The 72,089-nt window shown below is 44.7% G+C and overlaps 2 protein-coding genes across 4 annotated transcripts; both read left to right on the top strand.

Annotated features, from left to right (window-relative positions):
- Window positions 1-55,276: 55,276 nt before the first annotated feature.
- On the top strand, window positions 55,277-61,360 carry LOC125508816 (protein DWARF 53). Its single transcript, XM_048673610.2, has 3 exons — window positions 55,277-56,998; window positions 58,737-58,983; window positions 59,115-61,360. Exons 1-3 carry the CDS (start codon window positions 55,848-55,850, stop codon window positions 61,101-61,103), a joined length of 3,387 nt encoding a protein of 1,128 aa, XP_048529567.1. The 5' UTR covers window positions 55,277-55,847; the 3' UTR covers window positions 61,104-61,360.
- Window positions 61,361-66,020: 4,660 nt separating this feature from the next.
- LOC125508815 (jasmonate-induced oxygenase 4) lies at window positions 66,021-71,686 on the top strand. Of its 3 annotated transcripts, XM_048673609.2 has the most exons (5): window positions 66,021-66,198; window positions 67,243-67,304; window positions 67,491-67,517; window positions 69,865-70,198; window positions 71,235-71,686. In XM_048673609.2, the coding sequence occupies exons 1-5, from the start codon at window positions 66,118-66,120 to the stop codon at window positions 71,502-71,504; spliced, it is 774 nt and encodes a 257-aa protein (XP_048529566.1). In that variant the 5' UTR covers window positions 66,021-66,117; the 3' UTR covers window positions 71,505-71,686. The 3 variants fall into 3 exon arrangements, with proteins under 3 accessions (XP_048529566.1, XP_087382107.1, XP_048529565.1); XM_087525981.1 differs by lacking the exons at window positions 66,021-66,198; window positions 67,243-67,304; window positions 67,491-67,517 and adding an exon at window positions 67,561-69,714 and having other exon boundaries at window positions 69,865-70,120; XM_048673608.2 differs by lacking the exons at window positions 66,021-66,198; window positions 67,243-67,304; window positions 67,491-67,517 and adding an exon at window positions 67,574-69,714.
- Window positions 71,687-72,089: the final 403 nt, after the last annotated feature.

The following is a 72,089-nucleotide window of genomic DNA, read 5'->3' as shown; positions in this document are numbered from 1 at the left end:
CCTTCGGATCTGTGATAGAAGGTGTACCCAACAGTTTCCTTTGGGTATCCTATGAAGACACATTTCTCGGATTTGGGTTCGATCTTATCAGGTTGAAGCTTTTTCACATAAGCATCGTGATGACCCACAAGTATAGGGGATCTATCGCAGTCCTTTCGAGAAGTAAGGATGTGGAACCCAACGAGGAGCAGAAGGAAATGATAAGCAGTTTTCAGTAAGGTATTCTCTGGAAGCACTAAAATTATCGGTAACAGATAGTTTTGTGATAAGGTAATTTGTAACGGGTAACAAGTAATAAAAGTAAATAAGGTGCAGCAAGATGGCCCAATCCTTTTTGTAGTAGAGGACAAGCCTGGACAAACTCTTATATAAAGGAAAGCGCTCCCGAGGACACATGGGAATTATCGTCAATCTAGTTTTCATCACGTTCATATGATTCACGTTCGCTACTTTGATAATTTGATATGTGGGTGGACCGGTGCTTGGGTACTGCCCTTCCTTGGACAAGCATCCCACTTATGATTAACACCTCTTGCAAGCATCTGCAACTACACAAGAAGTATTAAGGTAAGCCTAACCATAGCATGAAACATATGGATCCAAATCAGCCCCTTACGAAGCAACTCATAAACTAGTGTTTAAGCTTCTGTCACTCTAGCAACCCATCATCTACTTATTACTTCTCAATGCCTTCCCCTAGGCCCAAACAATGGTGAAGTGTCATGTAGTCGACGTTCACATGACACCACTAGAGGAGAGACAACATACATCTCATCAAAATATCGAACGAATACCAAATTCACATGACTACTTATAGCAAGACTTCTTCCACGTCCTCAGGAACGAACGTAACTACTCACAAATCATATTCATGTTCATAATCAGATGGGTATTAATATGCATAAAGGATCTGAACATATGATCTTCCACCAAATAAACCAACTAGCATCAACTACAAGGAGTAATCAACACTACTAGCAACCCACAGGTACCAATCTGAGGTTTTGAGACAAAGATTGGATACAAGAGATGAACTAGGGTTTGAGATGAGATGGTGCTAATGAAGATGTTGATGGAGATTGACCCCCTCCCGATGAGAGGATCGATGGTAATGACGATGGTGATGATTTCCCCCTCCCGGAGGGATGTTTCCCCGGCAGAACAGCTCCGTCGGAGCCCTAGATTGGTTCCATATAGCAGAAGATGGGCACGGGAGGCCTGCCAGGGGGCCCATGAGACAGGGGGGCGCGCCCAGGGGGTAGCGCGCCCCCCACCCTCATGGCCAGGGTGTGGGCCCCCTCTAGTTAATTATTTCGCTAGTATTTTTTATATATTCCAAAACGTGCTCCCGTGAAGTTTCAGGACTTTTGGAGTTGTGCAGAATAGGTCTCTAATATTTGCTCCTTTTCCAGCCTAGAATTCCAGCTGCCGGCATTCTCCCTCTTCATGTAAACCTTGTAAAATAAGAGAGAATAGGCATAAGTATTGTGACATTATGTGTAATACAGGCCATAATGCAATTACTATTGATATAAAAGCATGATGCAAAATGGACGTATCACATCGCAGCCCCAAACTTTAAGAAATGACAACTTGGGTTTCTTGCCAAACCACAGTTCATAAGGTCTCTAAAGCATAACCCCAAAACGATAGCGGTAATCAGTGAGAGACATCATAGATCGCACCATATCTACTAAAGTGCGGTTAAGAAGTTCAGACACACCATTACGTTGTGGTGTTCCAGGTAGTGTGAGTTGCGAAACTATTCTGCATTGTTTCAAATGAAGACCAAACTCATAACTCAAATATTCACCTCCACGATCAGATCGTAGAAACTTAATTGTCTTGTTACGATGATTTTCCACTTCACTCTCAAATTCTTTGAACTTTTCAAATGTTTCAAACTTATGTTTCATCAAGTAGATATACCCATATCTGCTCAACTCATGAGTGAAGGTAAGAAAATAACGATACCCGCCGCGAGCATCAACACTCATCGGACCGCATACATCAGTATGTATTATTTCCAACAAGTCTGTTGCTTGCTCCATAGTTCCGGAGAATGGAGTCTTAGTCATCTTGCCCATGAGGCATGGTTCGCAAGCATCAAGTGATTCCAAAAGCCCATCAGCATGGAGTTTCTTCATGCACTTTACACCAAGATGACCTAAACGGCAGTGCCACAAATAAGTTGCACTATCATTATTAAACTTATATCTTTTGGCTTCAATACTATGAATATGTGTATCACTACTATCAAGATTTAGTAAAACCAGACCACTCATCGAGGATTCATGACCATAAAAGATATTATTCATATAAATAGAACAACCATTATTCTCTGATTTAAATGAATAACCATCTCGCATCAAACAAGATCCAGATATAATGTTGATGCTCAATGCTTCCACCAAATAACAATTATTTAGGTCTAAAACTAATCCCGAAGCTGGATGTAGAGGTAGCGTGCCGACAACAATCACATAGACTTTGGAACCATTTCCCACATGCATCGTCACCTCGTCCTTAGCCAATCTTCACTTAATCCGTAGCCCCTATTTCGAGTTGCAAATATTAGCAACGGAACCAGTATCAAATACCCAGGCGCTACTGCGAGCATTAGTAAGGTACACATCAATAACATGTATATCAAATATACCTTTCACTTTGCCATCCTTCTTCTCCGCCAAATACTTGGGCCAGTTCCGCTTCCAGTGACCAGTCCCTTTGCAGTAGAAGCACTCAGTCTCAGGCTTAGGTCCAGACTTGGGCTTCTTCGCTTGAGCAGCAACTTGCTTGCTGTTCTTCTTGAAGTTCCCCTTCTTCCCTTTACCTTTTTTCTTGAAACTGGTGGTCTTGTTGACCATCAACACTTGATGCTCCTTCTTGATTTCTACCCCCACAACCTTTAACATTGTGAAGAGCTCGGGAATTGTCTTATCCATCCCTTGCATATTATAGTTCATCACGAAGCTCTTGTAGCTTGGTGGCAGTGATTGAAGAACTCTGTCAATGACACTATCACCAGGAATATTAACTCCCAGCTAAGTCAAGTGGTTGTGGTACCCAGACATTCTGAGTATATGTTCACTGACAGAACTATTCTCCTCCATTTTGCAGTTGTAGAACTCATTGGAGACTTCATATATCTCAATCCGGGCATTTTCTTGAAATATTAAATTCAACTCTTGGAACATATCATATGCTCCATGACGTTCAAAATGTCGTTAAAGTCCCGGTTCTAAGCTGTAAAGCATGGCACACTGAACTATCGAGTAGTCATCAGCTTTGCTCTGCTAGGTGTTCACAACATCTAGCGTTGCTCCTGCAGCGGGTTTGTCACCTAGCGGTGCTTCTAGGACATAATTCTTCTGTGCAGCAATGAGGATAATCCTCAAGTTACGGACCCAGTCCGTGTAGTTGCTACCATCATCTTTCAACTTAGCTTTCTCTAGGAACACATTAAAATTCAATGGAACAACAGCACGGGCCATCTATCTGCAATAACATAGACATGCAATATACTATCAGGTACTAAGTTCATGATAAATTAAAGTTCAATTAATCAAATTACTTAAGAACTACCACTTAGATAGACATCCCTCTAATCATCTAAGTGATCACGTGATCCATATCAACTAAACCATGTCCGATCATCAGGTGAGATGGAGTAGTTTTCATTGGTGAACATCACTATGTTGATCATATCTACTATATGATTCATGCTCGACCTTTCGGTCTCGGTGTTCCGAGGCCATATCTGCATATGCTAGGCCCGTCAAGTTTAACCCGAGTATTCCACGTGTGCAAAACTGGCTTGCACCCGTTGTATGTGAACGTAGAGCTTATCACACCCGATCATCACATGGTGTCTCGGCACGACGAACTGTAGCAACGGTGCATACTCAGGGAGAACACTTGTACCTTGAAATTTAGTGAGAGATCATCTTATAATGCTACCGCCGAACTAAGCAAAATAAGATGCATAAAGGATAAACATCACATGCAATCAATATAAGTGATATGATATGGCCATCATCATCTTGTGCCTTTGATCTCCATCTCCAAAGCACCGTCATGATCACCATCATCACCGACTTGACACCTTGATCTTCATCGAAGCATCATTGTCGTCTCACCAACTATTGCTTCTACGACTATCGCTACCGCTTAGTGATAAAGTAAAGCAATTACATGGCGATTGCATTTCATACAATAAAGCGACAACCAAATGGCTCCTGCCAGTTGCTGATAACTTTGTTACAAAACATGATCATCTCATATTGTAAAATTTAGCATCATGTCTTGACCATATCACATCACAACATGCCCTGTAAAAACAAGTTAGACATCCTCTACTTTGTTGTTGCAAGTTTTACGTGGCTGAGCAAGAACTGTTCTTACCTACGCATTAAAAACCACAACACGGTATAGTGATTGCTTTTTGATCTTCAGTGTAAAATCCCAATTTTCAATTTGGAATGTTATACATTAGATCATCATGCATATCATATTTTATTTTGCATTTTTGTTGATCCTAGAAATTATACGCAACTCAATGAACCACGGAGAGAGTTGGGGATTTCGTTATTTTCATATTTTTGTTTTCTCAAATTTTGAGAATAGGATCATTTGATTTTATTTATTTTATCATCAATTATTTCTATTACAAAAATATGAGAGAGGGATTAAAATGACTTTCCCATAATAAAGAAATATTGAGGATTTAATAATAAAATCAAATAAGATTTTATTTCAGAGTTTTTCGGTGTTTTATTTGAATTTAGGAAAAAAGTGCGTTTTTCAAAATTGCATTTAGGTTCCAAATAAATGTTCACCTTGTGCGGCTTGATTTTAGAAGCCCGTGAAAATTTATTTTGGAATTTCTGGAGTCCGTTTAGTATTTCTTTTTATTTTTCTTCCGAGCGGAATAAATTAAAAAAAAATTGCGAACCGACTTAACGGGCCCTGTCCGACCTGGACACCGACCCGGGAGGCCTTTATAAGCCGTGGGGAGCCAGCCGAGCCCAGCCACCCGCGCCCCCAAACTCTAGCCTGCGCGCCCCGCCCTAGCCACCGCCGCCGCCACCGAATCCCGCCGCCGAGGTTCGTCGCGCCTCGTTTTCTGTGCCGAAAAAAAGAGAGAAAAAAATCGGTGTTCGTCGTTTTTTCTTTTTCTCGGATTAAATCCGCGATTTTCCTGATCGCGATTCCTGATCCGATTTTCGTTTTAGTATAACTTTTCGCTCATTTATCGGAATCAGGCGATTCAAGCGCCTAGAGTTTCGTCTCAAAACCCTCTATCCGTTTAACCAACTTAAACAAGATTTTGCTACTGTAGAATTTTCCCTAGATCCAGATTACTAGAACGAAGTTGTTTTCTTTCGTTGTTTGACTTTCGTTGCTTCGTTCGATTTGATTCTTTTTGCAAACCGGAGTTCTTAAGTTGAACCTTCTGGTTAGATCTCTTATTTGAGTTTTACCTGTGCATTAGATGAGTATGTATTGTATGCTTGTTTGTTTGTTTGTTTGCGATAGAGTACCCGGGGTGCGCCGCCTATTACTTCGAATCGTTAGGTTTCGCGGATCATCAGCAAGGCAAGTAACACTTTGATCATACCTTTTCTACTACCCAGTTTTATTGCATTAGATCAATCCTAACACATTGCATGATTAGGATCTAATTAAATTGTCAGATGGGAAGTAGATGAGGTAGCACCTATTACCTGTTATTATCAAACCTTTGGGAGTTACTTCTACGTTTTCCTATTGTGCCATGCTATGCTAGTAGACGTGGATTGGGTGAGTGATATCCATGAAAGATGTGAGATTGTTAATTAATGGTTTATCTAAGGTGGCAACTTAAACACACATCTAGGTGGATTGAGGCACCTGGGTATTCCAGGACTTGCCTGCTTTCTTTTGGACCGCCATCCTGGCTCAAAGGGATCATGAGACTATTCATACTAGAAACTTCCGTGTGCAGCCACAAGCTATTATGGGCTCTAGCATAGTTGACTAAGTTGTGCGAACTCTTACAGTGGTAGACTAGCAGATGTAGGGGATGTAGGTGGTACAGTCTACCCGATCGTAAGGTGCTAGCGCTTCTGAAAGACTATGTCTCGGTCATCTGTCTTCTCAAACACCATGTAGTGCGAGAAACCAAAAGGAGGCGATCGAGTCTTGTGGGGAAAAGTGCGCAAACCTCTGCAGAGTGTAATAAACTAATCATGGTTAGCCGTGTCCTCGGTTATGGACATCTTGAGTATCTAGTACTGGGATTATCATGTGAATCTCAACATGTTACTCTAAATAAATTTTGTTGGGTTATGTTTAATGATGATGCTTAATTGGGATTGTGAATGTTGTCAACCATTCTCAATGTTTAACAACCACCATGATAGTAATTAAATTTATTCCTTTGAAGTAGGGAAAAATTGGCTTTAGGAAAAACTGTAACCATAGAGCTTTCCACCAGCCAAATATGCATATAGTATAGCTGTTTCATTCCATTATTCTCTATGTGTTACCTTGCCAGCATATTCCATGTGCTGACCCATTTTCGGGCTGCAACGTTAATGTTGTAGACTTTTCAGATGATGATTAAGGAGTTTTTAGGTCGTGGTTCTATACTCAGTGATGCCGTTGGAGTTGATGCACTCACTTATCTTCCAAGCCTTCCGCTGTTATCATTATTAGATGGCCTTAAGACATATTTATTGTAATAAGTTCTCTTTTGAGACACTCGATGTAATAAGTGTGTGATTGCTACTCTGCTATAAATCCAACAAGTACTGTGTGGTGTCAGCATTACTGATCCAGGGATGACACCGGAGCACGGAGATCAGACTGTTTGAGGTCTGGTCGCTACAGAGATGGTATTAGAGCACACGCTGACTGTAGGACACGACCACTAAGCACAAGACCTAGATCACTATTCACTCTCTTCTCTTCTGACCTCTCATCTTTTCTACTCTTTAGGATGGCGGATGCACGGAACAAGTTCACACAACCGGATGAAGATACACCCTTTGGACGACACTTGAAGGAAGTCACTAGATATCTGAACATAGGAGTACCAAGCTTCACAGGAACCTACAACGCCACTTTACCTGAAGAAGAGCGCTGGATGATTCAAGTTCAAGTTCCAGGAAGGACGTTCATGCCAGTCACTGAGCCCATAGAGTTTTCTTTTGATGCACCAACTTGGAGTCTAGGAAATAGCATGGCAGCTCACATCGCTATGGGACGCATTGGAGAAGTCTACCGCAAGGATCTCAAGGATACTATCTACCAGATTTGTGGGCGCCAAGATGAGCACTGGGAGATGATCAGTACCAGGAAGGATAAGTCAATCACAGCTTTTATCCAGGAGTTAAACCAGCACATTCGACGACAGGAGAACCAGATGTGCGCCGACATGATAGATCTGAAGAAGGCTAAGACTACAATCAAGGAACTGGAGGAAGAACTCAAGGCTACACGTGAAGATTATGAAGAGGAAATTGAAGTATTGGTGGAGAAGAATGACGACCTAATCAAGAAGATCGGAATATTTATGGGAGGCCCTATGCCAGTAGATGAAGACGAAGAACCCACGGAGATTAGCCCGGAAGACTACATCATCATCGACGGCACCGACTCGGAAGCAGATAGTAGCGATGATGACTATGTTGATGAAGCTGGAGCAGATATTATGGAGTCAACGGCCGTAGAATATTTCTAGTAGACCACCTTATTAGTAGTAGTAGTCCACCATGTAAATATAGTAGTCCGAGCACTTTTGCGATAGATAGATCAATTGTATGCCCTTGTTTGATTGATTGAAGTGAATTGTTTGCTTTTGCCTCATGTGCACATGGGTAGTGTTTTCTCTTTAGACCCCCTCTATTCTTACATCTCATCTTTTCTAAACCCTCAGATGCCTCCGAGACGTGACCCCGGATTTGCCTTTCCACCAGAGCTCACCCAGTTGATCCAGCAGCAGAACACATTGATGCAGTTGCTAGTCCAGAATCAGAATCAGGGGAACAACAACAACAACCCACCACCACCACCACATGTTGACCACTTAGCCCGTTTTCTTAGGCTGAATCCGCCGGTGTTTTCTAGTAGCACCGAGCCGATAGTAGCAGATGATTGGCTCCGCAAGACAGCTAGGGAGTTGACCACAGCAGGATGCATAGATGCGGAGAAGGTGAAGTTTGCCGCACATCAGTTAGAAGGACCCGCAGCATCATGGTGGGAGAATTTCACAGCCACTTTCCCTGTCGACACTGTCACATGGGACCAGTTTCGGCAGGCTTTTCGTACTGCCCATGTTTCAGCAGGAGCGATGGCCATGAAGAAGCGTGAGTTTCGCAACTTGCGCCAAGGAGGACGGACAGTTGGCCAGTATGTGGAGGAATTTAGTAAGCTAGCACATTATGCCCCAGATGACGTCGCTACGGATGCAGCTAAGCAGGAGAAGTTTCCGGAAGGACTGAATGATGAGCTGAGCATGCAGTTGATGGTAGCAACTTTCAACAACTACCAGGAGTTGGTAGATTGTGCTCTGATGATTGAAGGGAAGCAGCAGCAAATTGAGAATCGCAAGAGGAAGTATGGACAAGGAAAGTATAATTCAGGAGCTCAGCAGAAGCCACGTTTTACCCCTAGACCGGGAGGACATTTTCAGCATACCCATGGAGGAGGTAGCTCTCACAATCACAATGGCACCAAGAATGGTAATGGCAATGGAGGAAGCAACGGCCAGAACCACACCAACCCATCAACCCCAGCCAAGAAGGAGTTAAGCCAAGTCACTTGCTTTAAGTGTTCGAAGACCAGACATTATGCCAATGAATGTCCTGAATTACAAAATGGAAATAGCAATGGAAGTTCTAGGAAGAAGCAGAACCCTTTTAACAGGGGACAAGTGAACCACGTTAGTGTGGAGGAGGTTGAAGCTCAGCCCGATGCAGTAATAGGTAAGTTTTTGGTTAAGTCATTTACTGCACTCGTTCTTTTTGATACTGGCGCATCGCATTCATACATCTCAAGGGGATTTGTGGATAAGTATAACCTACCAAGCCAAGCCCTTATGTCACCCATGTTAGTAACCTCGCCCGGAGCAGAGTATGTGGCTAGTCTATGGTGTGATCGGTTACCATTAATGATTGGTAACTATGTTTTTCCCTCAGACCAAATAGTATTGGAATCTCAAGGATTGGATGTGATATTAGGCATGGATTGGTTATCAAAGTATGAAGGGGATATTGAGTGTGCTAGCAAGTCAATTTTGCTTACCACACCAGAAGGGAGAAGGATCAAGTATGTATCCCGGCATGTGCCAAAGAGGACTCAAGTAAATTGCCTAAGAGGAGTTGTGCAGGAGGAAGTACCAGTGGTAAGGGATTTTCCTGATGTATTTCCAGAGGAGTTGCCAGGCATGCCACCGGATAGAGATATTGAGTTTTTGATTGAGCTATTGCCAGGCACAGGGCCAATATCAAAGAGACCATATAGGATGCCAGCAAAGGATTTGGTGGAAATTAAGAAGCAGATTAAGGAGTTACTGGATAAAGGATATATTCGCCCAAGTTCTTCGCCTTGGGGATCGCCAGTACTTCTGGTGGAGAAGAAAGATGGATCGTTAAGGATGGTTGTTGATTATCGAGGATTGAATAAAGTAACGATCAAGAACAAGTACCCACTACCAATGATCAATGATCTGTTTGATCGATTGCAAGGAGCTAAGGTATTTTCCAAGATCGATCTGCGATCAGGATACCACCAGTTGAAGATTCGAGAACAGGATATTCCGAAGACAGCTTTTACCACCAGGTATGGGCTGTATGAGTATACCATTATGTCATTTGGTCTGACTAACGCACCTGCCTATTTTATGAACATGATGAACAAAGTGTTTATGGAGTTTTTGGATAAGTTCGTCGTAGTGTTCATTGATGATATCCTGGTTTATTCGAAGAATGAGGAGGAGCATAAGGAACATTTGCGTTTGGTACTTGGAAAGCTCAGAGAACATCAATTATATGTCAAGTTCATCAAATGTGAGTTTTGGTTGAAGGAGGTAGGATTCCTCGGACACGTTATATCTGGAGAAGGTATAGCAGTAGATCCCGCTAAAGTTGAAACCGTGACCAAGTGGGAAGCCCCAACAACAGTTGGAGAGATCCGGAGTTTTCTTGGACTCGCAGGATACTACTGGAGATTTATTGAGAATTTCTCAAAGATTGCGAAGCCTATGACTGAGTTGTTGAAGAAGGATACCAAGTTCATATGGACAGAGGAGTGTGAGGCTAGTTTCCAGGAGTTGAAGAAACGTTTGGTTATTTCACCAGTGTTGATTTTGCCAGACCAGACCAAGGATTATGAGGTGTATTGCGACGCTTCACGTCGAGGACTTGGAGCAGTGCTTATGCAGGAAGGGAGAGTTGTTTCATATGCCTCAAGACAACTGAAGCCTCATGAGTTGAATTATGCTACGCATGATTTGGAGTTAGCAGCCGTAGTGCATGCTTTGAAAACATGGAGACATTTCCTCGTTGGAAATCATTGTGAGGTGTACACGGATCATAAGAATTTGAAGTACATTTTCACACAGAAGGAGTTAAATCTCAGACAAAGGAGATGGTTGGAGCTTATCAAGGATTATGATATGAAATTGCATTATCATCCTGGAAAGGCTAATGTAGTAGCAGACGCATTAAGCTGCAAGAGCCATGTCAATACATTAATGACGGGAGAAATACCATGGGAGTTAGCCGAAAATCTTCGTGAACTATGTTTGGAAATAGTTCCGAGAGGCTATGTAGCAGCATTGGAGATTCAGTCAACTTTGATGGATAGAATCAAAAAAGCTCAGAAAGCAGACAAAGAGATTGCCGCTATAAAGGAGAAACTGAGCAAAGGAAAAGCTAAAGGATTTCGTGAGGATGAGCACGACACCCTATGGTTTGAAGACCTCGTTTATGTGCCCAAGGACCCGGAGATCAGGAAGTTGATTTTGCAAGAGGCACACGACTCACTGTATTCAATTCACCCAGGAAATACCAAGATGTATTTGGATTTGAAGGATATTTTCTGGTGGACCGGAATGAAGAAGGATATTGCGGAGTATGTAGCAGTTTGTGATGTATGTTAGAGAGTAAAGGCAGAGCATCAGAAGCCAGCAGGATTGTTACAACCATTGCCGATACCCGAATGGAAGTGGGATAAGCTAGGCATGGATTTTATCACGGGATTACCCAGGACTCGTTCAGGCTATGACTCGATTTGGGTTGTAGTTGATCGATTGACGAAGGTAGCTCATTTCATCCCAGTAAAGACCACTTACACTAGTGCTAAGTTGGCAAAGATATACATGACCAGGATCGTATGTTTGCATGGAGTTCCGAGGAGTATCGTATCAGATAGAGGAACCCAGTTTACCTCAAAGTTCTGGAAGTAGTTGCACAAAACTTTGGGTACCAGGCTAGAATTCAGTACAGCTTTTCATCCACAGACAGATGGACAAACCGAGAGATTCAATCAGATTTTGGAGGATATGCTGAGAGCTTGTGCGCTAGATTACGGATCTAGTTGGGATGATAATTTGCCATATGCAGAGTACTCTTACAACAACAGTTATCAAACCAGTTTAAAGATGGCCCCTTTCGAAGCTTTGTACGGAAGGAGGTGCAGGACACCGTTGTCGTGGGACGAAGTTGGAGACCGCCAGTTGTTTGGACCTGACTTGATTAAAGAGTCTGAACAGAAGGTGAAGTTGATTCGCGATAGGCTCAAGGTAGCCCAGTCCAGACAGAAGAGTTATGCGGATTCTAAACGCAAGGAGACAGTTTACGAAGTTGGGGATAGAGCTTATCTTCGAGTATCTCCACTTCGAGGAACAAAGTGTTTTGGAGTAAAAGGGAAGTTAGCGCCACGATTTGTAGGATCCTATCGAGTTTTGGAGCGTATGGGAGAAGTGGCCTACAAGTTGGAATTGCCTGAAGGATTGTCAGGAGTTCATGATGTGTTCCATGTTTCCCAGTTGAAGAAGTGTCACGCGGAGATGGCTGACATACCGTTGAGAGACACAGTGCCTTTGGAAACTATTCAGTTGGATAACGATTTGACCTACGAGGAGAAACCAGTCAAGATTCTCGAGTTTGCCAACCGAGTTACTCGCAGCAAGGTTATCAAGTTTTGCAAAGTTCAGTGGAGCCACCACACGGAGGATGAAGCCACCTGGGAGCGAGAGGAAGATTTGCTCAAAGACCACCCTCACCTATTTTCTAGCCAACCCGAATCTCGAGGGCGAGATTCATCTTAAGGGGGGTAGGTTTGTAACATCCCAAATTTTCAATTTGGAATGTTATACATTAGATCATCATGCATATCATATTTTATTTTGCATTTTGGTTGACCCTAGAAATTCTACACAACTCAATGACCCACGGAGAGAGTTGGGGATTTCGTTATTTTCATATTTGAGTTTTCTCAAATTTTGAGAATAAGATCATTTGATTTTATTTATTTTATCATCAATTATTTCTATTACAAAAATATGAGAGAGGGAATAAAATGACTTTCCCACAATAAAGAAATATTGAGGATTTAATAATAAAATCAAATAAGATTTTATTTCAGAGTTTTTGGTGTTTTATTTGAATTTAGGAAAAAAGTGCGTTTTTCAAAATTGCATTTAGGTCCCAAATAAATGTTCACCTTGTGCAGCTTGATTTTAGAAGCCCGTGAAAATTTATTTTGAAATTTTTGGAGTCCGTTTAGTATTTCTTTTTATTTTTCTTCCGAGCGGAATAAATTAAAAAAAATTGCGAACCGACTTAACGGGCCGTGTCCGACCTGGACACCGACCCGGGAGGCCTTTATAAGCCGGGGGGAGCCAGTCGAACCAGCCACCCGCGCCCCCAAACCCTAGCCCGCGCGCCCCGCCCTAGCCGCCGCCGCGCCGCCGCCGACGTCTGCCGCCGCCGCCGGATCCCGCCGCCGAGGTTCGTCGCGCCTCGTTATCCGTGCCGGAAAAAAAAGAGAAAAAAAATCGGTGTTCGTCGTTTTTTCTTTTTCTCGGATTAAATCCGCGATTTTTCTGATCGCGATTCCTCATCCGATTTTTGTTTTAGTATAACTTTTCGCTCGTTTATCGGAATCAGGCGATTCAAGCGCCTAGAGTTTCGTCTCGAAACCCTCTATCCGTTTAACCAACTTAAACCAGATTTTGCTACTGTAAAATTTGCCCTAGATCCAGATTACTAGAACGAAGTTGTTTTCTTTCGTCATTTGACTTTCGTTGCTTCGTTCGATTTGATTCTTTTTGCAAACTGGAGTTCTTAAGTTGAACCTTCTGGTTAGATCTCTTATTTGAGTTTTACCTGTGCATTAGATGAGTACTTATTGTATGCTTGTTTGTTTGTTTGTGATAGAGTACCCGGAGTGCGCCGCCTGTTACTTCGAGTCGTTAGGTTTCGCGGATCATCAGCAAGGCAAGTAACACTTTGATCATACCTTTTCTACTACCCAGTTTTATTGCATTAGATCAATCCTCACACATTGCATGATTAGGATCTAATTAAATTGTGGGATGGGAAGTAGATGAGGTAGGACCTATTACCTGTTATTATCAAACCTTTGGGAGTTACTTCTACGTTTGCTTATTATGCCATGCTATGCTAGTAGACGTGGATTGGGTGAGTGATATCCATGACAGATGTGAGATTGTTAATTAATGGTTTATCTAAGGTGGCAACTTAAACACACATCTGGGTGGACTGAGGCACCTGGGTATTCCAGGACTTGCCTGTTTTCTTTTGGACCGCCACCCAGGCTCAAAGGGATCATGAGACTATTCATACTAGAAACTTTTGTGTGCAGCCACAAGCTATTATGGGCTCTAGCATAGTTGACTAAGTTGTGCGAACTCTTACAGTGGTAAACTAGCGGATGTAGGTGGTACGGTCTACCCGATCGTAAGGTGCTAGCGCTTCTGAAAGACTATGTCTCGGTCATCCGTCTTCTCAAACACCATGTAGTGCGAGAAACCAAACGGAGGCGATCGAGTCTTGTGGGGAAAAGTGCACAAACCTCTGCAGAGTGTAATAAACTAATCATGGTTAGCCGTGTCCCCGGTTATGGACATCTTGAGTATCTAGTACTTGGATTATCATGTGAATCTCAACATGTTACTCTAAATAAATTTTGTTGGGTTATCTTTAATGATGATGCTTAATTGGGATTGAGAATGTTGTCAACCATTCTCAATGTTCAGCAACCACCATGATAGTAATTAAATTTATTCCTTTGAAGTAGGGAAAAATTGGCTTTACGCAAAACTGTAAGCATAGAGCTTTCCACCAGCCAAATATGCATATAGTATATTCTCTATGTGGTACCTTGCCAGCATATTCCATGTGCTGACCCGTTTTCGGGCTGCAACGTTAATGTTGCAGACTGTTCAGACGATGATTAAGGAGTTTTTAGGTCGTGGTTCTATACTCGGTGATGCCGTTGGAGTTGATGGACTCACTTATCTTCCAAGCCTATAGTAGCAGATGATTGGCTCCGCAAGTTGGAAGGGAGTTGACCACTGCAGGAGTTACTGATGCTGAGAAGGTGCGTTTTGCCGCACATCAGTTGGATGGACCAGCAGCATCATGGTGGGAGAATTACACTGTCACCTACCCTATAGCCACGGTGACATGGGGCCAATTTCAGCAAGCTTTCCGTACAACCCATGTCTCCACTGGAGCCATGAATTTGAAGAAGCGTGAGTTTCGCAACTTACTCCAGGGGACCGTACTGTGGCTCAGTACGTGGATGAGTTTAGCAAGTTATCTCGCTATGCCCCTGATGATGCGGCCACAGATGCCGCAAAGCAGGAGAAGTTTATGGAAGGGCTGAATGATGAGATGAGTATGCAGTTGATGGTGGCAACATTCACCAACTACCAGGAGTTGGTAGATAAGGCTCTTATGATTGAAGGGAAGCAGTAGCAGATTGAGAGCTGTAAGAGGAAGTATGGACAAGGGAGGTATAACTCAGGAGCTCAGCAGAAGCCTTGCCTAACACCGAACTCGGGAGGACTTATTCATAACCATGGAGGCCACACCCATAATGGAGGAAGTAACCATAATCATACTGGCACAAGGAATGGGAATGGGAATGGAGAAAGCAACAATCAGAACCGCCCAAATCCAACCACACCCACCAAGAGGGACCTAAGCCACGTTACTTGTTTCAAGTGCGGGAAGACTGGACACTATGCCACGGAGTGCCTTCAAGGGAAGAATGGAAATGGAAACGGGAGCACTGGGAATAAGCCCAATCCATTCAACAAAGGACAAGTGAACCACGTTAACATGGAGGAGGTTGAAGAGCAGCCATACACGGTTATAGGTAAGTTTTTCATTAAGTCATTTACCGCTCTTATTCTTTTTGATATTGGCGCATCGCATTCATACATATCAAGGGAATTCGTGGATAAGTTTAAACTAACGACCCAAAACCTTAGGACCCCTTTGTTAGTAAGTTCACCTAGAGCAGAGTATATGGCTAGTCGATGGTGCGACCAGATACCGTTAACCATTGGTAGCCATGTTTTTCCGTCAAACCTAGTTATCTTGGAGTCACAAGGATTGGATGTGATATTAGGAATGGACTGGATGTCAAAGTATGGAGGAAGCATTGACTGTGTTAGTAAGTCAATTTGTCTCACCACCCCAGAAGGAAAAAGGATCATGTATATATCTAGGCATGCGCCAAGAAGTAGCCAAGTAAATACCCTCACGGGAGTTGTTCAGGAGGAAGTGCCTGTAGTAAAGGATTATCCAGATGTTTTTCCATAGGAGTTACCAGGCATGCACCGGATCGAGATATCGAGGTTTTGATAGAGTTATTGCCAGGCACAGGGCTAATATCCAAGAGACCCTATAGGATGCCCGCGAATGATCTGGAAGAGATTAAAAAACAGATCAAAGAGTGATTGGAGAAAGGTTACATTCGACGGAGTTCATCACCATGGGGAGCTCTAGTGCTTTTGGTTGAGAAGAAGGATAAATCCCTAAGAATGGTTGTTGATTATCGGGCCTTGAACGAGGTAACGATTAAGAACAAGTACCCATTGACGATGATCAATGATCTGTTTGACCAGCTGCAAAGACCTAAGGTGTTTTCGAAGATCGATCTGCGATCAGGATACCATCAGTTGAAGATACGAGAGAAGGATATACCAAAGACAGCCTTCACCACACGGTACGGGTTATATGAATATACGGTCATGTCATTTGGACTGACTAATGCCCCTGCCTATTTCATGAGCATGATGAACAAGGTGTTCATGGAATATTTGGATAAGTTTGTTGTGGTGTTCATTGATGATATAATGGTATATTTGAGGAACGAAGAGGAACACAAGGAGCATTTGCGTTTAGTTCTCGAGAAACTCGGGGAACATCAGTTATATGCCAAGTTCAGCAAATGCGAGTTTTGGTTGAAGGAAGTCGGATTACTTGGACATGTTATATCAGGAGAAGGTATAGTAGTAGCTCCCACCAAGGTTCAGTCAGTCACTGAATGGTTGGTACCCACATCAGTTAGCGAGATCCGCAGTTTTCTTGGACTCGCAGGATACTATCGGAGATTCATTGAGAATTTTTCCAAGATTGCGAAGCCCATGACAAAATTATTGAAGAAGGATACCAAGTTTAAATGGACGAAAGATGTGAGGCAAGTTTCCAGGAGCCGAAGAAACGTTTGACTACAGCCCCAGTGCTGACACTGCCGGTTATACGCAAGGATTTTCAAGTGTATTGCGACGCCTCTCGCTTAGGACTTGGAAGTGTGCTTATGCAGGACGGAAGAGTTGTTTCGTATGCCTCACGACAACTAAAACTGCATGAGTTGAATTATGCCACGCATGAGTTGGAACTAGCAGCCGTAGTGCATGTGTTGAAGACTTGGAGACATTACCTTATTGGAAATCATTGTGATGTGTACACGGATCATAAGATTTTGAAGTACATTTTCACCCAGAAGGAGCTGAACCTTAGGCAAAGAAGATGGTTGGAGCTTATAAAGGATTATGACATGAAGCTTCATTATCATCCAGGAAAGGCCAATGTCGTAGCAGCCGCGTTGAGCCAGAAGAGCTATGCTAATACCCTAGTAAGCACGGGATTGCCGAAGGAGTTAGCAGAGGATCTCAGGGAACTTCGATTGGAGATTGTTCCTAGAGGTTTTGTTGCAACAATGGAGGTACAGTCTACATTGTTGGGAAAGATTTGAGAAGCTCAGAAGGATGACAAAGAGAATGCCGAGATAAAAGAGAAAATGAGCGAAGGAAAGGCCAAAGGTTTTCGTGAGGATGAGCACGACCCCCTGTGGTTTGAGGACCATGTTTATGTGCCTAATAACACAGAGACCAGGAAGTTAATACTCCAGGAGGCTGATGACTCACCATACTCGATACACCCCGGAAATAGCAAGATGTGTTTGGATTTGAAGGAACGTTTCTGGTTGACAGGGATGAAGAAGGATATCGCTGAGTATGTGGCCGTATGTGATGTATGTCAGAGAGTGAAGGCAGAGCATCAAAAGCCAGCAGGATTGCTACAGCCTATGCCGATACCCGAATGGAAGTGGGATAAACTTGGCATGGATTTTATCACCGGATTACCCAGGACCAAATCAGGATATGATTCTATATGGGTAGTAGTTGACCGTTTAACCGAAGTGGCACACTTTATCCAAGTGAAAACAACTTATACTAGTGCAAAGTTGGCTAAGATATATATGACTAGGATCGTATGTCTGCATGGAGTTCCGAGGACCATCGTATCGGATAGAGGGACACAGTTTACCTCAAAGTTTTGGCATCAGCTGCACCAGACTTTGGGAACCAGATTGGAGTTCAGTACAACATTTCACCTGCAGACGGATGGACATACCGAGAGAGTCAACCAGATTCTAGAGGAAATGTTGAGAGCCTGTGCGCTAGATTGTGGATCTAGTTGGGATGACAATCTGCCTTACACAGAGTTCTCATACAACAATAGTTACCAAGCCAGTCTGAAGATGGCACCGTTCAATGCTCTGTATGGCCGAAGGTGCAGAACACCATTGATGTGGGATGAAGTTGGAGACCGACAGTTGTTTGGACCAGACTTGATCAAAGAGTCCGAGGATAAGGTTAAACTGATCCGGGATAGACTGAAGATAGCTCAGTCCAGATAGAAGAGTTATGCAGATTCCAAATGCAAGGAGGTAACCTATGAAATTGGAGATCGAGCATATCTGCGAGTATCGCCTTTGCGGGGAGTGAAACGTTTTGGAGTTAAGGGAAAGTTAGCCCCGAGATTTGTAGGACCATATCGTGTTTTGGAACGGATGGGAGAAGTTGCCTACAAGTTGGAGTTACCTGAAGGACTGTCAGGAGTTCACGATGTGTTTCACGTTTCCCAGTTGATGAAGTGCCATGCTGAGATGGCCGACATACAACTAAGAGATACCGTACCCTTGGAGGCGATTCAGTTGGACAATGACTTGACTTATGAAGAGAAGCCAGTCAAGATTTTGGAGTTTGCTAGTCAAGTCACCCGCAGCAAGGTCATCAAGTTTTGCAAAGTTCAGTGGAGCCTCCATACCGAGGACGAATCCACATGGGAATGAGAGGATGATCTCCACAAGGACCACCCACACCTATTTTCTAGCCAACCCGAATCTCGAGGGCGAGATTCATCTTAAGGGGGGTAGGTTTGTAACATCCCAAATTTTCAATTTGGAATGTTATACATAGATCATTCTTGCATATCATGTTTTGTCGCATTTCGTCTCGCGATCCTCGAAATCCTAAGCAACTCAAGGACCCTCGGAGAGAGTTGGGGATTTCCCAGATTTCATATTTGATTTATATCAAATATTGAAACGAGGATTTTGGTGTTAATTATTTTTTTCTCCGAAGATATTTCATATTAATATAAGAGAGGAGATAATATGACTTCTCCAAAATAAATGATATATTGGAGGAAAAATATTAAAATCAAATTTTGCTTTTATTTGGATTTTATTTGCAATTTTGGTTGCATTAGAAAAATTCATGTTTTCAAAATTGCATTTTAGGTCCAAGAAAATGTTCATCTCGTTCTAAATATTTTATTTAGACAGAAAAAAAATGTTGTGGAATTTTTAGAATTTTATTTTATTTTCTAGGATTTTTCTGAGTTTCGACGGAATTGTTTAAAAAACACGCCTAGGCATAGCTGGGCCGAAGCCCAGCGCCGGCCCACCTCGCCCCGCGTCGCCGTCTCCTAGCGGGACTGTGCCGCCGCCGCCGACAGGGAGTCCGGCTCGGACTCCCGTTCCCCGCGCCGTGCCCCCTCCCCCAAGGCACCTCCGCCGCCCCCGCCCCTTTAAAGCCGCACCCCCGCCGCCCTTGGAGCCCCACCCCGCCGCGAGCCACCGTCCCCGCCGCCGAAGCCGCCGCGCCGCCTGCCGCTGCTGCCGAGCCGCCGTCGCCTTGCCGCCGTCGCCCAGAGCCGCCACCGTCGCCCAGAGCCGCCACCGGCGCCCCGCGTAGCGCCTCCCCTCGCCGGAACCCCGCCGTGCCGGACCTCGCCGAGGTTAGCGCCGTTCAGTTTTTTTAGAAAACCGGATCGGTTTTTGTTAGAAAACCCTAGTCGTTTTTTCGGTTCGCCGGTTTTTCTTTTCGGTTTTTCTTTTTAGCGGACGTTCGTCCGGATGTTCATTTTAACGAACGGTTTTCGCCCGTTAGTTACAGATAACGAACGCTCGTTCGTTAGCCTGTTCGTCAGTTTTCTTTTATCGGATTAATCCGCGATTATTTCTTATCGCGATTTCTGATCCGATTTTCGTTTTAGTTTTTCTTTTCGCTCGTTACTCGGAATCAGGCGATTCAAGCGCCTAGATCTTCGTCTCGAGACCCTCTTTTCGTTTAACCAACTTGCACAAGCTTTTGCTACTGTAAAATTTGACCTAGGTCCAGATTAGTAAACGGATCTCGTTTCTTTTGCCATTTGAGTTTCGTTGCTCCGTGTGATTTGATTCTTTTTGCAAACCGGAGTTTTTAAGTTGAACTTTCTGGTTAGATCTTCTTATTGGAGTTTTAACAGTGTTTGTTTGTTTGATTGCTTATGTATGCTATTATTTGTTTGCGATAGAATTCCCGGAGTGCGAAGCGTGTTATTTGGAGTCTCTAGGTTACGTGGATCGTCAGCAAGGCAAGTAAGACTTCGATCATACCCCTTTATCACCCAGTTTTTATGCATTATTTCCAATCCTCAAACATTGCATGGTTAGGATGTCATTAACATGTGGGTCGGGAAGTAGTTGATGAGGTAGAACCTATTGCCCTGTTACATTCAAACCCTTGGGAGTTACTTCCACGCGTTGCTTATATTGCTATGCTATGCTCGTAGACGTGGTTTGGGTGAGTGAAATCCATGACAGATGTGAGATTGTTAATTAATGGTTCAACTTAAGGTGGCAACTTAAATACACATCTGGATGTATTGAGGCACCTGGAGTACCCAGTGTTGCCTGTATTTTTGGAAATCCCGGAGTACCCGTGTGATCTTCCTATGGACCGCCACCCAGGCTCAAAGGGAACTGAGATTTTTCATGCTAGAAACTTACGTGTGCAGAGACAAGCTATTATGGGCTCTAGCATAGTTGAGTAAGTTACGTGAAGCTCTTGAAGAGGTGGATCAGCAGGTAGTGGGTTTGTAGGTTTGGTATGGTCTGCCCGGAGTAGAGAGTTAATGTTTCCGAAAAACTTTGTCTCGGTCATCCGTTTCTCAAACACCCTGTAGTGCGAGAAAACCAACGGAGGAGATTGAGTCTTGTGGGGAAAAGTGCGCAAACCTCTACAGAGTGTATAAACTAATCATGGTTAGTCGTGTCCCCGGTTATGGACAATCTTGAGTATCTAGTACTTGGAGTATCTTAAAAGTATCTCATCACCCTAAAATAATATTGTTAGGTTGTTAATCGCCTTAATTGTGATTGAGTTGGAGGAACCTTCTCAATGATGTTTCAACTACCATGATAGTTAAAATTAAAATCTCTTCCTTTGTTGTAGCAAAAAATTGGCTTTTCGCAAAACTATAACCATAGAGCTTTTCCACCAGCCAAATATGCATGTAGTGATAGCATTATTCTGTTTCTCTCTACTGTGTTATTTTGCCAGCATATTCCATGTGCTGACTCATTTTCGGGCTGCAACGTATTATGTTGCGGACTTTTCAGACGAGGAGTAAGGTTTGTTAGGTCGTTGCCGTGCAGCTCAGCTATGCCGTTGGAGTTGATGGACTCACTTTATCTTCCAAGCCTTCCGTTGTTATCGTATTAGATGGCCTTAAGCCATATTTATTGTAATAAGTTCTCTTTGGAGACATTCGATATAATAAGTGTGTGATTGCTACTCTGTTATAAATCCTCGAGTACTGTGTGTGTCAGCATTACCCATCCATGGATGACACTGAAGGACAGAGACTTGACCGTTTGAGGTCGGGTCGCTACAAGATGGTATCAGAGCACACACTGAGTGTAGGACACGGCCACTAAGCTAAAGCCATAGATCACTATTCTCTTCTCATTTCTGACTCCTCTCCACTTACTACTCTTTAGGATGGTAGATACAAGGAACAAGTTTGCACAACCGAAGGAAGAATCACATTTTGGACGACACCTGAAGGAAGTCACTAGGTACCTGAACATAGGAATACCAAGCTTCACCAGGACCTACAACGCCACTTTACCAGAAGAGGAGCGATGGATGATTCAAGTTCAAGTTCCAGGAAGGACCTTCACACCAGTCACTAAACCTATAGAGTTTTCCTTCGACGCACCAACCTGGAGTCTAGGAAAGAGTATGGCAGCTCACATCACCATGGGATGCATTGGAGAAGTTTACCAAAAGGAGCTTACAGACACTATCTACCAGATTTGTGAGCGCCGAGATGAGCAATGGGAGATGATCAGCACCAGAAAAGATAGACCAATTGTAGCTTTCATCCAGGAACTAAACCAGCACATTCGACGCCAGGAGAATCAGATGTGCGCAGGCATGATAGATCTGAAGAAGGCAATGACTAGGATTGCGGAACTGGAGGAAGAACTCAAGGCTACACGTGAAGATTATGAGGAGGAAATCGTCGTACTAGTGGAGAAGAATGACGACCTGATTAAGAAGATTGGAATATTCATGGGAGACCCCACACCAGTAGAAGAAGGCGAAGAACCCAAGGATATTCGCCTGGAGGACTACATCATCATCGACGACACCGACTCTGACCTTAGCGATGATGACTTTGAAGATGAAGCTGGAGCAGATATCATGGAGTCTGCAACCGAGGAATATTTTTAGTAGACCACCATATCAGTAGTAGTATTCCACCATGCAAAGTAGTCCGAGCACGTTTGCGATAGTTAGATCGATTGTATGCCTTGCTTGATTGATTGAGTGAAATGTTTGTGTTTGTCTCATGTGCATATGGGTAGTGCTTTCTCATTAGACCTCATTCTATTCTAATCTCTCCCCTCTAAACCCATCAGATGCCTCTGAGACGTGACCCCGGATTTGCATTCCCACCCGAGCTCACTCAGTTGATCCAGCAGCAGAATACCCTGATGCAGTTGTTAGTTCAGAATCAGGGCAGCAACAACAACAATCCACCACCACCACCACCACCAGTTGACAACTTAGCCTGTTTTCTGAGGTTGCAACCGCCGGTGTTTTCCAGTAGCACCGAGCCTATAGTAGCAGATGATTGGCTCCGCCAGTTGGAAGGGAGTTGACCACTGCAGGATGTACTGATGCTGAGAAGGTGCGTTTTGCCGCACATCAGTTGGATGGACCAGCAGCATCATGGTGGGAGAATTACACTGTCACCTACCCTATAGCCACGGTGACATGGGACCAATTTCAGCAAGCTTTCTGTACAGCCCATGTCTCCACTGGAGCCATGAATTTGAAGAAGCGTGAGTTTCGCAACTTACTCCAGGGGAACCATACTGTGGCTCAGTACGTGGATGAGTTTAGCAAGTTATCTCGCTATGCCCCTCATGATGTGGCCACATATGCCGCAAAGCAGGAGAAGTTTATGGAAGGGCTGAATGATGAGATGAGTATGCAGTTGATGGTGGCAACATTCACCAACTACCAGGAGTTGGTAGATAAGGCTCTTATGATTGAAGGGAAGCAGTAGCAGATTGAGAGCCATAAGAGGAAGTATGGACAAGGGGGGTATAACTCAGGAGCTCAGAAGAAGCCTTGCCTAACCCCGAACTCGGGAGGACTTGTTCATAACCATGGAGGCCACACCCATAATGGAGGAAGTAACCATAATCATACTGGCACAAGGAATGGGAATGGGAATGGAGAAAGCAACAATCAGAACCGCCCAAATCCAACCACACCCACCAAGAGGGACCTAAGCCACGTTACTTGTTTCAAGTGCGGGAAGACTGGACACTATGCCACGGAGTGCCTTCAAGGGAAGAATGGAAACGGAAACGGGAGCACTGGGAAGAAGCCCAATCCATTCAACAAAGGACAAGTGAACCACGTTAACATGGAGGAGGTTGAAGAGCAGCCATACACGGTTATAGGTAAGTTTTTGGTTAAGTCATTTACCGCTCTTGTTCTTTTTGATATTGGTGCATCGCATTCATACATATCAAGGGAATTCGTGGATAAGTTTAAACTAACGACCCAAAACCTTAGGACCCCTTTGTTAGTAAGTTCACCTGGAGCAGAGTATATGGCTAGTCGATGGTGCGACCAGATACCGTTAACCATCGGTAGCCATATTTTCCGTCCAACCTAGTTATCTTGGAGTCACAAGGATTGGATGTGATATTAGGAATGGACTGGATGTCAAAGTATGGAGGAAGCATTGACTGTGTTAGTAAGTCAATTTGTCTCACCACCCCAGAAGGAAAAAGGATCAAGTATATATCTAGGCATGCGCCAAGAAGTAGCCAAGTAAATACCCTCACGGGAGTTGTTCAGGAGGAAGTGCCTCTAGTAAAGGATTATCCAGATGTTTTTCCATAGGAGTTACCAGGCATGCACCGGATCGAGATATCGAGGTTTTGATAGAGTTATTGCCAGGCACAGGGCTAATATCCAAGAGACCCTATAGGATGCCCGCGAATGATCTGGAAGAGATTAAAAAACAGATCAAAGAGTTATTGGAGAAAGGTTACATTCGACGGAGTTCATCACCATGGGGAGCTCTAGTGCTTTTGGTTGAGAAGAAGGATAAATCCCTAAGAATGGTTGTTGATTATCGGGCCTTGAACGAGGTAACGATTAAGAACAAGTACCCATTGACGATGATCAATGATCTGTTTGACTAGCTGCAAAGAGCTAAGGTGTTTTCGAAGATCGATCTGCGATCAGGATACCATCAGTTGAAGATACGAGAGAAGGATATACCAAAGACAGCCTTCACCACACGGTACGGGTTATATGAATATACGGTCATGTCGTTTGGACTGACTAATGCCCCTGCCTATTTCATGAGCATGATGAACAAGGTGTTCATGGAATATTTGGATAAGTTTGTTGTGGTGTTCATTGATGATATAATGGTATATTTGAGGAATGAAGAGGAACACAAGGAGCATTTGCGTTTAGTTCTCGAGAAACTCGGGGAACATCATTTATATGCCAAGTTAAGCAAATGCGAGTTTTGGTTGAAGGAAGTCGGATTACTTGGACATGTTATATTATGAGAGGCAAGTTTCCAGGAGCAGAAGAAACGTTTGACTACAGCCCCAATGCTGACACTGCCGGATATACGCAAGGATTTTCAAGTGTATTGCGACGCCTCTCGCTTAGGACTTGGAAGTGTGCTTATGCAGGACGGAAGAGTTGTTTCGTATGCCTCACGACAACTAAAACCGCATGAGTTGAATTATGCCACGCATGAGTTGGAACTAGCAGCCGTAGTGCATGCGTTGAAGACTTGGAGACATTACCTTATTGGAAATCATTGTGATGTGTACACGGATCATAAGAGTTTGAAGTACATTTTCACCCAGAAGGAGCTGAACCTTAGGCAAAGAAGATGGTTGGAGCTTATAAAGGATTATGACATGAAGCTTCATTATCATCCAGGAAAGGCCAATGTCGTAGTAGCCGCGTTGAGCCGGAAGAGCTATGCTAATACCCTAGTAAGCACAGGATTGCCGAAGGAGTTAGCAGAGGATCTCAGGGAACTTCGATTGGAGATTGTTCCTGGAGGTTTTGTTGCAACAATGGAGGTACAGTCTACATTTTTGGGAAAGATTCGAGAAGCTCAGAAGGATGACAAAGAGATTGCCGAGATAAAAGAGAAAATGAGCGAAGGAAAGGCCAAAGGATTTCGTGAGGATGAGCACGACCCCCTGTGGTTTGAGGACCGTGTTTATGTGCCTAATAACACAGAGACCAGGAAGTTAATACTCCAGGAGGCTGATGACTCACCATACTCGATACACCCCGGAAACAGCAAGATTTGTTTGGATTTAAAGGAACGTTTCTGGTTGACAGGGATGAAGAAGGATATCGCCGAGTATGTGGCCGTATGTGATGTATGTCAGAGAGTGAAGGCAGAGCATCAAAAGCCAGCAGGATTGCTACAGCCTATGCCGATACCCGAATGGAAGTGGGATAAACTGGGCATGGATTTTATCACCGGATTACCCAGGACCAAATCAGGATATGATTCTATATGGGTAGTAGTTGACCATTTAACCAAAGTGGCACACTTTATCCAAGTGAAAACAACTTATACTAGTGCAAAGTTGGCTAAGATATATATGACTAGGATTGTATATCTGCATGGAGTTCCGAGGACCATCGTATCGGATAGAGGGACACAGTTTACCTCAAAGTTTTGGCATCAGCTGCACCAGACTTTGGGAACCAGATTGGAGTTCGGTACAGCATTTCACCCGCAAACGGATGGACAGACCGAGAGAGTCAACCAGATTCTGGAGGAAATGTTGAGAGCCTGTGCGCTAGATTGTGGATCTAGTTGGGATGACAATCTGCCTTACGTAGAGTGCTCATACAACAATAGTTAGCAAGCAAGTCTGAAGATGGCACCGTTCGAAGCTCTGTATGGCCGAAGGTGCAGAAAACCATTGATGTGGGATGAAGTTGGAGACCGACAGTTGTTTGGACCAGACTTGATCAAAGAGTCTGAGGAGAAGGTTAAACTGATTCGGGATAGACTGAAGATAGCTCAGTCCAGACAGAAGAGTTATGCAGATTCGAAACGCAAGGAGGTAACCTATGAAACTGGAGACCGAGCAGAAACGTTTTGGAGTTAAGGGAAAGTTAGCCCCGAGATTTGTAGGACCATATCGTGTTTTGGAACGGATGTGAGAAGTTGCCTACAAGTTGGAGTTACCTGAAGGACTGTCAGGAGTTCACGATGTGTTTCACGTTTCCCAGTTGAAGAAGTGCCATGCTGAGATGGCCGACATACAACTAAGAGATACCGTACCCTTGGAGGCGATTCAGTTGGACAATGACTTGACTTATGAAGAGAAGCCAGTCAAGTTTTTGGAGTTTGCTAGTCGAGTCACCCGCAGCAAGGTCATCAAGTTTTGCAAAGTTCAGTGGAGCCACCATACCGAGGACGAAGCCACATGGGAATGAGAGGATGATCTCCACAAGGACCACACACACCTATTTTCTAGCCAACCCGAATCTCGAGGGCGAGATTCATCTTAAGGGGGGTAGGTTTGTAACATCCCAAATTTGCAATTTGGAATGTTATACATAGATCATTCTTGCATATCATGTTTTGTTGCGTTTCGTCTCGCGATCCTCGAAATCCTAAGCAACTCAAGGACCCTCGGAGAGAGTTGGGGATTTCCCAGATTTCATATTTGATTTATATCAAATATTGAAACGAGGATTTTGGTTTTATTTATTTTTCTCTCCGAAGATATTTCATATTAATATATGAGAGGAGATAATATGACTTCTCCAAAATAAATGAAATATTGGAGGAAAAATATTAAAATCAATTTTTGCTTTTATTTGGATTTTATTTGCAATTTTGGTTGCATTAGAAAAATTGCACGTTTTCAAAATTGCATTTTAGGTCCAACAAAATGTTCATCTCGTTCTAAATATTTTATTTAGACGGAAAAAAAATTGTTTTGGCATTTTTAGAATTTTATTTTATTTCCTAGGATTTTTCTGAGTTTCGACGGAATTGTTTAAAAAAAACACGCCTAGGCCTAGCTGGGCCGAAGCCCAGCACCGACCCACCTCTCCCCGCGCCACCGTCTCCTACCCGGACTGCGCCGCCGCCGCCGCCGACAGGGAGTCCGGCTCGGACTCCCGTTCCCCGCGCCGTCCCCCTCCCCCAAGGCACCTCTGCCCCCCCTTTAAAGCTGCACCCCCGCCGCCCTTGGAGCCCCACCCCGCCGCGAGCCGCCGTCCCCGCCGCTGAAGCCGCCGCGCCGCCGCCGCCTTGCCGCTGCCGCGCCGCCGTCGCCCGGAGCCGCCGCCGCCGCTTGCTGCCCGCACCACCGCCGCCCTGCGTAGCGCCGCCCCTCGCCGGAACCCCGCCGTGCCGGACCTCGCCGAGGTTAGCGCCGTTCGGTTTTTTTAGAAAACTGGATTGGTTTTCGTTAGAAAACCCTAGTCGTTTTTTTCGGTTCGCCGGTTTTTCTTTTCGGTTTTTCTTTTTAGCGGACGTTCGTCTGGACGTTCGTCCGGACGTTCGTTTTAACGAACAGTTTTCGCCCGTTAGTTACAGATAACGAACGCTCGTTCGTTAGCCTGTTCGTCAGTTTTCTTTTATCGGATTAATCCGCGATTATTTCTTATCGTGATTTCTGATCCGATTTTTGTTTTAGTTTTTCTTTTCGCTCGTTAGTCGGAATCAGGCGATTCAAGCGCCTTGATCTTCGTCTCGAGACCCTCTTTTCGTTCAACCAACTTGCACAAGCTTTTGCTACTGTAAAATTTGACCTAGGTCCAGATTAGTAAACGGATCTCGTTTCTTTCGCCGTTTGAGTTTCGTTGCTCCGTGTGATTTGATTCTTTTTGCAAACCGGAGTTTTTAAGTTGAACTTTCTGGTTAGACCTTCTTATTGGAGTTTTACCCGTGTTTGTTTGTTTGATTACTTATGTATGCTATTGTTTGTTTGCGATAGAATTCCCGGAGTGCGAAGCGTGTTATTTGGAGTCTCTAGGTTACGCAGATCGTCAGCAAGGCAAGACTTCGATCATTCCCCTTTATCACCTAGTTTTTATGCATTATTTCCAATCCTCAAACATTGCATGGTTAGGATGTCATTAACATGTGGGTTGGGAAGTAGTTGATGAGGTAGAACCTATTGCCCTGTTACATTCAAACCCTTGGGAGTTACTTCTATGCGTTGCTTATATTGCTATGCTATGCTCGTAGACGTGGTTTGGGTGAGTGAAATCCATGACAGATGTGAGATTGTTAATTAATGGTTCAACTTAAGGTGGCAACTTAAATACACATCTGGATGTATTGAGGCACCTGGAGTACCCAGTGTTGCCTTTATTTTTGGAAATCCCGGAGTACCCGTGTGATCTTCCTATGGACCGCCACCCAGGCTCAAAGGGAACTGAGATTTTTCATGCTAGAAACTTACGTGTGCAGAGACAAGCTATTATGGGCTCTAGCATAGTTGAGTAAGTTACGTGAAGCTCTTGAAGAGGTGGATCAGCAGGTAGTGGGTTTGTAGGTTTGGTATGGTCTGCCCGGAGTAGAGAGTTAATGTTTCCGAAAAACTTTGTCTCGGTCATCCGTTTCTCAAACACCCTGTAGTGCGAGAAAACCAACGGAGGAGATTGAGTCTTGTGGGGAAAAGTGTGCAAACCTCTACAGAGTGTATAAACTAATCATGGTTAGTCGTGTCCCCGGTTATGGACAATCTTGAGTATCTAGTACTTGGAGTATCTTAAAAGTATCTCATCACCCTAAAATAATATTGTTGGGTTGTTAATCACCTTAATTGGGATTGAGTTGGAGGAACCTTCTCAATGATTTTTCAACTACCATGATAGTTAAAATTAAAATCTATTCCTTTGTTGTAGGGAAAAATTGGCTTTTCGCAAAACTATAACCATAGAGCTTTTCCACCAGCCAAATATGCATGTAGTGATAGCATTATTCTGTTTCTGCTCTACTGTATTATTTTGCCAGCATATTCCATGTGCTGACCCATTTTCGGGCTACAACGTATTATGTTGCAGACTTTTCAGACGAGGAGTAAGGTTTGTTAGGTCGTTGCCGTGCAGCTCAGCTATGCCATTGGAGTTGATGGACTCACTTTATCTTCCAAGCCTTCCGCTGTTATCGTATTAGATGGTCTTAAGCCATATTTATTGTAGTAAGTTCTCTTTGGAGACATTCGATGTAATAAGTGTGTGATTGCTACTCTGTTATAAATCCTTGAGTACTGTGTGTGTCAGCATTACCGATCCAGGGATGACACTGAAGCACAGAGACTTGATCGTTTGAGGTCGGGTCGCTACACATAGTCATAGGAACTTGTATAAGTTATGGAGAAAGCAATAGCAGTAAACTAAATGATCATCGTGCTAAGATAATGGATGGGTCAAGTCAATAACATCATTCTCTAATGATGTGATCCCGTTTATCAAATGACAACTCTTTGTCCATGGCTAGGAAACTTAACCATCTTTGATTAACGAGGTAGTCAAGTAGAGGCATACTAGTGACACTCTGTTTGTCTATGTATTCGCACATGTACTAAGTTTCCGGTTAATACAATTCTAGCATGAATATTAAACATTTATCATGATATAAGGAAATATAAATAACAACTTTATTATTGCCTCTAGGGCATATTTACTTTAGGCGCCCCCCTTTCCTTCCCCTCTCCCACTCCTTCCTTCCCCCTCCTAGTAGGACTAGGAAAGGAGGAATTCTACTCCTACTAGGAGGCGGATTCCTCCCCTCCTTGGCACGCCCTAGGGCCGGCCGGCCTCCCCCTTGCTCCTTTATATACGGGGGCAGGGGCACCCTAGAACACACAACAGACAACTGTCTTAGCCGTGTGCGGTGCTCCCTCCACCATAATCCACCTCGATCATATCGTCGTAGTGCTTAGGCGAAGCTCTGCGCCGGTAACTTCATCATCACGGTCATCACGCCGTCGTGCTGACGAAGCTCTCCCACGACACTCAGCTGGATCAAGAGTTTGTGGGACGTCACCGAGACGAACGTGTGCAGATCGCGGAGGTGCCGTACTTTCGGTACTAGGATTGGTCGGATCATGAAGACGTACGACTACATCAATCGTGTTGTCATAACGCTTCTGCTTACGGTCTACGAGGGTACGTGGACTACACTCTGCCCTCTCGTTACTATGCATCACCATGATAGATCAACATGATAGATCTTGCATTTGCGTAGGATTTTTTTTGAAATTACTGCGTTCCCCAACAGGAGTTAACCATCGCGCCCCCCGCCCCTCGATCATTACACACGTGAGAGCCACTTTAATATATCACACACTTAGACTTCTTCGCTAATACTAGTGGCTACTACTTTCATGAATACGATCTCACAAACCTTAACATCGATATTCGTACTAAACGTTGACCATCACCCACACAATCACATATTACTACCTCAATACCGTAAAACTATTGCAAAGAATCAAACTTATCATGTTCAATGATCTACAAGTTTTATGCAAGTTTTCATATATACCACCCATACATACCTATGACCAACCATGCAAATAACCATTTTCTATTCAACTCAACAACAAGATATCGGTGAAACAAGAGAGTTCTAATCCTTTCCACAAAAGAATCGGCCAAGCTCTATCAAATATAAGTGAAGAAAAAGAGCATTGTACAAATAATAGTATTCTAAGTGTAGAGAAACGAGCATCCAAACTTCAAAAGATATACGTGAAGCACACGAAGCATCCTATAAAGCCATACTCAAAAGATATAAGTAAAGTGCAAAGTGCATTCTATAAATCAACCAAGGACTATCTCATACCATCATGGTGCATCACTAAAATAAAAAGAGAAAACAAAAATAAAAGTCGCTCCAAGAATTTATGCATATTACGTGAACAAAATAAAACCGAGACATACCGATAATTATCGGGAAAGAAAGAGGGGATTCCTTATGGGGCATCCCCAAGCTTAGATGCTTGAGTCTCCTTGGATATTCACTTGGGGTGCCTTGGGCATCCCCAAGCTTGAACTCTTGCTCCTCCTTATTCCCCTCATACCGATGTCTCCCCTTGTTCTTTAAACACTTCATCCACACAAAACTCAACAAAACTTTTATTAGAGGGGTTAGTTCATCATAACTAGTTTAATTAGTTGTTATCTTTAGCTGATCATACTAGACTGTTTAAACTTATGCATGTCTTTATGTTTGAATTGTGCATGGTTGTAGCCCAGTTTATTTTTTGATGTAGTGTTTAAATTATGCAATGAACCTAGATATATGTGTTTTCTTCAGGTTTATTTGAAAATGTTCCTTGTTCATGTTTCTCTAGCATCTTTGGTTCATCATTTTTTATCATGATCTATGTCTATTTAATTTGTCAACATGATTGCAGGAAATGGATCACGTGTGTGTTAACCGTGGTCAAGTCAGATGCTAGATGGACATGATGTTCTTCATAGATGTTCCAGACGACTTCATAACTAGGACGGTATGTTTTAATTCAACATGTTGGACTGATTTTCATAGTTGCTCCCAAAAGTGCCTAGTTGTTGTTTTCTTTTAATTTTGCCCAGGACATCTCCAACGCTGACCCACAAAAGGACACGGTATTTGTCCAAAATTCGGTCCGGATGAGTGTCTGGACACTGATACAGGAGCCGGCCATCCATCTATGCCCGCATACAAATTCAAACAAAAATTTATTTCTTGGACTAGTGTGAGCACTTGAAAAAGGGAAAGAAAGTATATCACTTAAAATAAAAATGAAAAAATTTAGTGCGTTCTGACAATGGCTAATGGCCTTCCGCCATTGTGACCAGCTTCCGCCATTGTGAGAACTTACAAAAAGTGTAGCACTTAAAGAAAAAAGTGAAACAAATAGTACTTCCGCCAAATGCTAGCAACCTTCCGCCGAAGAGCAAAAAGAAATTTAGCTAGGGCTTTCCGCCATCCAGACAGAAAGAGGATACGTGGTTGCTTTGGATTGGCTAGACGAATGTCCGGACTCCCGCAAAGCTCCCCTTTGTTTGTCTCTGGTTTGAGGTAAAACAGACGTCTGGACACGTCGGCGGACCGATGCGGGACTGCGTTGGATGGAAAACTACGTCTGGACAACGCAGCTCGGACAGATGTATGCGATTTGAGGGTCAGCTTTGGAGATGCCTTACGAGGCAAGGCGTGAATTCCTAGAGAAGTTCAACATTGGGATTGATGCAAAGATCAGATTTCAAGTAACTCTCATGAAGATGTGAACGACTATGAACTTCACTTGTCTCGCACACTATACCTATCTTGGTTGACCTGGTCGGACAACCCCTGCACAAGACCACGAGATGGAAGCTCGGGAGAGGGTCAACTTCTACCTTGACCATGACCACGAGGAGATCATGGTGTACTACAATCATGCTTGCACCTATGGTTCTGCTTCTCCAGGCTACGACCCCGAGTCGCGCCGAAGAATATAGTTAATAGGCATCTTGGCGACCCAGCCGGATGTATGACCCGGCCGGATGTAACCCGACCGGACGTATGACCCGGCCGGATGTATGACCCCGGACGGATGTAAGCCGACCGGACGTATGACCCCGTGGTGTAACCCGGCCGGACTTGGCGACTCACTGGTGACCCGCCCTGACCCGGCGACTCATTGGTGACCCGGCAGGCGGGTCAGAGGAGCAACAATACCCGATGGCCCAGAAGGCGGTTCATGGAAGGCCGACTCATATTATGGTGGGCTGACTTAAGAGGAAAGGCATGAGGAATATTTCCCTTACAAGGAAGCAAGACACGAACTTGTATCCGGCTTGTAATAGAAGATAGACTAGTCCTAATCCTGGTAGGACTCCACATGTAACCCGCCCCTCCAACTTATATAAGGAGGGGCAGGGCACCCCAAGAGGGACAAGTTCCACGAGTTGGTCAGATTAAGGTTAGACAAACAAGTTTATAGCTCAGCTGATAGAGCACCTGTGGGAGTCCTGGATTAGGGGGTCTCCGGACAGCCGGACTATCTCCATTGGCCGGACTGTTAGACTATGAAGATACAAGATTGAAGACTTCGTCTCATGTCCGGATAGGACTCTACTTGGCGTGGAAGGCAAGCTAGGCAATATGTATATGGATATCTCCTCCTTTGTAACCGACCTTGTGTAACCCTAACCCTCTCCGGTGTCTATATAAACCGAAGAGTTTAGTCCGTAGGACAACAATCACAACATACAATCATACCGTAGGCTAGCTTCCAGGGTTTAGCCTCTCTGATCTCGTGGTAGATCTACTCTTGTAACACCCATATCATCAATATCAATCGAGCAGGACGTAGGGTTTTACCTCCATCAAGAGGGCCCAAACCTGGGTAAAACTTCGTGTCCCTTGCCTCCTGTTACCATCCGGCCTAGACGCATAGTTCGGGACCCCCTACCCGAGATCCGCCGGTTTTGACATCGACATTGGTGCTTTCATTGAGATTTCCGCTGTGCCGTCACCACAAGGAAGGATGTCTCATCCCGACTTTAAAGACGGCACTATCGCTGAGGGAGCTCTGGCTATCGGCCAAACTCTCCGGCTAGGTGATTTTCTTATGACCGCCTGTTTGGCCACTGCGCCGACGATGACTTCTCGGCTCATCGAAAGCGATCTTCACATCAACTCGGAACTCGCCGAACAGTTAGATCCAATGGAGCTCTTTTCCCTAAACTAGCTCTTGGATCGTATCGCCGCCCTGGGAGTCGCTACAGACTACGATCAGATTGGGCCTAAACCCGATCTAAGAGAAATTAACTCTCCCCAGGTCACCCACCACGTTGCAGTGGTGGAAGAACAATGCGGCAAAACTCCATCTATCTTAAGGACTAGCTACGTCCGGATTCCTGATCCCCCAAACCGGATACCCACGGAGGGGAGGACGTCACTCAAAGCCTGAACCCAGAATCAGGCAGCGGGCTAGATTTACCAGAAAACGTTCAAGAATCCAAGCTTTCGAGTTCGGAAGCTCCTTGGCCACTGAGCCTCAGATCGGGTGAGGATTCGGATTCAATACCACCCACCCACCCAAACATACGCGATCTATCCCAAATTAGGCAAGAGCCCGAAGAAACAGTACACCATTACTGGGCCAGATTCCTCCTGATCAAGAACAGGATAAAGGACTGCCACGAGGAAGAAGCAATTTCATTCTTCTGCAATAATTGCACGGATAAGGGAATCCTCAACGCCATAAGTTGTCGAGAAATTACACGCTTTGCCGACTTGGTGTCCATAGTTCGAAAGTACTGTGCGATGGAAAGCGCCTGGAAAACCAAAATAAAATTCTGGGATAATCCGGCCCTGAATACAAACCCAGTCCAAAATAAAAGGGTGCATTATCATATTACACCTGGGTTAACTACCAAAAAGCAAAAGCCCTCTACGGGGCAAGGAACCGTACTGGAGGGATGGCTCAACGGACCCTGCAAAATTCATAGTACAACGGATGTGATACCAACGCACAGCCTTAGAGCATACTGGATACTCCGGTAGGTGGCCAAAAGTGGTGAGGATCTACTCCTCCCAAAAACCAAAAGCACCACCCCGAGGATAACAGTACGGTCTTAACGGTCTTCGAGACCTTTGCGTCAAATAAAAGACGGAAGCGAACACTCCGCAGCACGTCCGAAATCTGCCACATAGCATAAACAAATCCTTGGAGCGACACGGCTATTACCTTCAATGCCAGTGACGAACCTAAATTCCGAACAGCCCGAGTACCAGCCGCACTGGTCCTCAGTTCAATCATGGACGGCTTTCGACTCACCAAGGTACTCATGGACGGTGGCAGCGGATTAAACCTCATCTACGAGGAAACTCTTCAAAAGATGGAAATAGACTGGAGCCGCATTAAGCAAAGCAGCACAACCTTTAGAGGAATCATCCCTAGTCGGGAAGCACGCTGCACTGGAAAAATCACACTAGACGTGGTATTCGGCACGCCGGATAATTACAGGTCCAAAGAAATTACATTCCAAGTGGCCCCGTTCAGCAGCAGATACCACGCTCTATTAGGGCGGGAAGCATTCACAATCTTCCAAGCCGTACCCCATTATGGGTACATGAAGCTCAAAACGCCCGGGCCCAACGGAATCATCACTCTTGTTAGTGATCCGGACATAGCACTCCGCGCCGAAAATAAGACAGCTGCACTGGCCCTTGAGGCACTATCCGAAGCCCTAGCGGCCGAAGAACTAACCGCGCCGCGCTCCACGGTAAACAGGGACGATGTGATACTCGATAAAAGATCCAAGTCCACCTCCTTTAAGCCGGCGGACGAAATAGTCAAATTCCAAGTCCATCCAACGGATCCTACAAAAACAGCTTCCATCGGGGCACAATTAAACCCTGATGTTGAGGCCGCACTGCGAGAGTTCCTACGCGAGAACTGGGATATTTTTGCCTGGCACCCTTCAGACATGCCAGGAATCCCACGCAGGCTGGCTGAACACAGCCTAAATATCATAAAAGGGTTCAAGCCAGTCAAGCAGGCTCTTCGATGTTTCTTTGAGCCTAAAAGACAAGCCATGGGAGAGGAACTAGCCAAGCTATTGGAGGTCGGATTCATCAGAGACATAAAACATCTGGACTGACTAGCAAACTTGGTGATGGTACCAAAGAAGGACAAATCCTGGCGCTTGTGCGTCGATTTTAAGGACCTTAACAAGGCCTGCCCAAAGGATCCCTTCCCCCTCCCCTGCATCGATCAAATCATTGATGCTACCGCAGGACACGATTCATTGTGTTTCCTCGACGCATACTCCGGTTACCACCAAATCAAAATGGCAGAACCAGACCAAGCCGCAACGGCATTCATCACACCATACGGCCCATTCTGCTTCAACACAATGCCCTTCGGGCTAAAAAATGCTGGTGCAACATATCAACACATGATTCAGACATGCCTGGAAAACTAGATCGGCAAAACAATGGAGACATACGTGGATGACGTGGTCATTAAAACCAAGCATGTCGAAACTTTAGTAGACGACTTGAGGCTCATTCGACAACCTCCGAACATATGACATCAAGCTCAATCCGGAAAAATGCGTCTTCGGCGTAACAGCAAGAAAGCTCCTGGGATTCATTGTCTCCAGTAGAGGTATTGAAGCTAATCCGGCCAAAATCCGAGCGTTGTCACAGTTGGCTACCCCAACAGACCTCAAACAAATACAAAAACTAACCGGATGCGTGGCAGCTCTAAGCCGTTTTATCTCCCGCTAGGGAGAAAAGGCATTACCCCTTTATCGCCTCCTCCGACGTACCGAACACTTCGAGTGGACAGACGCCGCCATGGCCGGACTCAACGAAATAAAAGCCATGTTGGCAACAAACCCAGTCCTGGCCGCGCCAAACATTGGCGAACCAATGTTATTATACATTGCGGCAACTCATCAAGTGGTAAGCGCAGTGCTTGTCGTCGAGCGAGAAGTGGACGGACACAAATTTCCCATTCAAAAGCCGGTTTACTACGTGTCCACTGTCCTTACTCCATGCAAATCACGATACCCGCATTATCAAAATATAGCGTACGCGGTATTTATGTCATCCAGGAAGTTGTGACACTAGTTTCAAGAGTGTTCGATAACAGTAGCCTCGGAAGTACCACTTAATGATATTATAAACAACCGCGACGTGACGGGTCAGATTGCCAAATGGGCCATTGAGCTCCTCCCATTCGACATAACTTACAAGCCACGACGAGCTATTAAATAGCAAGTTTTGGATGACTTCGTCGCCGAATGGACGGAAGCCGAACTCCCTAAAGAGTACAGCACATATTCAAACTGGATCATGCACTTCGACGGCTCCAAAATGTTGGCTGGTCTGGGGGCCAACGTCGTTTTGACGTCCCCAACAGGAGACACAGTTCAATACGTATTGCAGATAATGTATACGGACTCCAACAATGCAGCCGAATATGAGGCCCTTCTACATGGTCTCCGGATGGCAGTATCCATGGGCATTCAACGCCTAGAGGTGTGCGGGGATTCAAACCTTGCAATATCCCAAATAAATGGGGACTTTGGTGCCAAGGATCCAAAAATGGCCACTTATCGCAATGCCGTCCTAAAAATGTCAGCGCGGTTCAAGGGGCTCAAATTTCACCATGTGGCTCGGGAAAACAATCAGGCGGCAGATATCCTCGCCCGCATTGGCGCAAAACGCGACGCGGTCCCTCCCAACATTTTTCTGGAAAGGATTTTCAAGCCATCCGTAGCATGGGAAGGGGACACCGGTAACAACAGTCCGGACCCGGCCAAAATACCCGATACCGAACTCTCTAACACAATCGGAGGCTCCGCCACCGAAATAACACAATCAGCCCACGAAATAATGGCTATTATCGCCCCGTGGACAGAACCATTCCTGGCCTACTTAACTAGACAGGAACTCCCGGAGGACCAAAATGAGGCACGCTGCATAGTGCGATGATCAAAGGCCTACAGGGTCCACGAGGGAGAATTGTACAAGAAAAGCGCTACCAGAGTCCTTCAACGGTGCATCTCCGAAGAGGAAGGACGGAACCTTTTGGCAGAAATTCATGCCGGACTCGGCGGTCATCACGCCGCAGCCCAGGTTCTTGTGAGCAAGGCCTTCCGTACAGGATTCTATTGGCCAACGGCCCGGGCAGACGCACAGGACTTAGTCGAGCGTTGCGCCGGTTGCCAGCTCTTTGCAAATCAAAGCCATATGCCACCCACCGCCCTCCGAACAATCCCCATTACATGGCCCTTTGCGGTCTGGGGGCTTAACATGGTTGGACCCCTTAAAGGTGGAACCCACAAGAAAAAATACTTATTGGTCATGGTGGATAAATTCACCAAATGGATAGAGGCCAAACCGGTTAAAACAGCCGAATCCGGACCGGTGATAGATTTCATATCCGGGGTTGTACATCACTATGGCATCCCCCACAACATCATCACTATTAACGGCACGAACTTCATGGCCGACGAGGTAAAACTCTGGTGCGGCAAAATGGGCATCAAGCTCGATTATGCTTCAGTCTACCATCCACAAACCAACAGTCAAGTCGAACGAGCAAATGGTCTTATAATGAGCGGCATTAAACCCAGACTAGTGCGCTCCTTAACAGAGTCTGACACGCACTAGGTAGAGGAGCTCGAGTCCGTACTCTGGGGGCTGCGGACCACGCCGAATCGTAGTACCAGATACACACCATTTTTTATGGTGTACGATGCAGAGGCAGTCCTGCCCTATGACATAATCCATGACTCACCTCGAGTGCGCATGTACGAAGAAAGAGAAGCCGAGCTCGATCGGCAGGACAGTCTGGACACCTTGGAGGAAGAGCGCGACGTAGCCAAAGCCCGTTCCGCATTTTACCAGCAACAGGCCCGCAGATACCAAAGCAGAGAAGTACGAGCCAAAACTTATAACGTTGGCGAACTAGTTCTCCGGCTGCCGGATAAGAAAAAGAACAAGCTAGATCCCAAATGGGAAGGTCCCTTCGTCATCGACCAAGTTCTGACCGGCGGAGCGTACCGACTGCGGGATGCATCGACTAGTCGACTCGAGCTGAACCCATGGAACGCAGCCAAGCTCCGAAGATTCTACGCCTAGCACTGAACTTTATGTTAGTCCCTTCCCTTTGTCCATTTGCTGCATATGCGTCATCTGTCTTGTTTCCCTTTCTCTCTTTTATTCCTCTAGATCTTCAAGGGTCACCTTGTGCCTCACTTGTACACTACAGAGGTGCTAGCCGCACTATCTACACCTGGGGGCTTCTTTCACAGAAGCTTAAATTATTTACCTGGGCATCACGCCCAACACATGCTTATACTTCCGCATGTACCTTTTTTCACCATTATATGCATCGATATGACTTAAGTTTTGGCCAAGCTGGGTTGCCTGGCTCTTGTATTTATGCCCTACGTTCCCGTTAATTCGGCTAGGGAATAAGGGGAGCACCTCTGCGATTGTTACCGCCGGGTCAGCTGGACGTGTACCTCAAACTGGGTGAAGCCGAAAGCTAGCATTCTTAAGACAATATTCGGTCGGTGAACAAAAGATGACTTTTATTTATTAACCATATCTGCCCCCAGACGTTTTTACTGTGCTTCTTGTCGCAGTCCGGACATGCACTTTAGGGCATGTCTACCCAGGGAAAGGAACCCTTAACGGAACTATTCTCTTTGGAAGATGTTTCTTACTACCCATGTAATATAACATAATGTAGCGACCAGACCTCAAACAGTCTGATCTCTGTGCTCAGGTGTCATCCCTGGATCAGTAATGCTGACACCACACAGTACTTGAAGGATTTATAGCAGAGTAGCAATCACACACTTTTACATCGAGTGTCTCAATAGCGAACTTATTATAATAAATATGGCTTAAGGCCATCTAATAACGATAACAGCAGAAGGCTTGGAAGATAAGTGAGTCCATCAACTCCAACGGCATCACTGAGTATAGAACCACGACCTAAAAACTCCTTGATCATCGTCCGAAAAGTCTGCAACATTAATGTTGCAGCCCGAAACGGGTCAGCGCATGGAATATGCTGGCAAGGTAACACATAGAGAGTAATGGAATGAAACAGCTATACTATATGCATATTTGGCTGGTGGAAAGCTCTATGGTTACAGTTTTGCGTAAAGCTAATTTTTCCCTACTGCAAAGGAATAAATTTTATTTAACTATCATGGTAGTTGTTAAACATTGAGAATGGTTGACAGCATCCTCAATCCCAATTAAGCATCATCATTAAACAAAACCCAACAAAATTAAATTTTAGAGTAACATGTTGAGATTCACATGATAATCCAAGTACTAGATACTCAAGATGTCCATAACCGGGGACATGGCTAGCCATGATTAGTTTATACACTCTGCAGAGGTTTGTGCACTTTTCCCCACAAGACTCTATCGCCTCCGTTTGGTTTCTCGCACTACATGATGTTTGAGAAACGGATGACCGAGACATAGTCTTTCAGAAGCGCTAGCACCTTACGATGGATAGACCGTTACACCTACTTTCCCCTACATCTGCTAGTCTACCTTGTAAGAGTTCGCACGACTTAATCAACTATGCTAGAGCCCATAATAGCTTGTGGCTGCACACGGAAGTTTCTAGTATGAAAAATCTCATGATCCCTTTGGGCCTGGGTGGCGGTCCATAAAGAAAAACAGGCAATCCTGGAATACCCAGGTATCTCAATCCACCCAGATGTGTGTTTAAGTTGCCACCTTAGATAAACCATTAAATTAACAAACTCACATCTGTCATGGATATCACTCACCCAATCCACGTCTACTAGCATAGCATGGCATAATAGGCAAACGTAGAAGTAACTCCCAAAGGTTTGATAATACAACATGTAATAGGTACTACCTCAACTACTTCCCATCCCACAATTTAATTAGATCCTAATCATGCAATGTTTGAGGATTGATCTAATGCAATAAAACTGGGTAGTAGGAGGTATGATCAAAGTGTTACTTGCCTTGCTGATGATCCGCGAAACCTAGAGATTCGAAGTAACAGGCGGCGCACTCCGGGTATTCTATCGCAGACAAACAAACAAACATACAATAAGTACTCATCTAATGCACAGGTAAAACTCAAATAAGATATCTAACTAGAAGGTTCAACTTAAGAACTCTGGTTTGCAAAAAGAATCAAATCAAACGAAGCAACGAAAGTCAAACGGCAAAAGAAACATACTTTGTTTACTATTCTGGATCTAGGGCAATTTTTACAGTGGCAAAAACTTGTTTAAGATGGTTAAACGGATAGAGGGTTCCGAGACGAAACTCCAAGCGCTTGAATCGCCTGATTCCGATAAACGAGCGAAAAGTTATACTAAAACGAAAATCGGATCAGGAATCGCGATCAGAAAAAATCACGGATTTAATCCGAGAAAAGAAAAAAACGACGAACGTTCGCTAGAACGAACGAACGAACGCTCGCTATTTAAATAAATCGGAAAAACCGACCTATTTAAAAAACTGAAACTAAAAAAAGAACAAAACCGTCGGAAAAACCGAATGGTTTTTCGGAAAAAAAAAACAGCGTCTAAAAAAACTACCCGGCAACTCCGGCGAGAGATCCGGCGGCGGCGTCGGGGCTCCGGCGGTCGGCGGCGGTCGGCGGCGGCGCGGTGGTCGGCGGCGGTAGCGGGACAGTCGGCGGCGGCGGCGCGGCGGTCGGCGGCGCGGGGCGGCGACGACGGCGGCGGAGGCGGCGGCGGGGCTGGGGCTTGGGTTTGGGGAGGCTCCCGGGCCGGGCTCCCGGCTTATAAAGCCTGGACGGTCTTAGTGTCCAGGTCGGACACGGCCCGTAGGTCGGTTGCGTTTTTTTAATATTCCGCGCAAAAAAACAAATAAAAGAAATACTAAACGGACTCCAAAAATCCCGAAATAAATTTTCCCGGGCTTTTAAAATCAAGCCGCACAAGGTGAACATTTATTTGGGGCCTAAATGCAATTTTGAAAAACGCATTTTTTTCCTAAATTCAAATAAAATAACGAAAAACTCTGAAATAAAATCTTATTTGATTTTATTATTAAATCCTTAATATTTCTTTATTTTGGGAAAGTCATTTTATTTCCTCTCTCATATTTTTGTAATAGAAATAATTGATGGTAAAATAATTAAAATCAAATGATCCTATTCTCAAAATTTGAGAAAACCCAAATATGAAAATAACGAAATTCCCAACTCTCTCCGTGGGTCCTTGAGTTTTGTAGAATTTATAGGATCAAACCAAAAGCAAAATAAAATATGATATGCAATGATGGTCTAATGTACAACATTTCAAATTGAAAATTTGGGATGTTACAAACCTACCCCCCTTAAGATGAATCTCGCCCTCGAGATTCGGGTTGGCTAGAAAATAGGTGAGGGTGGTCCTTGAGAAAATCTTCCTGTCGCTCTCAGGTGGCTTCATCCTTCGTGTGGTGGCTCCACTGAACCTTACAAAACTTGATAACCTTGTTGCGGGTGACTCGGCTGGCAAACTCGAGAATCTTAACTGGTTTCTCCTCATAGGTCAAATCACTGTCCAACTGAATTGCTTCCAGTGGTACCGCATCTCTCTCCGCGTGGCACTTCTTCAACTGAGAAACGTGGAACACATCATGAACTCCTGACAATCCTTCGGGCAATTCCAACTTGTAGGCCACTTCTCCCATACGTTCCAATACTCGGTATGGTCCTACAAATCGTGGCGCTAACTTTCCCTTAACACCTAAGCACTTTATTCCCCAAAGTGGGGATACTCGAAGATAAACTCTGTCTCCGACTTCGTAAACTGTCTCCTTGCGTTTAGAATCCGCATAACTCTTCTGCCTGGATTGAGCTACCTTGAGCCTATCGCGTATCAATTTCACCTTCTGTTCAGACTCCTTAATCAAATCAGGTCCAAACAACTGGCGGTCTCCAACTTCATCCCATGACAACGGTGTCCTTCACCTCCTTCCGTACAAGGCTTCGAAAGGGGCCATCTTTAAACTGGATTGATAGCTGTTGTTGTAAGAGAATTCTGCATATGGCAAATTGTCGTCCCAACTAGATCCATAATCTAGCGCACAAGCTCTCAGCATGTCCTCCAAAATCTGATTGACTCTCTCAGTCTATCCATCTGTCTGTGGATGAAAAGTTGTGCTGAACTCTAGCCTGGTACCCAAAGTTTCGTCCAACTGATTCCAGAACTTTGAGGTAAACTGGGTTCCTCTATCTGATACTATACTCCTCGGAACTCCATGTAAGCATACAATCCTGGTCATGTATATCTTTGCCAACTTAGCACTGGTGTAAGTGGTCTTTACCGGGATGAAATGAGCTACTTTCGTCAACCGATCAACTACAACCCAAATCGAGTCATAGCCTGAACGAGTCCTGGGTAATCCCGTGATAAAATCCATGCCTAACTTATCCCACTTCCATTCGGGTATCGGCAATGGTTGTAGCAATCCTGCTGGCTTCTGATGCTCTGCCTTCACTCTCTGACATACATCACATACTGCTACGTACTCCGCAATATCCTTCTTCATTTCGGTCTACTAGAAAATATCCTTCAAATCCAAATACATCTTGGTATTTCCTGGGTGAATCGAATATGGTGAATCGTGTGCCTCTTGCAGAATCAACCTCCTGATCTCCGGGTCATTGGGCACATAAACACGGTCTTCAAACCATAGGGTGTCGTGCTCATTCTCACGAAATCCTTTAGCCTTTCCCTCGCTCATTTTCTCCTTTATAGAGGTAATCTCCTTGTCAGTCTTCTGAACTTCTCTGATTCTATCCATCAAAGTTGACTGAATCTCCAATGCTGCTACATAGCCTCTTGGAACTATTTCCAAACATAGCTCACGAAGATCCTCGGCTAACTCCTTTGGTATTTCTCCTGTCATTAGTATATTGACATGGCTCTTATGGCTAAATGCGTCAGCTACTACATTAGCCTTTCCAGGATGGTAATGCAATCTCATATCATAATCCTTGATGAGCTCCAACCATCTCCTTTGTCTGAGGTTTAACTCCTTCTGCATGAAAATGTATTTCAAACTCTTGTGATCCGTGTACACCTCACAATGATTTCCAATGAGGAAATGTCTCCATGTTTTCAATGCATGCACTACGGCTGCTAACTCCAAATCATGTGTGGCATAATTCAATTTGTGGGGTTTCAGTTATCGTGAGGCATATGAAACAACTCTCCCTTCCTGCATAAGCACTGCTCCAAGTCCTCGTCGTGAAGCGTCGCAATACACCTCATAATCCTTGGTCTGGTCTGGCAAAATCAACACTGGTGAAGTAACCAAGCGTTTCTTCAACTCCTGGAAACTAGCCTCACACTCCTCAGTCCATATGAACTTGGTATCCTTCTTTAACAACTCCGTCATAGGTTTTGCAATCTTGGAGAAATTCTCAATAAATCTCCGGTAGTATCCTGCGAGTCCAAGGAAACTCCGGATCTCTCCAACTGTGGTTGGTGCTTCCCACTTGGTCACGGTATCAACTTTAGTGGGATCAACTGCTATTCCTTCTCCAGATATAACGTGTTCGAGGAATCCTACTTCCTTCAACCAAAACTCACATTTGCTGAACTTGGCATACAACTGATGTTCTCTGAGCTTCTCAAGTACCAATTGCAAATGTTCCTTATGTTCCTCTTCATTCTTTGAGTAAACCAGAATATCATCAATGAACACCACGATGAACTTATCCAAAAATTCCATAAACACTTTGTTCATCATGTTCATAAAATAGGCAGGTGCGTTAGTCAGACCAAATGACATAACGGTATACTCGTACAACCCATACTTGGTGGTAAAAGCTGTCTTAGGTATATCCTGTTCTCGAATCTTCAACTGGTGGTATCCTGATCGCAGATCGATCTTGGAAAATACCTTAGCTCCTTGCAATCGATCAAATAGATCATTGATCATTGCTAGTGGGTACTTGTTCTTGATTGTTACTTCATTCAACCCACGATAATCAACAACCATCCTTAACGATCCATCCTTTTTCTCCACTAGAAGTACTGGTGATCCCCAAGGAGACGAACTTGGGCGAATGTAACCTTTATCCAGTAACTCCTTAATCTGCATCTTAATCTCCACCAAATCCTTTGCGGGCATCCTGTATGGTCTCTTCGATATTGGCCCTGTGCCTGGCAATAGCTCAATCAAAAACTCAATATCTCTATCCGGTGGCATGCCTGGCAACTCTTCTGGAAATACTTCAGGGAAATCCCTTACCACTGGTACTTCCTCCTGCACAACTCCTGTTAAACAATTTACTTGAGTCACTTCTGGCACATGTCGGGATACATACTTGATCCTTCTCCCATCTGGGGTGGTAAGCAAAATTGTCTTTCTGGCGCAATCGATGTTTCCCCCATACATCGACAGCCAATCCATACCGAGAATTACATCCAAACCTTGTGATTCCAAAATGATTAAATCCGAGGGAAACACATGCCTACCTATACTCAATGGTACTTGAAAACATCCTTGACTGGCCATATACTCCGCTCCTAGTGAGCTTACTAGCATAGGTGTTCTAAGAACCTTAGTGGGCAGGTTATATTTATCCACAAATCCCCTTGATATGTATGAATGCAATGCACCAGTATCAAAAAGAACGAGTGCAGTAAATGACTTAACCAAAAACTTACCGATTACTGCATCCGGCTGCTCTTCAACCTCCTCCACGTTAACGTGGTTCACCTGTCCCCTGTTGAAAGGGTTCGGCTTCTTCCTAGAGCTTCCATTGCCATTCTGGCCTTCAGGACATTCATTGGCATAATGTCCGGTCTTCTGACACTTCAAGCAAGTGACTTGGTTCAGGTCTTTCTTGGCTGGGGTTGATGGGTTGGTACGGTTCTGGCCGTTGCTTCCTCCATTGCCATTACCATTCTTGGTGCCGTTGTGATTGGGCGAGCTACCTCCTCCATGGGTATGCTGAAAATGTCCTCCCGATCTAGGGGTAAAACGTGGCTTCTGCTGAGCTCCTGAAGTACTTCCCTTGTCAATACTTCCTCTTGCGGTTCTCAATTTGCTGCTGCTTGCCTTCAATCATAAGAGCACGGTCTACCAACTCCTGGTAGTTGTTGAAGGTTGCTACCATCAACTGCATGCTCAACTCATCATTCAGTCCTTCCAGAAACTTCTCCTGCTTAGCTGCATCTGTAGCAACGTCATCTGGGGCATAACGTGCTAATTTACTAAAGTCCTCCACATACTGGCCAACTATCCGTCCTCCTTGGCGCAAGTTGCGAAACTCTCGCTTCTTCATGGCCATGGCTCCTGTTGAAACATGGGCAGTTCGAAAAGCCTGCTGAAACTGGTCCCATGTGACAGTGTCGACAGGGAAAGTGGCTGTGAAATTCTCCCACCATGATGCTGCGGGTCCTTCAAGTTGATGTGCGACAAACTTCACCTTCTCCGCATCTGTGCATCCTGCTGTGGTCAACTCTCTAGCTGTCTTGCGGAGCCAATCATCTGCTACTATCGGCTTGGTGCTACTGGAAAACACCGGCGGATTCAGCCTAAGAAAACGGGCTAAGTGATCAACAGGTGGTGGTGGTGGTGGTGGTGGGTTGTTGTTGTTGTTCCCCTGATTCTGATTCTGGACTAGCAACTGCATCAATGTGTTCTGCTGCTGGATCAACTGGGTGAGCTCTGGTGGAAAGGTAAATCCAGGGTCACGTCTCGGAGGCATCTGAGGGTTTAGAAAAGATGAGATTTAAGAATAGAGGGGGTCTAAAGAGAAAACACTACCCATATGCACATGAGGCAAAAGCAAATAATTCACTTCATTCAATCAAACAAGGGCATACAATCGATCTAACTATCGCAAAAGTGCTCAGACTACTGTATTTACATGGTGGACTACTACTACTGATGAGGTGGTCTACTAGAAATATTCTTCGGTTGCAGACTCCATGATATCTGATCCGGCTTCATCAACATAGTCATCATCGCTATCATCTGGGTCCGAGTCGGTGTCGTCGATGATGATGTAGTCTTCCGGGCGAATCTCCTTGAGTTCTTCGTCTTCATCTACTGGTGTAGGGGCTCCCATAAATATTCCGATCTTCTTGATCAGATCGTCATTCTTCTCCACCAATACTTCAATTTCTTCTTCATAATCTTCACGTGTAGCCTTGAGTTCTTCCTCCAGTTCTTTGATTCTTGTCTTAGCCTTCTTCAGGTCTATCATGTCGGCGCACATCTGGTTCTCCTGTCGTCGAATGTGCTGGTTTAATTCCTGGATAAAAGCTGCAATTGATCTATCCTTTCTGGTGCTGATCATCTCCCAGTGCTCATCTCGGCGCCCACAAATCTGGTAGATAGTATCCTTGAGATCATTGCGGTAGAATTCTCCAATGCGTCCCATGGCGATGTGAGCTGCCATGCTCTTTCCTAGACTCCAAGTTGGTGCATCAAAAGAAAACCCTATGGGCTGTGATTGGCATGAACGTCCTTCCTGGAACTTGAACTTGAATCATCCAGCGCTCTTCTTCAGGTAAAGTGGCGTTGTAGGTTCCGATGAAGCTTGGTACTCCTATGTTCAGGTATCTAGTGACTTCCTTCAAGTGGCGTCCAAAGGGTGTATCTTCATCCGGTTGCCTGAACTTGTTTCAGCATCCGCCATCCTAAAGAGTAGAAAATATGAGAGGTCAGAAGAGAAGAGAGTGAATAGTGATCTAGGTCTTTAGCTTAGTGGTCGTGTCCTACAGTCAGCGTGTGCTCTGATACCATCTTTGTAGCGACCAGACCTCAAACAGTCTGATCTCTGTGCTCAGGTGTCATCCCTGGATCAGTAATGCTGACACCACACAGTACTTGAAAGATTTATAACAGAGTAGCAATCACACACTTATTACATCGAGTGTCTCAATAGAGAACTTATTACAATAAATATGGCTTAAGGCCATCTAGTAACGATAACAACGGAAGGCTTGGAAGATAAGTGAGTCCATCAACTCCAACGGCATCACTGAGTATAGAACCATGACCTAAAAACTCCTTAATCATCGTCTGAAAAGTCTGCAACATTAACGTTGCAGCCCGAAACGGGTCAGCGCATGGAATATGCTGGCAAGGTAACACATAGAGAGTAATGGAATGAAACAACTATACTATATGCATATTTGGCTGGTGGAAAGCTCTATGGTTACAGTTTTGCGTAAAGCTAATTTTTCCCTACTGCAAAGGAATAAATTTTATTTAACTATCATGGTAGTTGTTACACATTGAGAATGGTTGATAGCATTCTCAATCCCAATTAAGCATCATCATTAAACAAAACCCAACAAAATTAAATTTTAGAGTAACATGTTGAGATTCACATGATAATCCAAGTACTAGATACTCAAGATGTCCATAACCGGGGACATGGCTAACCATGATTAGTTTATACACTCTGCAGAGGTTTGCGCACTTTTCCCCACAAGACTCGATCGCCTCCGTTTGGTTTCTCGCACTACACGATGTTTGAGAAACGGATGACCGAGACATAGTCTTTCAGAAGCGCTAGCACCTTACGATGGATAGACCGTTACACCTACTTTCTCCTACATCTGCTAGTCTACCCTGTAAGAGTTCGCACGACTTAATCAACTATGCTAGAGCCCATAATAGCTTGTGACTGCACACGGAAGTTTCTAGTATGAAAAATCTCATGATCCCTTTGGGCCTGGGTGGAGGTCCATAAAGAAAAACAGGCAATCCTGGAATACCCAGGTACCTCAATCCACCCAGATGTGTGTTTAAGTTGCCACCTTAGATAAACCATTAAATTAACAAACTCACATCTGTCATGGATATCACTCACCCAATCCACGTCTACTAGCATAGCATGGCATAATAGGCAAACGTAGAAGTAACTCCCAAAGGTTTGATAATACAACATGTAATAGGTACTACCTCAACTACTTCCCATCCCACAATTTAATTAGATCCTAATCATGCAATGTTTGAGGATTGATCTAATGCAATAAAACTGGGTAGTAGGAGGTATGATCAAAGTGTTACTTGCCTTGCTGATGATCTGCGAAACCTAGAGATTTGAAGTAACAGGCGGCGCACTCTGGGTATTCTATCACAGACAAACAAACAAACATACAATAAGTATTCATCTAATGCACAGGTAAAACTCAAATAAGAGATCTAACCAGAAGGTTCAACTTAAGAACTGTGGTTTGCAAAAAGAATCAAATCAAACGAAGCAACGAAAGTCAAATGGCAAAAGAAACAGGCTTCGTTTACTATTCTGGATCTAGGTAAATTTTTACAATGGCAAAAACTTGTTTAAGTTGGTTAAACGGATAGAGGGTTTCGAGACGAAACTCCATGCGCTTGAATCGCCTGATTTCGATAAACGAGCGAAAAGTTATACTAAAACGAAAATCAGATCAGGAATCGCGATCAGAAAAATTGCGGATTTAATCCGAGAAAAGAAAAAAACGACGAACGTTCGCTAGAACGAACGAACGAACGCTCGCTATTTAAATAAATCGGAAAAACCGATCTATTTAAAAAACTGAAACTAAAAAACGAACAAAACCGTCGGAAAAACCGAACGGTTTTTTGGAAAAAAACAGCGTCTAAAAAAACTACCCGGCAATTCCGGCGAGAGATCCGGCGGCGGCGGCGGGGCTCCGACGGTCGGCGGCGGTCGGCGGCGGCGGCGAGGCGGGGCGGCGGCGGCAGCGGAGGCGGCGGCGGGGCTAGGGCTAGGGTTTGGGGAGGCTCCCGGGCCGGGCTCCCGGCTTATAAAGCCTGGACGGGCTTAGTGTCCAGGTCGGACACGGCCCGTATGTCGGTTGCGTTTTTTTATATTTCGCGCAGAAAAACAAATAAAAAAAATACTAAACGGACTCCAAAAATTCCGAAATAAATTTTCCCGGGCTTCTAAAATCAAGTCGCACAAGGTGAACGTTTATTTGGGGCCTAAATGCAATTTTGAAAAACGCACATTTTTCCTAAATTCAAATAAAATAACGAAAAACTCCGAAATAAAATCTTATTTGATTTTATTATTAAATCCTCAATATTTCTTTAATTTGGGAAAGTCATTTTATTCCTTCTCTCATATTTTTGTAATAGAAATAATTGATGATAAAATAATTAAAATCAAATGATCCTATTCTCAAAATTTGAGAAAACCTAAATATGAAAAAAACGAAATCCCCAACTCTCTCCGTGGGTCCTTGAGTTGTGTAGAATTTCTAGGATCAAACCAAAAGCAAAATAAAATATGATATGCAATGATGGTCTAATGTATAACATTCCAAATTAAAATTTTGGGATGTTACACATAACTAGTTGGGCACTTGTCTGATAAAGCACTAATGACCCCTACGCCTAGTCTCCACGCATGCCCCGGTTCTTATATAACCGAGAGGGTATTCGGATACACTCCGGACTGTCGGGTCCCGAGGTTGAAGCGAAAAGGCCCGCCACGACAAACGATCTACAATCCGGCTAGAAGGCATCATATATGTCACTTTACAATTACATAGTCAACTTGACTGGTTGAATTCTTCTTCAATGCCGTCCAATAGGCTGTCTAGTCTACAGTCCTGTTGAGAATACTTTGCGGCCAATTCTACTTGGTCATACACTAAATTTACAGGGATCTCCTTGCCATCAGGCCCCACAGGTCCGACTTCGGCCATGTGGTTCGGGTCAGCCTTCGTGTACCGTGTCTTCACCATCGCCCAAGCTTCCCTGGCGCCCTGACGGCAGGCCGATATCTTTCATAATCGGAAGCGTCGTCGTGCTCCCTTCAGCTTTTCTACAAGCTCCCCAAGGCCTTCGGGTAGGGAGACGGACGGCCACAAGGCCTGGGCAACGCCTCGCATCACCTGCCGAACTCGTTCGTGCAACTGTGCGAGCTCAGGAAGAAGATCACCCGTCGAACTAGGCATCTCCTCGGCAGGACGACCTGTTAACATACCTACAGACATAACTCTGTCAGCCAGCTTCCCCGCTAAACTCTTTTTAAGTTCGTTCAAGCACTTACTAAATATGCCGCGCCGAAGCCGTCGATTCTCCTTAACAGAGTCCGACAGTTGGGCACGAACATCTTTCAGTTCCACGCCCAGCTTGGTGTTGGCATCTTGGAGATCATTCTTCTCCTGCCTCACCCTTGTAAGCATGTTCTCACCAGCTTTCAGCTGGCGTTTGAGCTGTTTCTTATCCAGATTCACTCCAGCGTCATCTGCAATTTTTTCGTCAGATTCGCATATAAAGCCGCACTCTAATATGGTACTTATCATTTGACGGATATGTTACCAGCGGGGGTCTCTTTGGGCTCCCCTGCGGCGGACAGTGCGGCCTGAAGTTGGGCTTTGCACTCTTCCAGCTCCTGGGACAATTGAGTATTCTTTTCTGTAAGAACCTACATAACAAATGATCCTTAAATCAGTTATCCTAACTGTTTCAAGTCTCAGGGGCTACTGATATATATAATCATCAACTTTTCTCACCCGTATGTCTTTTACATACTGCTCCATGGCTCTGGCTAGACCATCTTGAGCGGCACGGAGGTGCGCGTCTCCCAAGTTGAAGGCATCCAACGCCTCTGGGGAGAAACAAGCGTCACAAAGAACAGTCCGGGGACGCCTGTGGTTCATGGCACTTTCCACCTCACAATGGGTGGCGGACAGTCTATCCGTATCCTCTATCGGAGGAGCACCCGACGCACGCCTTGTACTGGTTCCCACCTCTGAGCCTGGCCTTGGAGCCCGGCTTGTGGAGGCGCGATTGGTAGCCTCTCCGGGTATAGTCCGGTGAGCGCTCTTTTTCCTGAAAAGAAGGCATGGGCGTTAGTATGCCTCTGAAAATTATGTCTTGCAATAAAAACGGCGCGCCATACCACTACGCCGGTGCCTCAATCCGGACTGCGGATCTTTTTAGCCTGTCTGGCCTAGCGGCCCCTTGTTGGCTAGTTGCCACGGGCTCAGCCTTCTGCTCTGAGGACTTCCCCTGCAAAACACGGCTGTTATACGGCAATAAAAAGAGCACAAGGACGGATCCTTTTTTAACTGCTGGGATTTCGGTCTCAGTCACCTGTGAGGCTGGAAATAGCCCAGGGTAATCGGCCGTAATGGCCACCAAGGTATTGTCATTACTCCCTTGGTAAAATACCCCGTCGATCAGCTCCACGGATATGTCCGGATCCTCCTGGGAGGCCGGGTCAAGGGACCATCCAGGGTCCTCGGGCTGTGGGGGAGGGCTGTTTATCTCCTTTACTGCCTGGCGCAGCTCCTGCGATGAAATCGCTAGAATGAATACTTAAACTACGGGAATACAAAACGGATGGGCGAGAAAAATCTCCGCTTACCCAGCTCGGACGGTTGTACATGGAGAATCCGCCCTGCGGATTGACGCGGAGGAATTCCTCCTCTTCTCCCTTGTACAAAGTGGACAAGATCTTTATTAGATCGGCAGCCGATCCCGGCCCTTTGCGGCCGTGGCGGGTGGCGTCATCCTCCCCGTTGAAATCCCACATGGGGTGGCCCCTATACTGGAGCGGCTGCACCCCCGCATAATGCATATAGCCATGACCTCGATCATGGTCAATCCGGATCGAGCTAAAGAGCTTATCCGGCTCATCAGATAAAGAATGTCCCGGTCGTCTTCCTCCAGGGGGCTCCGTGGACGCCAGCTCTGACGCTTCTTCAAAGGGGTGTTGTCAAACTCTGGAAGGCCGATCCGAATAGGGTCTGGAAGGGGGACATCTTCTATATAAAACCATTCTGAAGGCCAGTCTTCGGACGTCTTCTTTGGGGTCCAGTATAGGTATCCGGTCCCGGCGATACGCCACACTTCGGCTCCACCCACTTGATATATTGATCCCTTCTTAGAACGGGGCACCAGACAGAACAGCTTCTTCCATAGAGCGAAATGAGCCTCACAGCCCAAAAATAACTCGCAAAGGGCTACGAATCCCGCGATATGCAGGAGAGAAGCAGGCGTGAGGTTGTGCAGCTGGAGGCCATAGAACTCCAGAAGCCCTCGGAGAAACGGATGGATTGGGAATCTGAGCCCTCTTACTAGATAAGGGACAAGGCACACCCGCTCTCCCTTGGAGGGATTGGGATGGCTCTCCGCTTGCTCTCCGCCATTATAGGTGGCAATCCCGGCTCGAACTGGGACCAGGTACGCTGGGGGAAGAAATCCCTTGGACTGAAGCATCACCAATTTGCTATGCGGGATGGAACATCTCTCCCAATCTCCAGGCTTGGAGCTAGGGGTGAGAGAGGAGGAGCTGCATCGACCGGCCATGGTGGAATGGATCTCTATCGGGTACGCTCTGATGAAGACTCGGCAAGGGAGGATGATGTGATTTGGATCTGAATCCTCGTCTTTTTAAATAGGCAGCCCATTTGTATAGCTAGGGGGGTAAATGTGAAAACACCCTGGCTCTTCACATTCGCTCGACATGTGGAAAGTGGCCATTATTGGACGCGGAAGCCAAGAAATACAAACCATCACGAGGAACCGGACATTATTTCGACAGGTACACAGAATTTGGAGAAGGAACCCACCCTGCAATGCCGAAGACAACTGCGCGCCGGACTCATCGTCATTGAAGCCTGGTTCAGAGGCTACTGTGGGAGTCCTGGATTAGGGGGTCTCCGGACAGCCGGAATATCTCCATTGGCCGGACTATTAGACTATGAAGATATAAGATTGAAGACTTCGTCTCATGTCCGGATAGGACTCTACTTGGTGTGGAAGGCAAGCTAGGCAATACGTATATGGATATCTCCTCCTTTGTAACCGACCTTATGTAACCCTAACCCTCTCCGGCGTCTATATAAACCGAAGAGTTTTAGTCCGTAGGACAATAATCACAACATACAATCATACCGTAGGCTAGCTTCTAGGGTTAGCCTCTCTGCTCGTGGTAGATCTACTCTTGTAACACCCATATCATCAATATCAATCGAGCAGGACGTAGGGTTTTACCTCCATCAAGAGGGCCCGAACCTGCGTAAAACTTCGTGTCCCTTGCCTCCTGTTACCATCCAGCCTAGACGCACAGTTCGGGACCCCCTACCCGAGATCCTCCGGTTTTGACACCGACAGCACCCTTGTAATCATGTTCATCATCATCAATATCAATGAAGCAGGATGTAGGCTTTTACCTCCACCGTGAGGGGCCGAACCTGGGTAAAAACCTCGCGTCTCTCGTCCCACTCAACCCCTCTCAAGCTACCACGTAGATGCATTGGCCTCACGACTAAGTCCTGACACTAAGGACATCTGTCGTGACAATTCCACGACAGTATCTAGTCATAATATGTTAATATTTCGTTGAACATGTTATATGCTAGCTACTAGTCATATCATGTTAATTAGCAATTTGATGAACTTAATTGATGTCATTTGGCTCTACTAGTAATGTCAACCTTAAATGCTATATGATATACTGTTCCTACTAAACTGAAAAATGTTATCATTTGGCTAGGAAAACACCATTGTGTAGCTTTTTTATGTGTAAATATCAAATTAATGGTGTGGCCCTATTATGACATGCCATCGACGATGAATATTACTGGTTGTGTGCCTTGTTACCACACGCCACCAGTATATCCCGTACCGGTGGCGTGCCTCCATGTGACACGCCACCAGTATATCTGCTATTGGTGACGCGGAGTCCACATGCCACCAATATATTGTATCAGTTGCGCATATTGATGGTGTGGGGGCGACACATCACAAAGGTGTTTTTTAACATGCCACCAGTAGCGTCTTCTGCGCTAGTGTCTGTAAGATCTCTCTACGATCAATCATGTCACTAAAATTTGCGACAAGAGAAAAATATAGCGCATCAAATTGTTTCAACAGTGCAATTGACAATTTACATTCTTTCGTAAGAAAATGTTATAGAAAGCATCACTTTCATGAATTTTTTGCGTAAGTTATGTCCACATCGATATGGATTGCAGCACACCGTAAAGATCCTAAGTCTCTCTCTGTAAGTTATCTAAACATCATCACACGCCACTTGTCACTAATTGGTAGGGCCATAGCCCACTGTAAGCACAGCACAAAGGCAACATTTCTAGTGGATTCTCTCTAGACCTCTCTCTACTATGTACATTGCTCTCCCTCATAAAAAATAATAGTACTATGTACATTGCTCAATCCACTCATATGTGGAAGACAGTAAAACCAAGGTGCATGTGTGGCTGGAAACGAGGGACAAATCAATTTGGAGACACACAAATATCTTCCGGCGCGTCTTTGACAGCACGGGTCGACAACAAAATCGGACGGATGTGATGTAAGCCTAACAATAAACAGAACAATAGACGTCTACATCGAGCTAAAGATGCGGTTTGTTTCTCAAGCCACACACACAAAAAAACGTTTTTCCCCCGCTCAAGGTGGATTCCGCAATTAGAAAAGGCTGAAATTCCCATTACAAACATGTAGTTGGACCGCGTCGGGGGCCAATAATTGGTCGTGCGAAAATCATCGGAGGACCATATGAATGAGCGCTTCACCAGCTATTCAAGAGGGAGGCAGGGTGCATGCATCCTGCGACTGTGCCCATAGCTTATGCTAGATCCCATTGCGTTGGGCATCTTCTAGGCCTGGGCTACACGATCTCATGCCGCAGTGTGCGGTAAATGGAAGGGAACAATCATGCTGCAGCAGCTAGGATGGGGAGGAGTACACGACAGAGCACGGCGAGCGGGCGGGGCAATGGCCAAAAGGAGGAGGAATCTCGATCTCAATCTCAATCTCAATCCGCGCTTGCACTGCCGCTAGGCCACAGTGTGTGACGAGGGCTGCCGCATCCGCATATATGCTCCACCCCACCAAATTTCCCCACTCCGATGGGCCTCACCACGCCGAAAACCATAAAAGAGAGAGGAACCAGACGATATCCGTCGTGGTTTATAAGCAAGCAATCCACCTTCACTCCCAGCCGATTATTATCCCCATCCCGGAAGACGAAAAATCCGAAGCGATCCTCGCTGTCGTTGGCGGTTTACCCCTCGGGCTCGGGCGTTTTACGCTTGCGCCCCATGCCCGGTGAAAAGTAGTCGCAGCCAGCCGAAAATCCCCCCGTGCGCCCGCGGAGAGATGCCCACGCCGGTAGCCGCGGCGAGGCAGTGCCTGTCGCCGGCGGCCGTGACGGCGCTCGACGCCGCGGTCGTGTCCGCGCGGCGCAGGGTGCACGCGCAGACCACGTCGCTCCACCTCGTCGCCGCGCTGCTCGCGCAGCAGGCCCCGCCGCTCCTCCGCGACGCGCTCGCGCGGGCCCGCAGCGCCGCCTACTCCCCGCGCGTGCAGCTCAAGGCGCTCGAGCTCTGCTTCGCCGTCTCGCTCGACAGGCTCCCCTCCGCCGCCTCCTCCTCGTCCGCCGACGAGCAGCCGGAGCCGCCCGTGTCCAACTCGCTCATGGCGGCCATCAAGCGCTCGCAGGCCAACCAGCGCCGCAACCCGGACACCTACCACTTCTACCACCAGGCCGCCTTCCAGGCCGCCACCGCCGCCTCGCAGGTCAGGGTCGAGCTCTCGCAGCTCCTGCTCGCCATCCTCGACGACCCCGTCGTCAGCCGCGTCTTCGACGACGCCGGCTTCCGCAGCGCCGACATCAAGCTCGCCATCCTACGCCCCGCGCCGCCCATGCCGCTGCTCGGCCGCCTCCCTACGCGGGCCCGCCCGCCGCCTCTCTTCCTCTGCAGCTTCGCCGCCGCCGACGACGCCGACGTGCCCTCGCCCGCCGGGAGCATCGCCGGCGGCGCCGGCGAGGAGAACGGCCGCCGCATCGCCGAGATCCTCGCCCGGGGCCGCAACCCCATGCTCGTGGGTGTCGGGGCCGCGTCCGCCGCAGCGGACTTCGCCGCGGCCTCGCCGTACCGCGTCCTCCCCGTCGGTCCAAACTCCATCGACCAAACAGAACTCGGCGTGGAAGCGGCGATGGCTGGCGCCACCTCCGGCCTCGTCGTAAGCGTCGGTGACCTCAGAGAACTGGTCCCCGATGACGGCGAGCTCCAGGAGAGGGGGCGCCGGGTGGTGGCGGAGGTGACGCGGGTGCTGGAGACGCACAGAGAGGGGCGTGTCTGGGTGATGGGGTGGTCGGCCACCTACGAGACCTACCTCACCTTCCTGTCCAAGTTCCCCTTGGTTGACAAGGACTGGGAGCTCCAGCTGCTGCCGATCACGGCGGTGCGCGCCGGCGGGCTCATGCCTCCGGCAACCACGGCATCTCCTTTACCCAAGTCCGCAAGGTGAAGAAGCCCTTTCACTTTTGCACATATATATCTTTTTTTTGAAACTTTTGCACATATATATCTGTCATAGTAATTGTTTATGCTTAGGGTTTGATTGGCAACCATTAGGTGGCTGACTGGTCTCGGTGCTTAGTTTATTATCCGGATGTTTCTTAATTCGAAATTACTACACGTACGATGCTTCTTGTCTGACCTACACGTACGATGTTTTCATTCCATATAAGCGTGTACGCCCATCGTAGCATTTGGTATTTTTCAGCGATGCATGCTTCATTTGAGTGTACTGTAATTACTACTAGTGGAGTGCACGTAGCTCAACAAGGTCTTTATTAAATATATAATCTATGTACTAGCTAGTAGAACCATTTTCTCCTGCCGACAGTTTATAGTGGTTTTACCTGCCCGGATATGCTTACTTAAGCGGTCAATGTGTTCATGCTTGTTACCGTATTTGAATTATGAAGTACGTCAAACTGAAGCCATGTTATTGTGGTTGTTCCATCTATGGTTCAGTTCATTCTCTGCACATTTTCCTTTTCTTTCTGATACTGTACTATTCAAGTGCTCCATGGCGGGGAAAATGGAACTTGAATTTTGTTATGTATTTCAGAACTGTTTCATCTTGAATTCGGATAGTATACTTGAAAGATGATTTGGGTTGTACTGGTCAGAGCCAAGAGTATGATGGTTTTATCATTGACTAGTGGTGCTTAAGACACGGAGTGTTTCCATGCAGTATATTCTTTGGATACATTAGGCCTTCCACTATGTGTTAGGTGCCAAAACTCTGAAAAGTTTGCCACATACACATCTATGTCAGATACAAAATATTTAGCACCGCTCACACCATGTTGAGAAGTTAGCATCGATTGAAGCTTGGACCCACATACATAAAATAGTATAGACCAGGCCAAGACACCCCACTGCCAGCGTCTCTCCTTCCTGGCTCACTGCCCTCCTTCCTGACTCACTGCAGTACGACGCCCTTACTTTATTTGCTCGATGGATTTGGCTTCGGAGCAAGTAGATGCTCCGGTGCCCATGAATTTTTATTTGGCATCGGCTTGACAATGTAGGGCATCGGTGCCAAATATCCAAAAAGCAAATTTGGCATCACTTTTGGCCTACATAGTGGAAGGCCTTACTAGCTAAACTTGATTATTACATGAAGATTCTTTATATGCACTTACTGCATCTGGGTTGATAATGTGATGTCTAGTAGTTTCAGACATTCGACCCATCTTGTTTTTAATTTTATTTGATGGGTACTAGCCATATTCTTCAGTAATTCCTTGGCTCGCTGTTTGTTCCTTATCTGATAAGTTTTGCTTGCTGATCTTTCAAATTTCAATTCTCGTATCATTTGATCCTTTGGATGTTCGTTGTACATTTATACTACTACATATGGCAATATAGTAGAGGTTTTATTGCCATAAGATTCATGCACTTGCAATTTATAACAGCTTGATGAGAAGGGTAAGAGACACTAAACAATGCATTTTCACGGGAAAGAGTTAGGTTTCGCCTAGTGCAGCAAATTTGTTCTCTAACCGGACATTCTAATGCCCAGCCAAAATTGGGGTCATAAATGTATCAATGGTATGACTAGTTGTACCTAAAGTTGCTGTGGAATCAGAAATAGTTCATTGTACTTGGTCTGGCTTCTGTCACAGTGTCATGTACTGCAGTTTCTTTCAGCCACTGGACCTAACAGTTTCAATCTTGTAATTTGCAGCTTGGTGGAATCGTTCCTTCCTTTTGGTGGACTTGTCAGTGGTTCATACGAGTCTAACAGCCTCGCAGCGCACCCTTGCCCGCAAACCCTCCGGTGTCAACAGTGCAATGATAGATGTGAGCAAGAAGTCACAACAATCGTTAAAGGGAGTGGCATTACAGCTGAAGGCCATCACCAGGGAGGTCCGTCTTCCCTGCTTCAGAATGGCAGCATGATGGGTCTTAACAGTGGACTGGATGCAATCAAGGTGTGAAGCTATTTATGTCTTTTGAAACGTTTTTAGTACAGCAGCAAAAACGCGCACGCCCCGCGTGTTAAATACATGGATAATTTTGCATCTCATTGGTATAAAAGGTGTGCAGTTTTTCTTCAGTGCAGGTTAGAGATGATCAGATGGTGTTGAAATCAAAAATATTGAATCTGCAGAAGAAGTGGAACGAGTACTGCCTGCGGCTCCACCAAGGAAGCCAGAGGATCAACACAGGTCCTTACCAGGTATTCCCACATTATACTGGTGTTCCTGTTGACACAGAAAGATCAGCAATTCTGAGCAAAGGCTCCGAGTCGGTTACAGTTCAAAGGGAGGTTATTAGGCCTTCTGCAGTACCTGCTACACATACGAATGCAACCCCAAACAAGAGTGTTTCACCTCCGTCTATCTCCAACCAAAGGAACGAAGGCCTTGTGTTGAATCTTCAAGGGAGGCATTCAAAGGGTGACGAGCAATTTCAAGACAGGCATGCGCAGTTGCGGCAAGAACACTTGTCAAGCTGCCATGATCGTGAAGATTGCATGTCGCCATCAGCTGCTGGATCCGTGGCAACGGACTTGGTGTTGAGTACGCCTCGTGGATCTTCATCCAAGGGTACAAGCTCTGTGAGCTGGAAACATGTGGTGGATTCAGAGAAGTCTACCCACCTGACACCCAGTAAGGTGGATGATTTGAATATGAAGCCCCCACAGCCCTTTGCACAACCTTACAGCTCCCGGAGTTCCACAAATATGGGGCAACCATCACCTAGTGCTCTGCATTCACCAGCTTCAGGAGGCGTGTCTGCCTTTGGCCAATGGCGAAAGCCCTCACACCTTGCAGCACAAGGTTCTGATTTGAGCGACTACAAGCTACTCGTGGAACGCCTGTTCAAGGTGGTTGGAAGGCAGGAGGAAGCCCTGAGTGCTATCTGTGGATCCATTGTTGGCTGCCAGTCAACAGAGAGGCGCCGCGGCACAAGCAGGAAGAACGACATCTGGTTCAGTTTTCATGGTTTTGACAGTATGGCCAAGCGGAGAGTTGCGGTGGCGCTGGCAGAGCTCGTGCACGGCAGCCAAGACAGCTTCATTTATCTGGACCTAAGCCTCCAGGACTGGGGCGGCTCAAGTTTCAGAGGAAAGACTGGCATAGATTGCATCGTTGATGAGTTGAGCAAGAAGCGGCGCTGTGTGATCTTCCTCGATAACATTGATAAAGCTGACTGCCTTGTTCAGGACAGCCTCTCTCATGCCGTTGACACGGGCAGATTCCGAGACATGCGCGGCAAGGAAGTTGCCATTAATGACTCCATAGTAATATTGTCAACAAGATTGGCGCGATGCAGCAAAAATGTCTCGGTTGGGGTGGAAGAGGGGCATACTTTCTCGGAAGAGAAGATCCTGGCTGCTAGAGGACGACAACTGAAGATCTTGATAGAGTCAGGCACGGAGATCACCAGCAGAGGCCCTAGTAGCAGTAAGCTGGCAGTTTCCCCAGGTCACTCTCTCACCAAACTTCAAACTTCTGTGTACTCTGGTTGTGTCAGTAAGAGGAAAATTGACATTTCTGACGACCAAGAAAAGCAGCTAGAATCACCGAGCAATCCGAAGCGTCCGCACAGAACATCAAGTGTGCCCTTCGACCTGAACCTCCCCATCGGCGACGATGGATCCAGTGACGCTGACGGCGACGACGGCAGCAGCAACGACAGTCCAGATGAGTCCATCGACAGCCTCATGGGTTTGGTCGACGGTGCGATCGAATTCAAGGCGTTCGACTTTGGCAAACTCGCCAACGACATCCTGCAGGGGGTGAGCAGTGTGCTCGGCAGCATCCTGGGCTCGGGCTGCACGTTGGAGGTCGGCGACGGCGCGATGGAGCAAATGCTTGCGGCCTCATGGGCATCGGAGGACGGGCGGCGGCCTCTGCGGGCCTGGCTGGAGCAGGTGTTCGCCAGGAGCCTCGAAGAGCTGAAGCTCAAGCGCAGCAAGCAGGCGAGCAGCTCTGCTCTTAGGCTAGTGGCCTGTGAGGACGGCGCAGCAGCAGCGACGGCGGCCAAGGAAGACGGCGGTTTTGGACCGCTGCTCCCCTCGAGAATAATCCTGGAGTGGCGATGAATGGATGACGATATCTGTATATACTGTGATGGATCGCGTCATTGTTGGTAGCTAGTCCACGGTAGTATAGCGTTATAAGCCTGGTTGCGAATTAAATAAGTTGTAGTCCACACTAGTTGATTGCTAGCAGTCTACCTCAGTTGATGATGCACTGCCTTCGTCGATCAATATATATTGGCAAGTGTATAGATTTTGACTGTAACTATTGTTGATTTCTTTGCCAATGTATACTGATCGTATATGTGGTGCTGCAAATATATAGTAGCTTTGTTATTTAGATACATTAAAACTGAGCACTTTCCCAACCCTTTCGGGGCATCATCGCTAGTTTGAAGCATTTTTGGCCGTTGGATGAGTTGTGAATCGGATTGCTAGTTTGAAGCATTTTTTGCCGTTGGATGAGTCGGGAGTCGCTTCTAATCCGGTTATGTTTGCTAATAACGATCGCTAACCATCCCGGACCACTGCTCCGGTCGCTTTTTTGGGTGCTCCGGATAAATTGGGCCTAATGGGCCTCTAGCAACCTCCTTACAGACCTGCACAGAGTGAATCGACACGCTGCGTAGAAAAACCTACGGAGTACAAGAGAAGGTGGCACGACCATGCGGGTCTCCTATTCGTACGCCGCCGCCGATCTCCTCTTCCCTCTGGGCGGCTGCTACTCTTGCGGCTGTCGGTTCCACTCATCCCCAAACCCCGTCCCTCCCGATCCCTTCCCTCTTATGACCGAGGGTGAATCATTGGTGTGAGCGAGATGCCGCCGACTACACTCGCAACCCTATTGAGGCGGCGGCGGTGGACGCCCCTTGATGAAGATGTCCTTGAAGGTAACGGGCGGGCGACGAGAACGGCGCGGTGAAGAACTCTCGCGTCCTGATTCCAGTTGATATCCTAGCTATCCATGCATTTGACAGCCGGCCGTAGGGTGAAGGTCAAGGCTAAGGTATATCGCGATACTCTACCCTACCCACGTGATTCCATTTCACTTCATGACGATGCCAACACCCATTCTGAATTTAACATCAACCAAGCAGTAGGATTATCCCTCCGGATTCATTTCAGATTCCACACATGCTCTAGTTACTCATTAGTTCAAGCTAATTGGTGTTTCATATACTAATCTATTTGTTTCAACATTTTTTAATGTCTAATGTATTCGTCAACTTATGCAACTTTACTTTTGTGTTCCAAAATATTGCAGAAACTTGATATTATGATTATGAGCACGCACACACACCTTGCCGCTGGTTGGTGTGGATTGGTGATGCAAGAGCCTCGTCTTCAGAGAGGCGGCAGGTGGGAGAAAGATTGACAAAGTGGTGGTGTCCCGCGGCTGGGAGGACCATGGTGAGCACCCTCCCCCCTCCCCCCTCCCCCAATTTTTTTGTATGTGTCACAAATTTTTCATGGATCACTGTGAGATTATTAATCATGCTTACTTTTGGGTTCACATGAATAATGCTCACGGGGAAACTTTGTTCCTTCAGTTGATCACATGGCTGAAGAAAATAACATGTAAATATATTAGTTTATTAATGTACATAAAACGTATGTTAGTTTCTTTGAAGAAAATAACAGGCAAAGATATTATTTTTATTAATGTATAGCATATGTCGACTTTGATGATTTGTGCCTATGAAGTGTAAAGATTTTATTCATTTTTCTTTTAGGAAAGGCTGTTATTTTCTGTACTGTTTACTCATACAGAAGGGACTTTGCTTATTTGTGCGTATCAACATATTCCTATGCTTTGCACTTAAGGAATCAATATGCGCGCACTTGCTCGAAATAAGATGAGAAATCTATTGTTTTCCCCTGCGAGTTTTTTCAAAGGTGTGCATGCGTGATTATCGATGTTTTCTTTTCTCTCAATCTAGTTTTAATGGTTCTTTATTTGCAGTCCAGATCACCGTCGGCACGAAAGAAAAACGGATCATGTGCTACAGATTAAGTTTGCATCCAAAATAATATTTTAAAAATATTTAACATGTAAAATAATATCATATTCAGATTCTACACATTTTTATAATCAAATTTCATATATAACATGTTAAAATCGAAGTTATGGTTTAAAAGATATGGATAATTTAGAAAACCATTTGTTTTATATGGACCATAAATTGATTAACCGAAAAACTTGGGGTTTCTGTTAAAATGCAAAAACAATTTGTTTGACTTAAATATGGATGGCAGGTTAATTACCTCAAAAGTCAGGGTGTTTTCTGAAAAACTGTAAAAAATAGTTCATCCTACTTAAATTGGACTAAGGGTTAATTTACATTAAACATGGGGATGTTTTATAAAAAGGACAACAGACGGGCAGAAACAATAGTTCAGTTTTTTTGTAGGTATGGATTTTCACATCACATGGTGGTGCACGATGCCATAAAATGTCACCCGTGGCGTTCACACGTGCCACACTAGTTTGCGACGGTTCTTCAGTTTTTTTTTAAACACAGTACAGACGCAAACGCTCATATAAACGCGCATACATTCATCCCTATGAACGTATATACGCATATTCTATCCCTATGAGCATTTTCGAGAGACTGAGCCGGCATATTATCTTGAGATTTTACGACGGTGATTAGTTGTTAGAGTTCTGCTTCGGTACACTCTCTTAAAACATTTCATGAATCTTAGAGGTACTTAAAAAGTGTATTCTTGGACACTAATCAACTAATTCTTAAACTACGTTGGAAAAATTGATTGTTGATCAGCACTCAAATCTTTTTGGAGGTGCACAAGTGGATAGAGGGATTAGAGTGAGTAACCATCGACCTTGGGTCTTCTCTTTGCCGATGGCAGCTTAATTTTTAATGCAAAAGACGCAAGTGCCCGGAGGTATAATATATGTTGACTATTGGTCACCCTGGATGAGAAATAGTTATTCTTCACCCACCTCTGTTTTAACATCTATGCACCGTAATTTTACGATTCGTAAATTTTGTCTTACTTTAGACATAAAAAGAGAATGTAAGAAAATCTATAATCATCGTAATTTTTTTATGTTATGTAAAATTACAAATGTAAAAATATAGTGTAAAATGTACATAAAATATAATTTTTATATAATTTTTTTGTTATGCCAAATTTTATGTAGTAAATCAACATGAATATAACTATTTGTATTTTAAAATAAAAATAATTACATTCATCTTGATTCAGTGCGTAAAATTTGGCATAAGAAAACAAAAATATAGGTCCTAAGATCAGAAAAAATGCATTTTATGTATGTTTTACACTATGTTTTTACCTTTGTAATTTTACGTAACATAAAATATTTTTTACGGCGACTATATACTTTCTTACGATCTATTTTACGTATAGAATAAGACAAAATTTACGAAACGTAAAATTACAGTATATTGCTATTAAAATAGAGGGGATGAAGAATAACTATTCCTCACCCAGGGTGACGAATAGTCAATCATTATAGCAATAGATCGTGTTGTACATTAAACGTCCCTTATGTATTAAAAATTTACTTCTTCCGATCCATATTATTTGTCTTAGATTTGTCTAAATACGGATGTGTGTAGAAAAATATGGATCGGGAGGAGTACAATGCATATAAGAAAAGGTTGGCGTCAAAAAATACATTAACATAAAATCTTAATCATACATTTTCAAAAGGGTAAAACGTGCATATAAATATTCTTGGTGTACGAAAAAATATACAAGGTGTGTGGAAACAAGTAACACGTCCGAAAATATATTTCAAAATCTGTTGCACATGCATTTGAAAAATGATAAACGTGTACATAGGAAATGCTCGTGATGTATATGACAAGTGTGCAAAGTGTATGAAAAAAACAGTTACACAGAAATATATGTTTAAAAAAATGTTTCTCATGTTTTGGAACACTGTAGAAAAATGTCTTATATGTATATAAAAATGTATAATGGGCACGAAACAAAAAAGTACACACAAAACATATATTTAAAAATGATGATATATTTTTAAAACATTTTACACAAAAAAGTTTTAGATGTATATGAATATTGTTTCATGTATTTGGAAGAAATTAATCATGTATAAAAATGTTTTTGGTTCTATGCGAAAAGAGAAAGAAAAAACACGACAAAAACCTTCAAAATAAAGAAAAAACAAAAAAAACCCATAAAAACCGAGATAAAACCAAAAGAAAAGAAAAGAAAATCGAAAGAAAAAGGAAAAGAAAACAAATGTAAAAGAATGGAAACATTGAAAGCAAAGAAATACACGAAGAAAAAAGAAGAAAACCGAGAAAGAAACCAAGAAAACCAAAGAAAATAGAGAGAAAAAAGAGAAAAAAAATCATTAAAAACAAAGAAAGACAACCAAAGTAAACAAAAAATGAAATGAAAGAAGAACGAAAATAAAAAAATGATAAGGAAATGGAAAAACTGATGGAAAAACAAAGGAAAACAATAAAACCCAAAGAAAACCTTTTAGGAAGGAAGACCAAGATAAAAACAAAAGAAACCTAAAAAATACTAAGAAAACTACAACAACGAACACACGAAACATCAAACAAGCGAACATGATCAAAACTCTAAAAATAGGCTGGCCCAACATAGTACACCACGTGAAAAGGTTTCAGGCGAGACACAACGTCGCTAAGCTTTAGCACTTGGGTTTCGTCACAATGTTTGGTTAAGTATACCTAGGGAATTTTTTGTCTACTTTTAACGTTATGATATATGAAAAAGAAGTAAAACCAAGAAAACCCTACCCAAATAGTAAAACATACAAAAAAGCAACAAAGAAAAAACCCGACCCAAACAGTGAAAAGGTTTAACGGAAAAATACACGGAGAGAAAAAAAACGCACTACTACAGTTATGGGTCGTCCTGGTCGGGCAACGCTTCAGGAGAGGCTCCCAAGCGGGCGGGCTTTAGATTATTTTTTTCTAGGGGATTTATCTTCAGCTTTGGATACGGGCCGGACTTGGACTGCATTGCAGCCCAGCGGGATTTAGCCTGTCGCTCACAATCACAGCTCCTCCAGCGCCGCCGCTTGTTGGCATCCATGGCGGCGGCAGGGGAACCGGCGGGGGCTCAAGACCGGCGCCACCTCTCTCAACTACTTAATCAAAGGACGCGCAAGAATGTACGTTCCCTTGATCGTTCTTTTACTGGGGTTTTGATTTGGGCATGCGTGATGGGGCTGATTACACGATACGGCCACAGAGCTCGGCGGCAATGGCCGCGGAGGCCAAGAGGTCCGGGCGGCGCTGCCGCGCTGGGTACTTGGGTGAGGAGACGGAGGCCACGCGGAGATGACCACATGTGGGCGGGCGACCGCCGGCGAAGGTGGATCGACGGCCGCGGCAGTCCACATGTGTTCGGTGTTCCTTCTTCTTTCTGAATCACACATTGGGGCGTTGGTTAGACAGTGTTTGCTTCTGAATGCTCCCTGCTTGCTTGCTGCTCCGTGCCAGCTCAAATGTTACTAGAAGGAGCCAAAGCCTGCGGTTGCTGTTGCTAATGCGTGCGACGACTTGACTAAAAATACAACATGTGTTGCATTGATTTGCTGGTCTGGCTGACGCACCGCACACGGTATTATTCTACTCCGTATTAACATGTGGGAATTGACTGTTTAACCAAGGTCGCTCTCATCCTAGCTTTGCTGTCGCCCTGGCCAGCCACTGATCTCCTTGATTCACCATCGCCCGCAACCTCACCGGTGTGGTGGTTGATGAGGTAGCCCCCATATCTTTCGTTTTAGATCAAGAATAATGGCGCACAGTTCTTCATATATTCTGACTAGGCATGTTTGGCAATTTTGATACTGCTCCAGATCTGTTTTATCCTTTGTTTTGCTGTCGCTTTGCTGAACTAGTGTACACCTTTGATGTCGATGCTACTGGGACCATATCATTGGACGATTTGCTTGACTTTCATTTCAGCACATGTGCATTCTGTTTTCTTAATTTGCACTTTCTATTCTGCCATGCAACTGGGGGAGCTAGCTGCTAATGTCTTACTGGACTCTTTGTACCCATAATCTACGATTACTCTTATTTTCTCTCATAAGTATGCATAAGCCTCATAAAGTCTTACGATATTGTACTGATAGCAATCGTAATAATATTACCAATGCCAACCTATTGTTAGCCAAGCTGCATGATGTAGCATCACTTTCTTGCAGATAAGTGTTTGCTTCACAGAACTGCTTGTTGGATGTGTGGCCATCGTCGCTGTCGGCTCTAGGTATCTCGTTTCAAATGTTCAATGCAACATGTGTTTGATTGATTTGCTGGTATTAGCTGACACACGTACACATTAATTTGTCGTGCTTCTTGACTAGGTAAGGTCCAGCCGTAATTCCTTTCCTGCTGGCAAATAGTTACCTGCAAACTAGTTCCTCCTGACAGCACCTCATTGATCGATTGATAGATGTGCCTACGTACTGCATGTGAAACGGTGAGATTGCTCTTGGATGCTTTGTTTACATCAGCAATGAGATATTCATGCATAGTGCCAACCAAAACTTCCTAGCTAATTGTAACTATGAGTGTACATGTCGGGCAATCTTTATCATATATTCATATGTATAAATGTACATCAATTGTAGTGTGTCTACACCTAATTTGATATTGATGACATGATGTTATGCATAACCATATCATTTGCCGATTTTTTTGACTTTCATTTCAGCACGTGTGTATTGTTTCTTAATTGCCTTATCCAATCCTCCCATGGACCTGGGGGAACCAAGTAACTGCCCATGTTTTACCGGGTTTTCTGGGGTACATCTCCTTGTTCTAAAAGAACTACTATAACCTTAATTTACTACTCCCTCTGTTCCTAAATATTTGTCTTTCTAGAGATTTCAACAAGTGACTACATACAGAGCAAAATGAGTGAATCTATACTCTAAAATATGTCTATATACATCCGTATGTGGTAGTCCATTTGAAATCTCTAAAAAGACAAATATTTAGGAACGGAGGGAGTAGAACATACAAGTAAATCAACTGTGTGCTGTTATTATTTCACTATGAAATAGAACATGTATCAAAGCATGCTCAGAAGTCAGAGTGCATACATGATCTGCAAAAATATGTTAACATGCATGCCATCAAATAGAACATGCATTTCTAGTTTAGAAAAATTATTCCTCCTAGTTAGCAATATATACTGCTCCACTGGAATAACTAAAACCTCTAAAGCTCAGCAAGTTTAATTTTAAAGTGCAATTTCTCTCCTATTATTTGCAACCAATTCTGTCCCTATCAATTGATATGTGTTGTTCTTTGATTTTGACTATGTGCAAGCATTATCTGAAATGGTCAATTGATCACATGTCTATAGTGATATCAAAACAAAGAAATACTGCATCCTTTTTTCTAGTTTGTTTCTTCAAGGGTCAATCACGAAAATGAAGTTCACTTAGGATTGCAAATACAATTACTATTGCCTCAGTAAATTTTGTGTGGCCAGTTCTCATTAAAAATAGTAACAATGACGTCGATTAACTCATCCGTGTTCAGAAAGTTTATAAGTTAACAGTATAATATCTATTAAATCATGTCTACGGAGCAAAAATTTGACAGTTCAACTGCACAAAACAAAATGCACTCTAATACCTTTTGAAGTTTATGTATTGATATATCATACTCCTAGTTAAATTACTGAAATAATATCGTATTCTCCCCACTTTTACATTAGCGTTTCGAAAGGAAATATATTATATGTGTGCTTACGTATCATATGTTGATTACTTGCACGAACAAGAAGCAAATAAATGTTATTATTAATTAGCTCACTCCATAAGATTGTATCTTCCATTGATGGCATATGAAACTGTATCCAAAAGATTGTATCTTCCACTAATGGCATATGAAATTGTATCTTCCTTCCATTAATGGCATACGAGACTGTATCCAAAAGATTTTAATTATATGTATATATCCAAAAGATTTTAGCAATATTCAGACGATAAATGAGGCATATCTCTTAATGAGCATAATCTTGTCCAATCTGTACATATATATCCGTCCAATCCCACCATGAACTGCACTAAATGCATTGCGATTTAATCTCATACATCACATATCCTTTCTCTATATAAACACACACACCCTCTTCTCATAACCAAACCAAGACCTATCACTCCCACCATGGCAAGTAACAATCTGCTTGACTGGCCAGAACCCATTGTACCAGTGCAAACTCTTTCCAACTCTGGTATGAGCTCCTTGCCACAACAGTACATCAAGCCTCCATCTGAGCGTCCTAGTGGTGTCACAAATGACCCTAATCTCAGTATCCCAGTTATCGATCTTGCTAGCTTCTCTAATACCCCTGAACATCATCAAGAAATGCTAAAAGCAATAGCCTCTGCATGCAAGAACTGGGGTTTCTTCCAGTTAGTGAACCATGATGTGGACACGGAGGCTGTGAGGAGGATGAGAAGTGCATGGAGGGAGTTCTTTGACCTCCCCATGGAAGAGAAGAAGGTACATGCCAACTTACCGGTAACATATGAGGGGTATGGGAGCCGCCTTGGAGTTGAGAAAGGGGCAATCTTAGATTGGAGTGACTATTACTTCCTTAATCTCTTCCCAAGTGATATCAGAAACCTTGACAAGTGGCCAAAGATTCCTACTGACCTGAGGTAGATAAATATTTTTCTTTTCTCGAGAAAACGCAGCTTCATTGTTTTTTTTAATTTATCCTCATTCTTTATAAGTTCTTGCAGTTTAGAGTTTTCTGATATGTTTGGTTACACAGTTTCCTATTTGATATTGTTTTGGTATTTATGCAGGGAAGCCACTGAGAAGTATGCATGCCAACTAATAAGTCTCTGTCAAGTCTTGCTCAAGGCTATGTCCAGTAGCTTAGGGTTGGAGGAGGACTACCTCCATAATGCTTTTGGTGGCAGTGATGGCATCTCGGCTACCATGCGTGTGAACTACTATCCAAGATGCCCACAGCCTGAGCTCACTCTTGGTCTCTCATCTCACTCTGACCCCGGTGGCATCACCTTGCTCCTCACTGATGATAACGTCGAGGGGACACAGGTACGCAAGGGAGACACATGGGTCACCGTGCAACCAGTCCCAGGTTCCTTCCTCGTAAACGTTGGTGATCAGATTCAGGTGATCGCTGTGGCCTACTTACGTTTTTCTGTCAATCTGATGTGATATGTACTATGTTTTTAAGGCGACGCTTTGCTTTAAGGCGCTGGGGGGGGGGGGGGGGGGTGCCTCGACGCCTAGGTGCCTAAAGCGGACATATTTGCAAAGCGCTGGGGGGGCACCTCGACGCCTAGGCGTCGCCTTAGAGACGCCTTAAAAACATAGGATATGTATCTTCGATTGTCTTGTCTAAAGTAGTAACATTCTCATTACACCCAATCACTATATATTTTGTGCTGATGAAGCTAACGTGTGAAATTAATGTCAATTTGTTTGCATCTATAAGGAAGTCAAGAGTACCATATATTCTTGGCTTCTTTGCAAGAGATTAAATACAATATAGAATTTGGATAGTATGAAGCTAACCCTATGCATGTAGGTAGTTGATAAGATCCTTTTTTTTGTATTAATTATGACACTCCTTCCGATTGTACTAAATCAGCGACAATTAATATGGATCGGAGGGAATAGTAGATGTTGTTTAGAATCAACAGAATTGAATTGTATAAGATGCGTGCCTATTTAAGCATCACGGTGAATTATGGGCAACAGGTTTTACATGTTGTTATGCGCCTAACTCTCTTGGCCAAAGAGATTTATGGCATCCTTTTATTTGATCTTGTGGGGGCGATAGAAGGAAGAGCTAAAAGAAAAGAAAAAAGGCAACACGTTTAAAACCTTCTAGATAGATCTAGCTAGCCTGTACACTTTCTGAAGTTTCAACATATACATATACTGAACTGCTTCATTGATCAATATACTAGTAGTACGCTGGTAGATAGAACTACTGAAGTTTGTTGACATGCATGATCTGCATATTTACGCACCAGAAATGACAGTTACACACACAGTAGCATGCCATGCAGTCCAGATACGTGAAAAAGATGATGTCATAGGTGCATGCATGCAAAGAGAAGTTGAATGAAAGAGACAGCACAGCCCCCCTACGAAAAATTGCTTGTTCTTGAAGCTTCTAAAATATCTTGTGATTTTCCAGATCCTGAGCAACGGGCGTTACAGGAGCGTGGAGCACCGCGCGCTGGTCAACTCGGACAAGGAGCGCTTCACCATCGCCTTCTTCTGCAACCCTCGAGGCGACCTCCCTGTCGCTCCGGCGAGCGAGCTCGTCGGCCCGGGGTCGCCGGCGCTGTACCAGGAGCCGGTCACCTTCAGCGACTACCGCAAGTACATACGCACCAAGGGCCCCAGCGGCAAGACGCAGGTGCAGTCCATCAGCAGCACCATGCAGCCAGGGCCTGCAGCTTGATCCACCATCCCTTCTCAGTCAGCATGGATAAATCATAATAAATGTATCAGCACGGACAGCGTTTGAACCTGTTGTTATAGGTTGCCAGCAGTTGGGAGATATGGGCGTCGTGCGTGCACGTAATTTGTTTGTACAATTTGGATCCTTGGTATTGTATCTCAATCAGTGTGCCTTTCATTTTATACGAATGCTCAGTCATGTGTGTGCAATGATCACTGGGGAATCCGGTGCACCTGCACTTTGGTGCTACCGGTGCACCGGATGTCATAGAATATTTTAAAAAATCTAAAAAAATTACAATGTTAACACAACATCAATGTATGATGTCATAAAATTTGAGATACAAAATGACAAACTTGACATCATTGTGATAATGGGCCAAATCTAAAGCCCAAGTTATGTTATGGGCTATTCAGTATTGAATTTGTGATTTTTATTTTTCAAATTATGTTTTAAATTTTGAATTGAAATTTTGTGACAACCTACATGTCGGGTGGTTGGTGCGACATATGCCAACGGGTGGCTTATCATTGTGGGAGCCAACAAAACATCGCCGGTGCCGGGAAACGGGATAAGGCGAAAACA

Source organism: Triticum urartu, chromosome 5A, assembly GCF_056163025.1.
Source record: "Triticum urartu cultivar PI428250 chromosome 5A, HENAU_Tu73, whole genome shotgun sequence".
Classification (NCBI taxonomy): Eukaryota; Viridiplantae; Streptophyta; class Magnoliopsida; order Poales; family Poaceae; genus Triticum; species Triticum urartu.
Note: the sequence above shows the minus strand (reverse complement) of the source record. Positions and strands in the feature narration are given on the sequence as shown.

Bases quoted from the DNA above. Each gene is read 5' to 3' on its own strand.
- LOC125508816 (XM_048673610.2), top strand. From the start codon at position 55,848: ATGCCCACGCCGGTAGCCGCGGCGAGGCAGTGCCTGTCGCCGGCGGCC. The intron at 56,999-58,736 runs GTGAAGAAGCCC...TGTAATTTGCAG, and splicing joins CCTTTACCCAAGTCCGCAAG to CTTGGTGGAATCGTTCCTTC. The intron at 58,984-59,114 runs GTGTGAAGCTAT...TCTTCAGTGCAG, and splicing joins GTGGACTGGATGCAATCAAG to GTTAGAGATGATCAGATGGT.
- LOC125508815 (XM_048673608.2), top strand. From the start codon at position 69,218: ATGGCAAGTAACAATCTGCTTGACTGGCCAGAACCCATTGTACCAGTG. The intron at 69,715-69,864 runs GTAGATAAATAT...GTATTTATGCAG, and splicing joins AAGATTCCTACTGACCTGAG to GGAAGCCACTGAGAAGTATG. The intron at 70,199-71,234 runs GTGATCGCTGTG...GTGATTTTCCAG, and splicing joins ACGTTGGTGATCAGATTCAG to ATCCTGAGCAACGGGCGTTA.